The 69796-nt window shown below is 56.1% G+C and overlaps 1 protein-coding gene and 1 long non-coding RNA gene across 2 annotated transcripts; one reads left to right on the top strand and one right to left on the bottom strand.

Moving 5' to 3' along the window:
* Positions 1-15893: 15893 nt before the first annotated feature.
* On the bottom strand, positions 15894-26345 carry LOC118502224. Its single transcript, XR_004904929.1, has 2 exons — positions 26258-26345; positions 15894-17206 (listed from the first exon to the last, which is right to left on the bottom strand). It is a non-coding gene; the product is annotated as an uncharacterized LOC118502224 (long non-coding RNA).
* Positions 26346-48334: 21989 nt separating this feature from the next.
* Positions 48335-67851, top strand: MEOX1 (mesenchyme homeobox 1). Its single transcript, XM_028520948.2, has 3 exons — positions 48335-49243; positions 64564-64736; positions 65838-67851. Exons 1-3 carry the CDS (start codon positions 48781-48783, stop codon positions 65958-65960), a joined length of 759 nt encoding a protein of 252 aa, XP_028376749.1. The 5' UTR covers positions 48335-48780; the 3' UTR covers positions 65961-67851.
* The last annotated feature ends 1945 nt before the right edge of the window (positions 67852-69796 follow it).

Here is a 69796-nt window from a genome sequence, read left to right as displayed (position 1 = left end):
AGAGTTCACGAGAAGAAACAGCTGCAAACAATTAAGACCTAACACGTTAGTAACGCAAGGATACCAGCACGGGCTGGTGGGACCAGTGACAGACCTGGCCTGGTTGTTTTGACTGGCCGACTTATCAAGAAATGAATGGTGCCAGAAACAGTCAAATACCGCATGGAAAAAAATTTATAGCACCTTTTGTGTTTGTGGTCTGAATGACCGCGGATGTGGTGAAGTCAGAATGTGTATCGGCGGCCACAAAATACATTTAGGTTTTTGTCTTGCAAAATCCATCTGAACTTTGTGGCTCTACTCACCCAGGCCCAGAGATTAAGTCATCACCCGGGCAGGGTTTCAGTGAGGGCGGAATCAGAGGCAGCACGCAGCTGAGTGCCTAGCTTACAGGGCTGTGCAAGAAATGTCAGAATAGAATGTGCCAGGGTTTAGCTGTTGCTGGAAAGAAGTAAGCTGGAGAGCGAGGAAGGCTGAGAAAAGGGAATCCAGTTTCCCCAGACACCCGAGGGGATGCTGCCACATCCCTTGTGCTTTAAAGAGAAAACATATTCTTCTAGCCCTGGCTGGCATAGCTCAGTGGATTGAGCGCAGGCTGTGAACCAACGTGTCACAGGTTCGATTCCCAGTGAGGACACATGCCTGGGCTGCAGGCCATGACCCCCAGCAACCGCACATTGATGTTTCTCTCTCTCTCTCTCTCTCTCTCTCCCTTCCCTCTCTAAAAATAAATAAATAAATAAAAAGCCTTTAAACAACAACAAAAAAACAGAGAAAACACATGCTTCTCTTCGGGTGCACTGGGTGCACACACACGATTCTTTTCCTGTACTTCCATGTCTGCAGAGGGTGGGCCAGCAGGAACCACCTGACCTTCCATTCCCAGGAGTGAGCATTTTCTGCTTCTGCTTGGCTGGCCTGCCCTGGCTCCCACCCCACCAATACACAGGGTGGGGCAAAAGTAGGTTTACAGTTGTTCACATGGAAAACAAGACAATAATTAATAAGTAATAATATAAGAATGAACTCTGTGTTTTGTGTACTCAAATCCATGCAGGCTGCTTTAGAGCTGCTCTTTATTTTATTTATTTTTAAATCTTTTTGTTATTTTTTATTTTATTTTTTAAAGATTTTATTTATTTATTTTTTTAGAGAGGGAAGGGAGGGAGAAAGAGAGAGAAACATCAATATGTGGTTGCTGGGGGCCATGGCCTGCAACCCAGGCATTGCCCTGACTGGGAATCGAATCTGCAATGCTTTGGTTTGAAGCCCGAGCTCAATCCACTGAGCTACGCCAGCCAGGGCTTGTTATTTTTTATTTTGGAGAGCGGGTAAGGGAAGAAGGAAGGGAGAGAAACATCGGGTGTGACGGGGAATCAAACTGGTGATCTTCCGGTCTGCAGGACAACCCCCCACGGAGCCACACCTGCCATGCAGGTAGCTCTTTATTTTTTGAAAGGGAATATCTCTGGTGACCAGCATTACATGTCAAAGTTGAGACAGCAAGCCCAAGGGGGCCTGGGCCTTGGAGAATTCAGGCCGGCCTCGGTGTCTGCCGGATCATTTTCCCCAGAATCCCAGTTACTAACCCTATCATTCGCCTCCTCATAAACTTTCTATGACTCCCAGCCACCAACCCAATAAAGTCCAGCTCTTGAATCAGGCATTCGTAAACCCGGGGCTACACTGCCTGGAGTTAGTGCGGACACTACAGGTGAATGAAGGGCACTGTCCCCAACAAGACTGCCCTGGCCTTAACACCGGCCACAATTTTGTGGCGGGGGTGGCGGGGGGTGCGGGGGGGGGGGCAGTCCTCAGGTTACCTGAACTTCTGACCAACTGGCTTTAACTTTGGGGGTTTCCATGACCCCCTCAGGTTTAATAATTTGCTAGAATGACTCACAGAACCCAGGAAAGTGCTATGCTTACAATTATACTTTTATTACAAAGGATACAAATCAGGACAAGACCGATGAAGAGATTTGTAGGGTGTGGTCTGACAGGGTCAGGACGCAGAGATTCCTTGCCCTCCCCCCGCCCCAACCCCCCAGGGAATCAGGATAGGTACCCTCCCCGCACACGGATGTGGTCACCACCCAGGAAGCTCGGCCATGCTTTTTTTTTTTTTAATAACTCCCAGAGTTTTTATTGGGTTTTATTAGAAAGGCATCCTGATTGAGTTGGTGACCGAACTCCACATCTCCAGCCCTCTTCCCTCCCCAGAGGCCGGGCTGACACCCCCCTCCCCCCCACTCAAAGCCGGACCCTCTAATCCCACGGTGAGTCTTTGACAGACAGCCCCTAACCTGAAGCCACTCAGGGGTCCACCGTGAGCCATTTCCTGAGCACGAACTCTGGGTGTCCCAGGGACCCCCCGTGAACGCTAGAGCTACTCCTACCACCAGGGAAATCCCGTGGGGTTAGTGCTGCCTCCCAGGGGCCCAGGACAAGGACCCAAGACGTCCCAACCAACCTGCACCCCTGTGCCCTCCGTGACCCTGCTCCACGCGCCCTCGGCTCAGGTCAGACAGGCCTCCCCGCTGTTCTCTGCACGGGCTCAGAGTTTCCTGCCTCAGCGTCTTCTACAGACAGAGTTCTGTCCTCCAACATCCCCCAACGCCCCCCCCCCCTCAAAGTCTTATGTTGAAGCTCTAACCCCCAAGGTGATGGTATTTGAACTTGGGGTCTCTAAGGAAGTGATTAAGGTTAAATGAGGTCATAAGGGTGGGACCCTGATCCCACAGGATTAGTGCCCTTATCAGAAGTGACATCAGGGCTCTGGCTGGTGTAGCTCAGTGGATTGAGCGCGGGCTGCGAACCAAAGTGTCGCAGGTTCGATTCCCAGTCAGGGTACATGCCTGGGTTGCAGGCCACATCCCCAGCAACCACACATGGATGTTTCTCTCTCTCTCTCCCCCTCCCTTCCCTCTCTAAAAATGAATACATAAATAATCTTAAAAAAAAGAGGTGATGTCAGAGAGTTTGCCCTCCCCCCCCCTCCTCTCCTGTGTGCACCCCCTCCAGGGACGTTGTCTTTCCAAGCTAACAGTCACCGGTTCGATTCCCAGTTGGGGCACGCACCTGGGTTACAGGTTCCATCCCCAATTGGAGCAGTTTGAGAGGCAACCAATTGATATTTCTCTCACATCGATGTTTCTCTCCCTCTCTTTCTCCCTTATTTCCCCCCCTCTAAAAATAAATAAATAAAATCTTTGAAAAAAAAGGAGTAAAGACTGATGGCAACCAGTATTGCCTCCGACAGTGTTGGCTGCACCCCAATATAATGCCTCTCATTTATAAAATGGAAACCAAAGTAGCATCTACTTTAACAAAGGTCATTGCAAACTTCAATGAAGCAATACATGCCAGGTGGCTGGTACAGCGCCTGGCAAAGAGTAAGCACTCAGTTTCCTGTTAGCAATTACATATTAGCAACGGGTTGCTATTAATTGTTACTATGAAGACGTCCTAGATACGCTGTGCACATTTTAGACCATGCACCAGGTGAATGACATCAGCTTTTTAATGCTATTCGAACGCCAGGTTTTTTCTCGGATATTTGGCAGGCTAAGAGAAGCAAGTATTTGGGGGAAAAGAAAATCCTTCCCTAACAAACATCTTACATAAAGACAGCCCAGAAATTGGTTTATTTCTGTTGTGTGTTGAAAAGCATCACGAGACAAACTCCCGGGAGCCGTCTGGAAGTCCCACCCCTTTCGCATCCTAGGAGGAGACTGTTTCTCCCCGGCCCTCCCCACTCTGGGACCTCTTCTCCCTGTTTTCTCCTCTGTTTCCAGCCACTGTGCAAAGCCAAGTGCACAGTCTTTCTTGACAGTTTCTTCTCTTCCTTTTATTTGTTTCCGGTGGCTGCTGTCATGAACTATCATAAACGTAGGGGCTTAAAACAACATGAATCTATTCCTTCCTAGTCCCGAAGGTCAGAAGTCCAAGCTGAGTCTCACTTGGCTGAAATTAAGGGGCCGGCGGGCGGTAGCCCTGTCTGGTGGAGAGGACATTTCCACGCCTTGGCTTCCAGAGCGGCCTGCCTTCCTCGCTGGCGGCCCCTTCCATCGTCAGAGTCGGCAGTGGCCAGCCGAGGCCTCCTCCCATCGCATCCCTTGGACCCTCAGCCCCTGCCTCCCTCTCCTACCCTTAAGGGCCCTTGTGATGACACTGAACCCACCCCGATAATCCAGGATACTCTGGACCTCTCAAGAACTTTCATCACAGCTGCAGAGTCCCCTTTGCCATGACGTATTCCAGGTTCCGGGAATCAGAACGTGGACCTTTGAAGGGGCGTCGTTCTGCCAACCACACCTCACGGTCTCCAAATGCTCCCAGCTCTGCTCCAGTTTCGGGGTCCGCCTCTTCACCCACCCAGGCTCCACGGCCCTCCCCCGCTCACCCTCCCGCAGGGTCCAGAAGGCCGTTCCTGAAGTAGAGGCAGCAACCCCTGAGCTTGTTCTGCCACATGATGGGGGGCGGGGGAAGCAGGGATTCTATGGCCAGGCTGCTGGGGTCCAGCCCCCCGAGTAGCTCCGGGCCCTCGTCTACACCTCTCAACCTCTCTGTGCCTGTTTCCTGGTCGGAACAACAAGGCCACGAAGAGCACCTTCCTCACGGGGCTGTGGGTCCTGCGTGCTTAGGACAGCGCCCGGCACATAGTGGTGCTACGTCAGCAGCGGCTGCCGTGTTCCTACTGTGCTCACAGGCTGCTCTCCCTGGGGACCAGTCTTCTAGCTCAGCCAGCCTTCTTAAGGAACACCTACTTTTATTTTATTTTTTATTATATTTTATTATTTTATTATTTTATTTTATTATTTTTAGAGAGGGAAGGGAGGGAGAGAGAGAGACAGAGACAGACAGACAGACATCAACGTGCGGTTGCTGGGGGTTATGGCCTGCAACCCAGGCATGTACCCTGACTGGGAATCGAACCTGCGACACTTTGGTTCTCAGCCCACGCTCAATCCACTGAGCTACGCCAGCCAAGGCTTATTATTATTATTATTATTATTATTATTATTATTAACAGTTCAAACACAACCAGCAACTCAACAGATTTCTAGCAGCTTTGCAACCAGTGTGCCTGCAAGTGCCCGCCTGCCCCAGAATCCCCTGCTTTTAAAAATACAGCAGATCCTTCTGCACACTGAGCTTTGAGGGCGCTGGGGTGGAGCTCCAGGACAGGAGTTTACGACCTGCAGCCAGAACAAGGAGGGAGAGTCCCAGCGCGCTGCCTGCTCCACCCTGCACGGCGAGGACGGCCCTCGCTGCCGGCCCAGGAGCAGGGGTCCTCCTGGGATGATGTTCAGCGAGCCTGGGGCCTTCCCGGGGACCCCCCCCCCCCCATTGAGAGCCAGGGACGGTCTTGTCCCCAGAACAGGACTTAGGGCAGGAAGTGGGTGGGAGGGAAGTAGACATTGACCAACCAGCTGATGGTTTTTATCCTTCTGGGGGCCCCTCGGCCCTTCTGAGAACCAGATGGAAGTCACTGGTCGGTGCTCACATGTGGGGCGCGGGTACCGGCAGCAAGGCCCTATGGCCATCTCCAGAAAGAAGGGAGGAAGCCGTAGCCCCCGACCTGACCAAGGTCCAGCATGTCTCTCTCATTGGCTTCGCTAGGCAGTCCAACTACCAGAGCTCCAGGCCACGAAAGGGAGAGCCTGGTGTGAGCACAGCCCGCACGCTGGGGTCGCTCAGCTGGTGCCAGGGAGACTTCTGAGCCCCGGAACCTGCCAAGCCCCCGAGCCTGCTAGTAACTGACCAGGAAGACGCCCCTTCCCTCCCTCCGAGATATTCCAGGCTTCCCAGAGCCCACCCGGAACTTAAATGAGCACCCCACGGGGATGGTGAGACTCCAAAAACTAAAATAAGCTTAAATAATATCCCCGAAAACTGTAAATGGTGTATTCAGGAACTGGAATGTATGAGGAAGGGTTTTCTCTCCCTCTATTATAGCTTCCACGAAAGGGAAACAGATAATGAAGCTCCCCCGGGGCTAAAGTTAGAGTCGACATATAGTTTCCACCAGGAAATACACGGTTAGGGATCAATGTGGGATGCGTGTACTTCCAGTGTGGAAGCCTCTCGGTGACCACAAGCTGCTTAAAGCCGGGGCCCAGGGCGGCGGGCGCCTCTGTGTGGTCCCAGCGCGCAGGAAGGGAGGGGAGGCGAGTGTATCGAATGTTTACTGTCTACCTGGCACAAAGACACACTCTGTTACAACGTCCTGACAACCGCTGGGACATGGGATTTATTAGCCTCCTTCTCCGGGGGAGCAAACTGAGGTTTGAAATGGACAAGCAACTTGCGCAGTGTCTCGGACGAAGGGAAATCATGAGCTTGACACCAATGTAGCTAATGGGGTATTTGCCTCATCACCTGTTTGCGTCTTTCAGGGTCCTAGTTTTCCCCTCTTCTTTTGAGGACTTTAAGGACTTTACAAGGATGTTCATCCAAGGATGTGTTTTTAAAATGGTTTATGGATGATTCAAGTTGCTGGGGGCGGCTGCTGGGGAGTGGCAGAGCTGGGGTTCACACCCAGCCCATCGGACTCCCCTGCCCGTGACTTGGAGCTCCCTGCTTCAATGGGAGGAGAAAGACAGGTTTCCCCCTGGAATCTGAAAGGGCTGGCATTGGGGCGTGAGGGGGGTCTGAGGCAGAGGCTGGAGCCCACACTGGGCCCTCCCATCTGCCCTGTGGAGGGGACGGAAGCTTTGAACCTGTGCTGGCTGACGCAGGTGAGGGGGTCCTCATAATCCCTTCTCTGGCTGCCACTGATTGAATTTAAATCTGACATTTCTGAATTCAGCTGAAATCGATTAAGTTTTCTGCTGCTAGGCAGCATGGGGGTCTCAAAGAGAGAGAGACAGGGAAATTAAGTCGCATTTCTTAGAAAGCCCCAATTGTAACAAATTCATTTCTTCTTTCTGTACAGAGTCTGGCTGCCATCTGGGACATGCACTGTGGGTCTGCTCTCTGGGCTGCTTGACCTTGGCACTGCCCCTGCTGCTGTCGCCGCTCGAGGGCCTGTCTGAGTTCACACGGGTCACATCCCAGTGGTGCTCTGCGGGACCCGGCCAAGGACTGCAGTCCCCCGTCCCTCGCCCCCGAGTCCTTACGTCAACAGACCCCGTTAAGAAACCACTGCGTGCAGGCCCTGGGCTGGGAGCCGTGCCTGGCGCTGAGGACAGTCAGCTGAATAAGACACTGGCCTCATCCTCAACACACGTACGGTCTTGTGGCAACAAACACTTAGAAGCCACTGGTTCTAGAAAGTTCACTGGGAACTGCTCCTGACTGCTGCTTTTCAGCCCTGACATGAGCCCATCTCCTGCTGGTCCATCAACAGATACCGTATTTTTTCGGACCATAAGACGCCCTAGGTTTTACAGGAGGAAAATAGGGAAAAGAATTTTGAAGCAAAAAAATGTGGCAAAATATTTAACAACATAAATAACATAATATTTCACCAATGTAAATGTAAACAGAACTCAGCAGCAGCATTAACAACCATTATTCCTCCCAAATTTGGAGGGGCCGGAGTGTGTCTTATAATCCAAAAATACGGCATTTGAACACCTACTATATGCCAGGCTCTGTTCAGGTGCCTGGGATAAACCAGTGAACAGACGATAAGAATATGAATAAAGTGGCCTTGAGGCCTGTTTTCATCTCTCTGCCCATCTTGTCGTGGGGATGCCGTTATTGGTGGGTCAAGCTGAACAACCGAGTGATAAATTTAATTCTAAGGCCTTTCCCACCCCCCATGGTCACCCCCTGAATTCCCATCCCCTTTTGATCCCCAGTCAAGGCCAACTTCAAACATCCCTTGGTAATCAGCTGGGAGCTTGCCGGCCCCAGACGGCCCTGCGGCAGCCTGTGGGAATGTCCCAGGAGGAACATTTTTTGTCCGAAGAATGACAGGAGTTTAATTACTGTGTGGTCCAGGTTGGCGATTTCCATTTGACAGAGTGGAGCCCAGACGGTCCCCAGGGAAGGCCCGTTGTGCGAGGTTGCGGCCGCCGGGGCCTGCTCCAGCCGGGGCCAGAGAGAGCCCGGGGCCTGCGCCCTGGGTGGGGGCAGCAGGAATGCTTTGAATGCCTCGTCCACATGCGGCCTCGAGTCTTCCCGCCGGCTACTGGGGGCAGTTTAATTAATAACGTCCACTGCTTGTCATTTATCATTAGCAAAACAGGAGGGGCTGGGGTGAGGGCAGCCGTGAGGGCCCGGGAGGCGCTCTGGAGACAAGGTACATCCATAAATTAAAGTTGTACTCTGCAGTCTCACGGGGTGGCCTCGGCTGGGCAGCCCCACATGTTTCTCCTCCCGCACGAAAGCCAGCTGCGTCCTTCTGCCAGGGCTTTGCAGCAGCTCACACAGGGTTTCCTCACTGGCCGTGCTTTTCCCTGTCACGTGTCAGCGAAGGACTGGGTGGGCGGTGCGCACGGGAAGAAGAGCGTGGAATGTGTCCGGGGAGCTGGTTCCCTTTGGGGCTGCAAGGGAGAAATGGAGGGTGGATGCAGTCGGAGGTTGGATATTGTTTGGCCTCCACAGGATTGGACAAACTGGAGAATTTTACATTAAAATCTGAGTTTTTGCCTTTTCTTTTTTTAAAAGATTTTTTAAAAATTTATTTTTAGAGAAGGAAGGGAGGGAGAAAGAGAGAAACATCAATGTGCGGTTGCTGGGGGCCATGGCCTGCAACCCAGGTATGTGCCCTGACTGGGAATCGAACCTGTGACACTTTGGCTTTTCTTTAAAAAAGCAAGATGCAGCAAAAAACAAACAAACACAAAGTCCTCCTTTTCAGCCTTGGCAATACGCAGCCGATGGCCAGCTTAGGCGGGTGGGGCAACCGCGTGAGGCTGCGGAGGTTGTGCACAGAGGCGCCTGGCAGACGGGGCGAGGGGAGGCTGAATCCAGAGCAGGCTCCCTGCCCCGCAGAGGGAGGTGCCGGAGGCAGGATGCGGGTCTTCCAGTCCCCGCCTCCGCCGATCGCTGCTGCTTCACCCCCACCCGCCCCGGTCGTTTATGTCACCGACCTGAGTTTTGACTCCTAAGGTATTCAGGACGCTGTTACATCTCCTCTGTGGGAAGAAGACTCCTCTTCATCCCTCGAGGCTCAGACCAACTCTAACTTTTCCAGGCATTTTCCTGGGCTTCCCGTAAGAGCTGGAGTTTCCCTCCTTTATTTTCTCAATGGCCCCTGGCACACATGGCTATTACGGCCCCTGGCACACCACCGTCCTCTAATTTGTTAGAGATCTTTGTTCCCCATAGACACCGGTCCCCTTGAAGACAGCCTACTTACTCATTTCTGCTCCCCCGGACCTGACACATAGACTTAATCACTCAGGGCTGGATGCGTGACTTTGCGGCCAAGGTTAGATGAGGAAAGGGAGGCCTTCAAGAAGTTGCCAAAATTCCCAAGCCATGAAGGTCAAGGTGGGAGGGGGGGTCCAGGGTCGAGGGGAATAAAGGGGAGAAAAAAAACAGGACAACTGTAATAGCATAATCAATAAAATATATTTTTTAAAAAGAAGAGCTAAAAGATTTTAGCTTTGAGGTTTTGAAATGATCTTAGCCTTCTAGTTGCCTCTCTTGGATGCTCTATAAGGCACTTGAGATCTAAAAAAAAAAAAATATATATATATATATATATATATATATATATAGTCTGTCCAGAAAAAGTCTAGCCATTGTTAATATAATGAGAATGATTTGTGTGACATTGATGTAATCTGGCAGCCAAGGAGGGTGGACTGGAATACGCATGTGCGAACAGTGATGACCTCACTGTACTAGTCAGTGGCGGCAGCAAATGCCATTGAGTGAGCATGTGTACTGTGTGGTCGTTGCATTCTGAATGACTGAGGGAGTAGAGCAACGAATCTGCATCAAACTCTGCACTAAGCTTGACCCTTCCTCTATGGAAACAATTCGGATGATTCAGTGGGTTGCAGCTATGGCAGCTTCATCACGATGATGTGCCTGCTCATGCATCACGTCTCGTGCAGTTTTTTGGCAAAACATCAAATCACCCAGGTGACTCAGCGCCCCCTACAACCCAGATTTGGTGCCCTGTGGCTTCTGGCTTTTCCCAGAACTAAAATCACCTTTGAAAGGGAAGAGATTTCAGACTGTTGATGAGATTTGGGAAAATATGATGGTGGCTGGGAGAACTGTGTGAGGTCCCAAGGTGCCTACTTTGAAGGGAACTGAGGTATCATCCTCCTACATACCATGTTTCTTGTACCTTGTATCTTTTTTAGTAAATGTTTCTATTTCTCATATTACATGGCAGGACACCTTCTGGACAGACCTTGTATATCCAATCTTTTCCCCCAAAATTACTGAAGTATGATTGACATGTAACATTGTATACGTTTAAGGTGTACAATGTGATGATCTGATACACAGATACACTGCAAAATGATTAACACAATAAGGTCAATTAACACCCGTATTGCCTCACACAATTACTATTTGTGTGTGTGGTGAGAACATTTAAGATCATTCTCTTAGCAGTTTTCAAGTATTCAACACAGTATTGTTAACGACAGCCATCATTCTGTACATCCAACCCCAGAACTCATCTAGAACCGGAAGTTTGTAGCTTTGGGACCGCATCTCCCCACCCTCCCCAACTCCTTGCCCCAGGAAACCGCCATTCCATGCTCTGTTTCTGTGAGTTTGGCTTTTTTAGGTTGCACATATAAGAGATCACACGGCATTTGCGACTTACTTCACTCAGCATAATCTTCTCAAGGTCCATCCTCGCTGTTGCACATAGCAGGATTTCTCTTTTTCATTGCTGACTAATGCTCCGTTGCATAGGCCTACACCACGTTTTCTTCATCCATTTGGCTAGCGATGGACCCTCAGGCTGTTCCCACGTCTTGGCTGCTATGAACAGGGGCATGCAGACAGCGCTTCGAGATAGTGATGTCATCTCTTTCAGATATACACCCCGAAGCGCGATTGCGGAGGGATACCGTAGTTCTGTTCTGTTTGAGGAACCTGCATACCGTTCTCCACCGCCACTGCCCAGATTTACGTCCCCACCGACAGTGCGCCGGGGTTCCCTTTTCTCTGCACGCTCGCCAGCCCCTGGCCTCTCCTGTCCTTGTTGAAGAGTGCTTTCAGCTGTGTTGACTTGGGGGTTCCCTCTGACCAGGAGGCTGAGTGTCTGGGATGTTTCGCATTTTGTGTTCGTTCTGTTGTAAGGAGAGAAAACAAAGCATGGGGAACCACACTGGGCTCTGGAAGCTTCTACTCCCCACCAACTCATATGCCCCACTTCATTGGCCGGAGCGAGACGCAGCCAAGCCTGAGTGAGGCCAGTGGGTGAGGGACGTAGCATCGTTGCCAGAGAGGAGGGACTACCTGTAACCAGGGGACATGGTAGCACAGGCATTCAAGCAAGTAATATACAGGGCGGGAGAAGCATCCTAGACTTCGGCACAGTGCTAGGAAGGGAAAGGGACTAACTCCGCCTGGAAGTCAGGGAGGGCTTCACGGAGGAGGTGACATAGGAGTTGGTCTTGAAGAATGTGAATGAGTTCGCCAGGCAGAGAAAACGGAACATTTAGGCGGAGTGGAAAGGCAAATGGCAGGACATGAGACGGTGAAGAAGCCTGGTGTGTTCTCAGTGGCTGGGGCACGCAGGTGGGGCTGCGGTGGAGGAGGTAACTGGGACTGATGGACCGGGTCAGGACATGGGCGCTTGGACCCTCAGGCTGGAGACTCGGGGCTTTTCTCCAAGGGTGAGGGAGGGGCACTTGAGGTTTCTGGGCTGGACGTGGGGATGCTTTTATCCTAAGTGCGGAGAGGCAGCCGAATAAAAGGGGGCCTTAAATCAGGAAGAACCCCCCGAAGAGGCAAGGCGTGTACGCACTGGAGACCACATAGGAATGATCTCCAGGGATCCGCCTTCAGGGTGCGGGCACAACTCGCAGGCAGGCGCGGACTGGGGAGCAGCCGGGACCGCCGTCCTGGAGGGGCTGCGCCCCTCAGACCCGCCTGACCCCTGCGCCGCCAGGAGAGAGGCCCCTCCCTGGCCTCCGGAGGCCTGGCGTGGCGGATATTTGTCTGTGATACGATTGTAATTTGGGCCCCTTTTGGCCGCAGTAAATTGTCCTGTTTGCACAGCGCCAGGCTGAAATAGCCCGGCGCGCGCGCCCCAGGAAATGAGCTCACGGCCGGCCTGGCCGCCGCGGAGAGCGCACTGCAGCCGCCCCGGCGCTCCAGGCGCCCCCGCCGGCCCCGTGCGGGCGGAGCTGCTATTTTTTCATTTGACCGACTTAAACAGGTAATTTGAATTATGATCATGAAAAAATGCCCCAAAGTGTTCTGTCTGCCACCGAGAGCTCAGAGCGAAGGAACAGACGCCGCAACGGGGGCTCCGGGAGCTGCAGCATCTTTGAGGAGCCAGAGTGGCGGAGGAAGAAGGACCAAGGCTTCCAAGTCTGAGATGCGCTTCTTGGGCCGCCTCCCAAGAGGCCATAAAGAAAGCCCAAACCCGCCGTGACAAATTACGGTTCCATAAAAATGACTTCTCAGTTGGACCCTCCAGCCACGGGGAAGGACAGCCGAAGCACAGTTACACCCGCTTCCCCAACCCCTGCGCGCGAGGCAACGGCTATTTTAACTTCTCCAGCTTCTGGCGGCGCTTCCCCCACGCATGCACAGACTCGTCAGCCTTGTGATAATCGTGGCATACGTACAGTTCTCTGCTCCTTTTCCCACACGCTTTTAATTTCTAAACAGCCTCCTGTTATGCCATGTTCCAATGTACCATTTTCCTAGTGGTATAATACTTCTTTGGAGGTGTATTATTAATAGCATGCGCCATTAATAATGGGGACCATCCCCCTATGTTGGCCGGAGAAGGCGCCTCCAGTCTTCCCCTATCATAAATAACGTGGCAGTAAATGTCTCAGTAGATACAGAATTGTTCTTTCTTCCTGATGAATTATTTCCTTAGCATTAATTCCCAGGAGGAAGATTATTGGGCCAAAGGCTATGAACGTTTTTATGTCACTTGGTATTATTGCCAAATTGCTTTCCAAAAACGTTGTGTCTGATAATTTATGTTTTAAAAGGAAGAGTTGCTCTGGCTGGTGTGGCTCAGTGGACTGAGTGCCCGCCTGCAAACCAAAGGGGTCGCCAGTTCGATTCCCCGTCAGGGCACATGCCTGGGTTGTGGGCCAGGTCCCCAGTAGGGGGCGTGTGAGAGGCAACCACACATTGATGTTTCTCTCCCTCCCTTTCTCCTTCCCTTCCCCTCTCTCTAAAAATAAATACATATTTTTTTAAAAAGTTTAAAAGGAGGAGATAATCAAATGTGTGTGCTGCACTTTCTTATCTACACACAAAGGCCATGACCTTGGGTATCAGAAGACCAGGTCCCTGTGGACAGCTCCAGGCAGGGTAGAGGTGCATGTGAAAAGTGAGGCGGAGGGGTGGGTGCTGTCTCCTCAGTGTCAGTGCTTTCTGGAAGGGCAGGTTTCCTGGATTTCGGACTCCTTCTCCTACCCTTTCCGTTCTCTCCATCAGATGTTTGAACTGGTCACTCCCAAACCCCTACCTTCCTGTCCACCCTCAGAGTCCCTTCTGCCAGGGCCAGCTCCTGTCCACTCCCCCATGGCACAGACATGGGAGGAAGACTTGGGAGCATAAATGAGACTCTGTGAGGGGCTTTGGGCCCCCCCGGACCGCGATGACACACGGTCATCCCACGTCCAAGGTCTGGGTGGGTCTGGGCCAACCCACCCAGACCTGCGTCTTGGACGACATTGGGGTCCCCGTTCCCTGAGTGGCTAGAGAGGAGCGGGAGTCAAGTCTGACTTCCCGGAGCCCAGGGGTCCCCCGTCCAGTGCCTGCTTCCTCCAGTGTCACCAGGGAACTAACGCCACGGCCCATGATGTCAGCTGGGGTGACACCAACACAATTGTGGGAGAAAAGACATCAGCAAATTGAGTGTTTGTGGGGTGGATGAGAGCTGTTTTGTCTTCGGTTGCATCTCCCCTGGAGCTAACACGATGCTGTGGGCTGAGCTAGGTGAGGCCTCTTGGAGTCGCTGGTGTGGCAGGTGTGAGAACAAGCCCAGGGTGGCAGGTGTGAGAACAAGCCCCCGGCCACACACGGCGTGGCCAGGGCAACAAGAACAAACCCTGAAAGGGCCGGAGGGAGGAGCAGTCTGCCCCAGCTGGGGAGTCAGGGAAGCTTCATTGATACAGTGCATTTGGGTCCAGCTTTCCGGAGTGTGTAGGTCTGTCAGACCTTGATGGGGAGACATCATCCTACGTGGAGGAAACAGCAAAAGCCATGGTATGGAGGGAAGGGGCGAGGGAAGGGCTTTTACCCATCAAACCAGCCCCTGAACATATGACGACCTCTACGCTCTTCCATGTCCTGACAACAAGCCTTCGCCCCCAGCTCATCCTGGACAGCCGTGTGTCTCACACACGGAAAGGTCAGACAGAAGGTCTCCATGTTGATCAGCTGGCCCTGTGAACTGGGTGAGGGTAGCTGCCCCTCCATCCTGAGGCTTTCCCACTCCAGCGGGGGCGGGGGGAGTTTCCCCAGAGGCAGACATCTGCACGAGACCCCAAGACCCCACCACGGAGCCCCAGTTGCCGATGCCCGGTCCTGTGCTGGAGGAGTCCGGACTGGGGGCTGAAGGAAGGGGAGCTCTCTTCTGGGAGCGGCCTGTGTTTCGGTCCCAGCTCCGTTCCCTACTGGCTGTGTGCACTCGGGCAAGCAGCTAACAGCTCCGACCCGACCCGCGGTTTCCTGGTCTGGAAAATCGGGGTAGCGATCATCGCGCCTGTATCCACTCCCCCAATTGGCCCTCACCGGTGCTGGTGTTGTCCTGAGGAATACGAAATCCAGGTGCCTGCCCTTTGGCAAGTTCCTCTTGCTGCCCTACATTGTAGGGCCAAGGGGGCTCTAGAATACAACCGGGGTCACCAGGGGGGCAGGGAGGGGTGAGGGGAGCAGGGAGGGGTGCGGCGATCAGAGCTGGCTTGTTTTACTGGGGAACCTGGGAGCATGCAATGAGCAGTTCAATTTTCTGGCGCCCGCGGATGCTCCCTGGCTCCTGTCTGCTCTGAGTCTCGTCTCCAGCTTTCCTCTCCGTTCTGGGAGTGCCCCCGGCCCTTCCAATAAATTCCAGGTTTGCTGAAGTCAGCTGGAACCGGGGTTTATGGCTTGCAGTCAAACAGTCCTCCCAATTCAGTGCTTCTACCTGACTCACAGGGCTGTCGTAGAGAGGAAAGACGGGTGCATGTGAGGGGCACGCCGCAAGGGCGCTGGAGAGGTTGCTGTCACCATATGGGTCTGAGTTCATCTTCACGACAGCCCATGCACTCGAGGCAGGTGGCACGCACCCCCTTGTCAAGGGAGGAAACAGAGGCTCAAGGGAATCAAGTGGCCCGCCCTCCTGAGCTTCTTTTCTAAATGGCAGAGCAGGGGCTCAGTCCCTGATACGTGAGATTGCAAAGTCCCTGAGCCACACACGGTCCCTCACCGCCCTAGGGCTCCTTCCCCGCTGGTCCATCTCGCCAAAGCATCGCCCGTCAGCTGAAAGCACCCCTCCTTCCAGAATGCCTGCTGCGGCTCAGGTGCTGGCCCAGCCAAGCGGATCGGGATCCAGGAACGCCGATCCGGGGTGGGGGAGGGGCCGTGCCGGCCCTCCACGTGAGCATCCTGCAGCCCAGGGCTTGTCCCTGCTGTCTCAGGTAAAACTTTGGAAACCTCAACCCCTAATTACCGCCTGGCACAGGGCTCCCAGTGGTTTCCGGGTGGCTTGTATTGACTCGCGCTGTCTTCATAGGACATGGGTCCGGGCTAAATTTAAGCACCGTCACAGACAATTTAACAGCTTTCTGTGGGGGGGTAATTTCACGGTAAACCATAATTACCGATACAACTGATACCTTAATTCCCAAAACAATCTGTGGAGGTGTGTGGAATTCAAATCAGTCCAATTAGAATTCCATCTCCTCATAATAAAATACAGCATAATTGCTAATTGCCCCCCTGGCTCACAATATTTTAAGGCAGAAAGCTGGGTTTGGGTTTTAATATGGCTTTTATTTTAAAGTGTTTGTTTTCAATTTTGGACCACTGCCGGCGAGAGGGAGAAGATGCGAGTCTCTGCTCAGGGCTCCCGTGGGGCCTCGGTGCTTCTCCCCTCGGCAAGGCCAGGAGGCCTGGGAGAGGGCCGGCCCCGCAGGGGTCTCCACGCACGGCAGAGGTCCAGCTCTTAGCAAGACCCGGAGATGCTCTGTCGAAATGAGCCACTTGGTTTTTAGGCACTTTTGAGTCGATGAAACATTCTGATAAGCACTGGAGTCAGACACGCAGGGGTTGAAAGCCAGACCATAGGGTGTGGGTAAGTTATTTAACTGCCACACGACTCGGGGTTCTGATCTGCAGAATGGGTATACCAATTGCCCTTCTTCATGGGGTTGTTAGGAATCTCAACGCAGTGCCTGGCACGCAGTGAGCACTCCAGGACTGGTAGCTGTATCGTATCATAAAGTCACTCATTCGTGCTTCACCACACACCGAGAAATGCACACACACAGATACATGCTGAACGCCGTGTGTGCCGGGCACGGCTTTAGGGGCTGGTCCTCGGTGTTGGGGAGGAAACAGTGAACATATCAGGTCAAGCCCCTGTCTTTGTGCAGCTTCCATTCTCTTGGGGAACCAATGATAATAAACCAGCGAAGATGTGAAATACTTTCACCCCTTCGTGAGTGCGGGGCTCTGCCTCCTGGGGCGTGGCCCCGGAAGGCCCCCCCCCACCCCAGGAGGCGGAATCTGAGTGTGTCAACCCTGAAAGCCGGATTTACGGAGGAGGAAACGGGCTCAAAGGCTAAACTGCGAGCAGTTTGCACACACCGTACACATTGGGGAAAGATGCGCAGGGGTCAGCAATCTCAGAGGAGAGGGCCGGGGTGGGCAGGCAGCTAATGCCCTGAGGCAGGCAGGGGGACCCCAGGGGCTGTGATCACAGCTCTCTGCCTTAGTCTGAAAGACACCCTCGGGATCTCCTGGAGGTCACAGTGGCGGAGAAAGGGCCCAGGCAGGGGCGTCGGAGACACCTGGCTCCGGATCCTGGCTCCGTACCAACTGGCTGTGAGGCCTGAGTCTGTCGCTTCGGCTCTCTCAGGCAGTGTCTTCCGCCCTGAAAAATGAGAAAAGGAGACGGGTCACAGGGTCACTGGCAAGGGTTGTATGGGGTCTCGTGTCTCCAGAACGGGGCCTTCAAGAAGTTCCGAGTCTGTCTCCCTACTGAAGCCGAGGTCCCAAGAGAGGAAATGACTTGCCCAGGGGCCCACAGCAAGTTGTGATGGGGAGGAGGCAGGTGTTGGTCCAGGGGTCTTCTCACCCTTCCTGGCAGCCAGGAGGCGGCTTCTGCAGCAGCCAGGTAGGGGACCTTTGCAGGACAGTCATTGACAGGCAGCGGGCTGGAGAGGAAGTTTCAAAGGAGGGAGGAGGAGTGCCCAAAGAGGCACCCCAAGTTGATGTGCCCCCGAGTTAGTGCAAAGTAAGCCATCCTGCTTTTGAACTCGGGCTTTTGCTCACATGTAGCTGCACTGGAGACGACACAATGGGGAGCAGAGCCGTTGTCTGTCAGGGACTGGGGGGGCTGGAGGGATGGCAGGGGCTGGTCTGGAACCGAGACCTTTTGCTCCAGGACGACCCCCTTCCCCTGAGAAGCCCTCTGGATTCCCAGACAGGCTCTCCCCTCCCCATTTGACAAATCCCACTTCCCAGCTGAGATCCAAGGGGCCTCCAAGATTAAAAACCCGGTCACCCACTGGTTATGGGGCAAACGGCTCCTATTACAAGAGGGCTCCGGGGGCCTGGGAACCCAGCACGGGGTGGGCAGCCGCCTGCCGACACCGTCTTAGCCAAGGCCGGGGCCGGGGCCGTTCACTGCCCACAGGGAGGTGGGGGTCTGGGGGCTGCCTGAGCGCCCGGCACCTCACAGTTATTACCACTCTTTGGCCGGCCACTGCCCGCACCACCCCATGGATGGGAATCTGGGTCCAGGCTGAACGGGGCTTGGCTGGCTGCTCAGGAGCCCCCCTTCCCACGACTGGGGCCTGGGGGAGGGGGTTGGGGTGGATTCCAACTCCCAGCAGCCTGTGGGAGAAGCAGTGAGAGTGGAGGACAGAGTCCCTAGAAACGGGGGATGATGGGCAGGGAAGGCTGTTGGGGTTTAATTCACATTTTTAGCCAACAGACCCCTCCCGCTCCCATGCCCTCCGAGGCCTTCTGGATACACTGTTAGACTCCCGGGCGCCCTGACGCACGGCGTCCGTGACGGCCGATGTAAGTGGCACAGCGACCCAGCACAGCTCCCAGTTCCATCGAAACGTGACTTTACTTACGTCCCCCACCTCTTTTTAAATTTTCCTCCGAGAGAATAATGTCCCGTTGCTGAATAAAAACTCGCACAGGCCCGTGACTTTTCCACGCACTCCCAGGGACAAGAGAGTCCTGATGAGGTCACTTGGAGTCACAAATGCCATCCGTTCAGACGCTGGAATTTCTGGGTTCTGTGCCGTAGTCCCGTAGTGAGACTAGTCCCGTCGAGTAACAACAACTGAAAGGAGACAGCATCTGTGTTTATATTCTGACCCAGTTCTCACGGACCCACGCATGCTGCAGACTCCGATCGGGGGCCCACATGCCGTCAGCAAAGGCTGCGGACGCCCCACGGATGCAGCAGGCAACCTTGTCTGCATGTGTGCGCAGACCGGCACTCAGCCACCCCCCTCCCAGTGACTGGGACCTCAGTGACATCCTGGATAAGGAGACACCCAGTTATATCTCTGTTGAGGCGACAGTCGGGAAGCATGGGGCTCCACACCTCCAAAGGCCACACCCCATGTAACCTTCGGCAGTACGCATTTCACTGGCGGGGCAACCGAAGCTAACGTGGTAGACAACGCTTAGGATCTAACCAGAGTCTTCAGCCCCAACGCTGGCATCTTCTGTGCTTCACCACCAGCGGCTTGTGCATTTACAGCCACGACCTGACTCTCTCCTGTGTTGCCCCTGTGGGAGAAGAGCGGGGCGGGGACTTTGTACTCTGAGAAATCACCGGGGAGGAAGGGTGGGCAGAGTGTTTCCCCACAAGCAGCTTTAGAAAGCTGCCAGGCTCAGCCCAGGAAAGCTGCAAAGAAAAAGGCAGCTTTTAATGCCAAGAGTTTGAGAATCCATGTAAGCCCGCGAGTGCTGGGATGTTATTGGTGAGAGGAAGTACCAGGAAGTTTGAAGATCTGGAATTATTAGAAGGGGCGAAAACTATTCAGAACTTGTGGGGAGCAGCAGGATCGCTGCCAGAAACTCCAGGCTCACATTCATTCTCTCAACCACTGCACGGTTAGGAGAGATTTTTTTTTTCTCAAGAGTTCAAAAAAAAAAGTCCCAGAATAGATCCTCATTGGCTCTGCTGGGTCATGTGCCCCTCCCTAAACCAATCACTATAGCTGGGGCATTGGAGGACCTGATTGGCCAGTCCTGGGTCACATGATTGGTCTGGTGTGCAGCAAGCTGGAGTCAGCTCCCCTTGAACTACATGTAATGATGTTGGGGAAAGGGCTGCTACCAGAAGGGGGGAACCAGGGAAATGGGAAACCAGAGAGGAAGAGGGCTTTGTACAGGTTAAGGATTTCTACTGTACAAATTGGCAGCAGGAGCTAATGGATGCTTTTACACAGGGTTCAGGGAGGTGAGCCGGGCAGCAGTAAAAGTGTTGCTTTTCATGACTTTTAATCATGAGATGTCAATGAAACACACTTAGCAATGTGGCATAATGACCAAGCGAGTCAGACCTGACGCTGTCACTTACCGGTGATTTTGCGGAGGTTACTTAGCAGTTCTCTGTGACTTGGTTTCCTCGTCTACAAAATGGGTATAATAACAATAGTAACAACAGTTCCCAGACTTTGGGTGCAGATTAAATGAATGTATACACATAAGACACTTAAAGCAGAGCTGGCCCAAGCATCTGCTTCAGCTCCCAGGAGTGAGGGTGCCCCCGGCTCTGGCTGCACAGAGTTGACTGGCTGGCCTGGCAGGAGCAGCGCCCACTGCCCTCTGCAGCCTCTCGTAGCTGATAAACAGGAAGGTGGCAGCGCTGCCCGGGTGCCCGTGCCACCCCCACAGCCCCGTGTCTGGCCCCAACCCTCGTCTCCGCTCGGGGCTGCGGTGAACTTGGACGGTGCTCCTCGCAGCGCAAGCCACAGACCGTCACAAATTGCCCTGTGGTGAGTAGCGAGCGCATTTGTGATGGACGAAATCAGGGGGCAAGGGCTCACTGCTGGGATGTGTAGTAAATGGAACGCTGGCCCGTGAGTGGGGTGAGGGATACACAAGAGGAAACAAGGGGACAGAAAACGAGGGGGCAGCTCCCTCGGAGAGGATTGAAAAGGCCCCTCTTGCCAGCTTTTGTTTTTACTATTAAACTATTTTGAAAATGTCCAGTCCTGCAGAAAAGTTGCAAGAATATCATCGACGGCCACAGGCCTGTCTTCTCGAGTTGCCCATTCTCATGTTTTGCCACGTTTGCTCTAGGTCTTTCTTGCTGTACCTACGTGTGTCTAACATCATAATGTGCACATTGTGATTTTTATTCTTTTATTCCGCTGGACCACTGGAGAGTAGCTGCAGAGATCCTGACCACTCCCCCTAAATATTTCAAGCCAGTTCTTCTCTATATCTTCAGGAGACCAGTTAACACCAGGAAATTGAGTATCCACAGAATACTGTGATGTAATATATAGCACAGTCCATTCTCAAGTCTCACTGGTTGTCCAAGACCACCCTTTATAACAGCCTTTTTTTTTTCCAGTCCAGCCTGACAGACTCTTCAACACTCAGGGTCTCAGGGAGCCGGTCTCAGGGCCCGGCTGCCCCACTACTGATCAGGGCTCCACAGTCAGGTGATCACTCGGGCAGAAGCTGTGGTCAGCACAGAGAATAAAGCCAAATGGGATGACAAGGGGGGCCCTGGAAGCTTCTTCCAGAGGGTCCCAAGGGATGCGAGTCCAGGTGAGCCCGGAGGGGGGAGGGGTGCACACAGGTTCTCCAAGGTACTGGGAACCCAAGGGAGACGAGAGGGGCCCACACCTCCGGTTGCAGCGCCCGATCCCCGGGCCCAGAGAGGTGGGGGCAGGAGAGCCGTGTTAGAGAGGTGGGGAGACAACCGGCCTTTCAGGCACAGACGTCGGCAGGAGGGAGACGACCTTGTCATCCGGATGTTGAGCGGCTCCCCTGTGTGTGCACTGAGCAGGCGCTTGCTTCACCCTTGCTATGGATGGAGGACGTTCGAGGTGCTGGAGATGCAGCTGGGTAGAGCCCAACTGTAGCTAGCCTCCTGGTGTTTTCGTGCTCTTGGGCGGTATGACAGTTCAGACTATTGTCATGAAAACTGTCACTCCTCTACCCACCCCACCGGCCCCCACCCACACATTCGCACACCTGTCACAGGGGTGTGTGTCTCCTTCCCCAATCCGCCGACACGGAACTTGGCCATGACACTTCTCTGGCCAGTAAAACATTAGCGGTATGTCACGAGCATCCTTGAACATGCTGTGAGGTTCACCTTGGCTTTTAAGTTCCTGCCGCCCTGTCTGAGAAACGTGCCCTGGAGCTGCCGGTCCCAGGTGAATACAGAAATACCTGGAGCAGACCTGCACCCGAGCCGAGGCCTGGAAGCGCAGTGCCCTGGCTGACTGGCCCACGGGCTCAGAAATGAGAACAGATGCTTGTTGTCTTAAGCCCGAGCATTGGGATGATTTGTTAGGCGGCATTGTTTCAGCAGTAGCTGACTGAGATGGGCAGAGATGCAGTATAAACAAGCCTGCAGGCGAAGGTACGATGTCAGGTGGCAACAGGAACCAGCGGGCGGGAGCTGGGGAAGGGAAGAGAGTGGTGAGTGCTCTCGCAGATAGGGCGGCGGGGAAGGCCGTCTGACAAGGGGTCAGCGGCCTGATGGGAGCGGGGAGTGAGGAGTGTGGTTATCTGTGTGGGGAATGTCAGGCGGAGGAAACAGCAAGTGCAAAGGTCCCGGGGCAGGAATGAGCTTCTGTAGGGGCAGGACTGTGTGTCTGGAGCAGAGGGAGCCAGCCAGGGGCCTGGTGGGCAGAGCAGAAGAGGGCTCAGGAAGGGGGCAGGGGACAGACCCGCTGGGAAGGACGCAGGGTTGTATTCACCTCGTCTGGTATTACGTGTTTCTGGCTGCCTGCTGAGAGAGCCAGAGAACACAGGAAAAAGCAGGGCTGGGGCGGGAGGGTCCCCTGGGGGAGGACCCCCACCCACGTCTGGGGTCTGTAAGGACCAGTGTAAGCCACAGTCACGCCACGTCCCGGGCCCTTCCCAGTCCTCATTCTCCTGCCTTTCCTTGAGGTGCCCCCCCTCGCCTCTGTGGCTTTTCCCACCCGAACTCCCCCCCCTATCACCCCCACCACTGCCTTCTCTGCCCGCCCACCCACAACAGGACCTTCTCCACCATCCAGCCCTCACCTTTCTGCTCCTCCCAGCCAGCCCCATCTCATCTCTCAAGGTGAGGAAGGCTCCTCCCAGCTCTCCAGCCCCCCCTGCCCCTGGGACCCTGGGCATTACCTCACTGTCTAGACATGTCCCCCTGGTGGCCTGTGGCTCTCTCACACGGCCTGGGTCTGAGAGGGGGGGCCCATCACGGGGGTTGGGGGAGGGGCTCTCCAAGGACCGTCTGAAACCCAGGGGCTTCAGGGGCCCCTCCCTCCCGGAGTCCACTCCAGTCCACGGTTTGGCACCGGCTGGGCTACTGGCTGCATTTTTCTCAAATGCTGATTTCAGATGTCGCTCCTGGGCCCCTGCCTGGGGCTGCTGCTCTTCCCCTCGGGGTGAGGAAGCCCCTCCTGGGCTGGCACTGAAATGCTCCTCCAGTTGGGCCTCAGTTTACCTTTGCCCCCAGGGACACCCTCCCCGGCAGCCTAGGGGGGACCCCCACTCCCCTGCCCTGGCCTCAGGCACACTTTGCATTCAGGCCTTTGCCTCAGTTAGCGATCAGCAGGTGTTTACTGAGGACCTACTGTGTGCAAGGCACTGTCCATGGTACTAAGGAGCAGGGGAGGCCAGCAGAAACCCGTGCTCACACAGTCTAAAGTCCCCAGCGCCCCCTGGGGCGCCTCAGCCCTCCCCCCATGCTCCCTCCTGCCCCTCCCTCCAGGCCGGGCCACTCAGGGCCTCAGTGGCCAGTGCCTCTCCTGCCAACAGGCTGTTGGTAGGCATATAAGCATATCTTGCTTTGTGTCTGATTATTCTTTTAGATAAGGATATTCTTTTTTTTTTAATTTGTAAAAGTAACATGTGCACCCTTTCCTTATCCTTAAAAAAAAAAGGTGTCTTCAGCTGCTGGCCCCCACGCTCCCTTCCTGGCAGAGAAGAGCAGGCGTGAACCTCAGTTTCCCCGGTGGCAGTGGCAGAGGCCGGCCCCGGGGACCCCACAGCACTCCAGCGTGAGCTGAGCCTCAGACAACCGAATCAAAGCCTTTTCCGAGAGTGGAGAATTCTTCCAGGGACGGGGAAGAGAGAAGAGAGAACGTAGGAGAACTGAGTGTTTGATGGAAATTGGGGAGCCCCCAGAAGGGAGACCCAGAGTCGGGGAAGCCCAAGAGGGCCTGTCAGCACGCAGGGCCCCGAGGAGACACCGGGAAGCCCTCGCTCGCTGGCCATAGCCTCTGTGAGATGCTGCGTTTCCCCACGAGAAGGGGCCCCGCCACACTTCGTAGGGGGCAGCAAGTGCCACGAAAACCCTTTGTGACTGTGACACGGGCACAGATATGACAGCGTGCTGCCTTCCGGGGCAAAGGTCCGGTCTGTGTGCCACCTCCTGCACTGGGTCTCGAGCCACTCGGGGACGAGGACCCCATTTATCCTCGTGTCTCCTATGCGCTGGGCAGGCAGGAACACAGACGCATCTATTATGCACCTGCTGTATATTAGACTCCCCACAGGGGTCCCGCACGTATGTCTAGAAGGAACCTCCGAGCTCGGGCCCACCCTCTACACAGATGGGAAAAGCAAGGCTCACAGAGATGACTCAGCACCCCCAGGACACCCCCAGGTGCTACCGGAGCCAGCGCTCAAACACGGAAAACGAGTGAGTGAGTGATGAAGGAAGGGAAATGGGGCAGCGGTCGATGTGAACAGGCGCCGATCTACGGTGATCTTAACCTTGACTCTGGCCAGTGGCCATGTCAGTATTGCTGTCTCTCTGGGGGGGGTCTCAGGAACCTCCAAGGAGCCCCCCTCAACATGCAGGGCATGGAGGGCAGACACCAGGGGCCAGGCGCGGGCATGTGCCAGCGGCCTTCGCCGTGAGCTGCCCAGCTTCGCCTCCCTGCTCCAGGAGCGCCAACTTCTCCCCAGGGCCCAGGACGCCACTCCCGGCTGCTCTGGCCCAGTTCCGTGCAGGCTGCTCTGGAGTGGCAGCGTCCCAGCGCCGCTATAAATAGCATCTCTCCTGGGCCCCAGACGGCCAGTTGGCAAACACTGTAATTTGCTGAAAAGTTTGGAATGTGTCTAAAAATGAAGAAGGCAAATGAGACCAGCCGTGAGGGGGTGCAGCCGGCGTATCCATTTCAGAGAGGGCCCGAGCCACCGTCCTGTTCCTCGCTGCCGGCGTCTTTACGAGGGCGCTGCAGGCCCCGTGTCAGGGCGAGGGGACAGACGTGGGCCCAAGAAGTAAATATTATCGTTTCCACTGAGAGAGGCCACCTCCTGCATTGGCCTCCCCTCTGACCTTCCTGTCCCAAGAAGGAGAGAGGCTGCTACCCCTGGGAGGGGGCTGCCCCCGCTTAACCCTTTCCTGGACTGTGCTAGCTAAACCAACGAGGACCTGGGGAGCACACAAGGGTTGTGAGAGCCAAATAATTCCATCCAGCTTCCCCAGTTTGCAAGTGAGGAGGTGATGTGACAAACACCAGACAGAAAGTTGCTTCTGAACTAGATTCAGGTCAACGTCCCTTGGTTCCCAGTTCCGTGCCAACCAAGCCTTGGACTCCCAGGCCCCCGGGAAGGGTCACCTCTCATAGGGATGCAGGAGGGTCCCGTGGCCGTGTTGAGTGTTGACATGGAGGGGACCCTGAATCTTCCTGAATTTCTGGTCTGATCCTCCCTGCGCTCCTGGGAGGCACAGCCATTGTTTCCTCCTTGGGGCCCCAGAGGTGGACTCGTCCTCACCCGTGAGCCAAGGAAAGGCTGAAGGGGAGCTCACTGCTCCACCCCCAAGCCAGGGTCGGGCTTCTCCCCACTCCAGGGAGAGCTCATAGATTGAGACGTTGTCTTTGTGGTCCTGGCTGGTGTGGCTCAGTGGATTGAGTGCTGGCCTGTGAACCGATGGGTCGCCGGTTCAATTCCCAGTCAGGGCACATGCCTGGGTTGTGGGCCAGGTCCCCAGTAGGGGGCACTCCAGAGGCAACCCATCCATGTATCTCTCACACATCAATGTATCTCTCCCTCTCTTCCTCCTTCCCTTCCCCTCTCTCTAAATATAAATATACAAATGTAAATAATATAAGTAGCTTTTTAAAGCCATTTTTAATTATTCTTTGTGCTATCTTCAGGGACCTGGCTTTTCTCTGAAGTAAGAATCAGAGCAGTGAACACAGCAGTGGGCTGGGAGGCAGGCATTCCGAGAAGGAACCCGGATCCTGCGCCGTCTCACTCTGTGACCGTGAGCAAGTCACTTCCCTTCAAAAGGCCTCAGTTTATCCACATGTGAAACTATTATGACCACAAATGCTTCCATTTACAGAGGACATTAACATGTGCTTTACACTTATTCTTTGTCTTTGTCCTCACAACAACCATCTGCACAAGATACATTTTTATCCCATTGTACAGATGAAGAAACCGAGGCAGAGAGAGTTGATCAGTTGTCCAAGACCACACCGCTTTCTTAAAAGCTTGAAACCCACTGCACAAGACATTCTGAAGTCCCTTTCCGCCCTAGTCATTCTGGTTTGGGCGGCTCCAAGCCCCGTAGGGACTGGCAATAACTCAGCCGGTAGCTCCCAGCTCCCGGCTGCCAAGGGGCCTTGTTTGAGGCAGGGCCAGGCAGGGAGCAGGGACAGTTCTCATCCATAAAGAGGCTGTACTTCGAGAATGAGCCAGGATGCCCTGGCCTTGGCCCATCAGCTGCGGCCCTATTTCTCTCTCCGCAGAAGGCACCTACTTTCCTGCGAGTCCACCAGCCGGGAACTGTGGCTGAAAAGCGACATCTAGTGGCCAGTGGTAGAACTGTAGGCTTCATTTCCCCAGGGAAGTCTAGAGGACAATGAAGAATGGGGAGAAATATTATATTATAAATATTATAGACTAGGACAGCTATCTCAATTATTTATAGAGATTTAAAACACAAAGGCATGAGAGCCTTACCCCAGGCCTAGAGAACCAGAACTCAGGAAGAGGAAGGGGAGAATCTGTCTTTTAGGTCCAGCCTAGCTGAGAACCCCAAGCAGACGCGGCATTGTTTGGGGGGGGTGGGGGACCCTGTGCTGGTCAGAAGAACTTCGCTGTGGCACCTCCAACCGGCCTTTCCCTTCTGCCTGGGCCACCAGGACTTTCCAGGCAGCCGACAAAACGAAATCCCTTAGGCATTATTTACAAAAGGGAATCCAGCTGTACCTTACATTTGAGTTGTGCTTTATTAGGAAATAAAGTGATAGCTGGTAGAAAAAATGTTACTCTGGAAATGGAATCTGTCATTTTAGATCAACGTCAGTAAACTTTAGTCCGTGGGTAGAGGATACAAAACATTCTCTCTCTCTCTCTCTCTCTCTCTCTCTCTCTCTCTCTCTAAGGCAGTGGTTCTCAGTTGGGGTCGATGTTGCCTCCTGGGAGCATTTGGCAATGCCTGCAAACACCCCTGGCTGTCACAGTGGGGGTGCCGACATCTAGTGAGCAGAGGCCGGGACACGGTTGGATGTGCTACAATGCACAGGGCAGACCCCCCGCAATAAGAATGGTCCAACCCAAAACGTCAGTGGTGTGGAGGCTGAGAGCCTCCCTCGTGTGAGCGAGCACCAGGCGCTGCATCTGTGGGCCTCCTGAGGGCAGAGACTCTGACTCCCCCCCCTTCCCCCCAGGACCTGGCAAGGGGCAGCTTCCCAGCCCACCCCGAGTGACGAGAGTGCAGGGAGAGGTACTCAGAGGACAGATATTTAGTGCGGACACATTTGAAAACCTCTCTAGCCCGCACACTGTTCTGGGTGCATTTCTACAGGACACGGGCTTCCTAAAGCTGAGAAATCTCACTCTCCAGTTGGGCAGTGGCCAACCAGGCCACATGCCCTCTGGGAAACGGGGAAGACTGGAATGCCAGGGGGAACTCAGCCCCAGGACGAGATGGATTCAGTCTCAGGTCTCCCAAGCTGCGTCACCCTGGGCAAGTCACGCGACTTCTCTGTGACTTAGTCTCCCTCTGTACGGGGAGGCTCCCGCCCATCCTCCCAGGTCGTGGTGAGAGTTAAATGGCATCGAGTGCAGGAAGCGCTCCCCCCCGCCCCCCGCCCCCAGAGCCTGGCCCTGTGAGCGCTCGTTAAATGTCAGCTATTCCTGGCATCACTGCCGTTCGTGTCTGGACTTGGTTGTGCGTGGCTGCTTCACGGCCAGGGACGAGCTCTCGCCCACTCGGCATTTGAACACGAGTCATGATGAAGCACAACTAACGGATGCCATAGACAGAGGCAGAGGACCCTAGGCCCACGGCCCCTCGGGGGGAGGGGCCTGAGAATGTCCGACAGTAGCACGCTCCCAGGCGAAGCTGGGCAACCTGGTTTTAATAGAAAGACATTGGAGTTTGGCTGCCCGGGTTCAAATCCAGGCTCTGCCGCTGACTGGCCAGCTGATCTTAGGCCAGTTATGTAACCTCTCTCTGCCTCGGTTTCCCCACCTGTTAGGAACCTGTCCAGCACTACTCTGGCACCCAGCAGGAGTCAGCAAAGGGCAGCTACTCCCTGTCCCTTCTCTAGCTCTATAATTGGTGACTGTCACCTTCGTCTTCCCTACAAGGCCTGTCTCCTGGTCCCAGTGTTTCCCTTGGATTTGGATTCATCCTTTTTCTCAGCCCCCACTGGTCGGGGCAGGGGGCGGGTATTTGTCACCCGTTGGCACCTCACAGGTTCCCCCAACTCTCCCGCCCACTGCCCCGGTGAGTCCTGGAAACGGCGGCCACGACAGAGCCCACACCGTGGTTGGCAGTGTCGAAAGCGTTTTCCTCACTGATTCTCCCCCTCATCCTGCACCCTCATCGCCCTGATCCCCTTCAACCGGAAGAGCCCCTAAGAAATGTCACCGGTCCCACCGATGTCGCTGCGGTTGTGGTCCACAGCCTTTCGATCTGAACCGCTCGCGTTCTGAGCTCCTTGCAAACCTCCGGCCACCCAAAGTCAAGCTCAACGTTCCTTCCCACCAGAAACACGCCTCCGTGCCCCACGCCTTGGGGCCCCCCCATTCCGCCCGCTCCCCCCGGCCACCCAGGGCCCAGGTACCTGCGGGAAGAAGTGGCAAAGTTTCCAGATTTCATTTGTAATTCTCTGCAGATGAAATGTCAGAAATATTGGAAAGACAGAGCCGTAAATCTGATCCTAATATAGCACAGAGCTTATTAATGAAGAATAAATCACCCAGGGGACCCTCCCTGGAGTGTTCCGCCGGGGCCCGCGGGAGGGGGCGGATGGCATATTTATGTGCGAGTCGGTCGGGTCTTTACTCTCTCAGATATATGGCCGAGGCAGATTCGTCAGGGCAGTAGCCTTAACATCAGCCAATTATACTTTTTTTTCCAGTGAAATTAATCTATTCTATAGAAATCTCCTAAGCATTTATTGGATTAGGCCCACATCCAAATGTAGAAAATCACACATACACACACCACTGTGGGACTCTGTCAGGCTGGGAATTAAAGCAGGGCTACCCCGTCTCCCCCCTCCCCCCAGGCTGCCCCCAACTAAGACATTCAGGCGCAAGGGGCTGGAGGGGCCAACCTTCACTGCCCAGGTGGGTGAACCGAGGCCCAGAAAGGCGATGCCCTGACAGTCACGGAGAAGGCTGTGATTGGTGTGAGACAGGACGCCCCAGACCCCTTTCCCCGCCCCCCAGAGATGTCCACATCCCAGTCCCCCGATCGCCCTAGTGTGACCCTGTTGCCTTACCCGGCAAAAGAGACTTCCCAGTGTGATGGCCCGAGGGACACCAAGACGGGGAGATTATCCTGGATGGGCCCAACAGAGTCAGAAGGGTCTTTAGGAAGGAAAAGGGGAGGGAGGCCGGAGGGACGTGGGGCCCTGAGCCGGGGACTGTGGAGGCTTCTAGAAGCTGGCAGGGGTTGGGGAGGGGAGCAAGGAGACATACTCTCCCTCAGAGCCTCCAGGAGGAAGGCAGCCCGCTGACCCCTTGACGTGGGGGCCGCTGTCCTTCAAAGTGGAAGATGCTTCTGCAGCTTGGAGACGCTGACCTGCGGTTTGTCACAGCAGCGAGAGGAAAGTGACAGAGTGATGGAAGCTTCGTCACCGCCAACTGCACTGCCCGCGTCTGCAAACTGTGGGAGAGGAGCCCCTACCCCACGTCACCCCACGTCACCCCTGGCGCCCGGGATCTCCTCCTGTCCCGAGGCCACGAGGCCACAGGCCAGCGTCTCCCACCTGCTCTTCTCTCACCGGCGCTGGCAGCAGCAGGGTCCCCGCCCGGTGCCTGGTTCCCTCCTCTGCAGCTTTCCCGCACCTGACCCACCTCGGCCTGGGGAGGGGCAGCCGCTGCCCTGGCCAGGGTTACTGCTACACCCTCCCCTCTCCCATCTGCTCCCCTCAAGGATTTCCTTACCCCTAAGGAGCTGAGGAGACCGTGACCTTGTCCGAGGCATTTCCCCTGCAGCCGCCCCTGTTCTCAGCCGCCATCCCCACCGGCCCTCACCAGGCCTCGGCGGGGGCCTGCTCCGGCCTGGGTGCCTCTCTCCGTCCCTGGTGCCTCCAGACGGACACGCAGCTCAGAAAGCTCCCAGGAGGCAGGGAGCACCTGGGAGGCAGACCCGGCTGGCGCTAGTGGGAGCAGGGAAGGTGGAGAGTTGTGAAAAAGAGGCCACCAGGAACGGCCTGCCTAGCCGGGCTGGTGGCTTATTAAAAGGGCATATTCCTGACACCCCATACCTGCCCCCTGGCCGGGGCCGAGTCCCGAGGGTGGGCCCAGGAACCTGCTGTCGGACCCGTGCCCGGGGTGCGCCGGACTGCACGGAGATCACGGAGCGGGAGGGCTGGGAGGCCAGCTGGGAGTCGTTTAACCTCTCCCAGCTGCAGCGTGTCTCCCATAAAGGGGGGGGGGGGGGGCTGATCCACACGTGACAAATCACGAGGGTTAATGTAAATGCCTAAAGCACAGAGGCAGAGGCTGTGGGCGCTCTGACCGTGTCCCCTGGGGCCTGTCACCTCGGAGCCCGAATATCTAGTTTCTGACTATCCAAGGGCCGGCGAGCCAGTGCCCCCGCCCCACTCAGCAGGCTCGCCACCGACAGGACGGGGTTGGTGTTTTAACACCCTGGCTCCCTCATCCTCTGGGCAGGGCCACTCGGAGGTGTGGCTCCCACACCCCCCCCCTTTGACACCCCCCAGTCCCCAGCAAGTACAAGCCCCAGGCACCCACGCCCCAGGGGTAACACCCTTTGCAAACAGCCTTCCCTGCCCTGCTTCCCCCTCCCCACCAGGAGTTTGGGTGAGCCGCTCTCACATGGACAGCTGGCCCTTGCGTCCTTGTCTCGGGTCAGCTCCCGGGAGACCCCAGGCTAAGGTTAAGCCCCAGCACAGGTTCCCACGGCCAAGAAGCCAAGAAGCGGGTCCTCTTTGGCTGTCAGTGCGGCACCTGAGTCAGCCCAGCCCTGGCGACGTCACCGCAGGTCCCTGGGCAGTGCCGCGGCCTGGAGGGGGGCGGGCGGTCCCTGCCGTCCAGGGACCAGTGAGGAGGAGGACGGGTCCCACCTGCCCGGAAGAGGGCCGTGGAGGCCCCAGGGAAGACACCTCACCCTCTCCCTCCCTGGAACCCCCATATCCACAAGCTGGGAGCAGGGACTATATTCCCAGCTCCAAGTACTCATCTCCCTGGGCCCCAGGTCCCCCAAATCTCGAGTCACCCCTACCCACCACCATCTCCAACCCTATCCCCGTGAACTGGTTCTCCAATGCTCCCTGGAGACACCTCCCAGCTACATCTGGAAGCTACCAAGCCAAATCCCCCACCGCCCCCAGCCCCTGCCACATGAGTTCTAGCCCCCAGGGACACTGAAGTCACCTCCCAGAGAAATCCCTATGATTTCATCTTCCACTTAATCTTTATTTCTCCTCGCACTTTTCAGAACTTCACATAATTTCTCATTTGTAGCAACTAGGAAGCCATAAATCGCCCCTTTATGTCTGAGGAAAATCAATTGTTATTTGACACTTTACCTTAATATTCCTGACTTCCTTCAACTGTAATAAAGCTTCCATCTGCCTTTTATTTTACAGGCAATTAGTAAGTCACCTTTTAAAAAATTTTCCACATTTTCTATCAAACGAACGCCAGGATCGAAAGGGGAGAGCTGTTTTATGGGATTGAACTCACCCAGTGGAAGGGGCTTATCTGTAGCCTCCGCCGTACCAACGCTCATTACTGGGTTTTATTGATTCGGGGGCTTTTTAACCCTTAGCAATAATACAGGTGTCCCCAGCCGGCGGCGGCACTCGGGAGGGGGCGGGGACGCGGGGAGGGGCAGGGAGAAGCTGGGGGCGGGGGGGGGGGGGGGGGGGGGGGGCCTCCGGGCTGGGGAGGCAGAGAAAGGGGTTCTAACCCTTTGAAATGTGATCGCTCCCGGCCCAGCCACACTCTTGGGGCTAAATCAGAGCCCAGACGCCCTCTTTTTTCCTCCTTCGGGTTTTCCCCCTCAAATTACCCAGGGGAATGTGACACGGATGCCCTCCCCCGCTCCCCCGGGATCAAAAGAAAGAGGACTGTTTGTGGGGGTCCGAGGAGCTGGCTGTGGCTCCTGGCTCTGCCCCTTGGGGCCCTGGGACATCGGCAGGGGAGGTGAGGGTACCTCCGAGGCTTGGTTTCCCAGCTGCAAAGCGGAGAGAAGAATCTCCCTCCATCCCCCTCACAGGGCTGCTGGGGTCTGCCCACTGGACCCCATTTGTAAAGAATGCTTGGAAGACCATCTTTTTAAAAAAGATTTTATTTTACTTGTTTTTAGAGAGGGGGGAAGGCAAGGAGAAAGAGAGGGAGAGGAACATCGACATGTGAGAGGAACATCGGTTGGCTGCCTCTCGCACGTCCGGGGGGAGACGTGGCTGCAGCCCAGGCACGAGTCGTGTCCTGAGCAGGAATCGAACCAGAGACCTTCAGCCTTGCGGGACGACACCCAGCCAACCGAGCCACGCTGGCCAGGGCTGAAAGACCGTGTTAAGAAACTACTTGGTGAACTTACAAAACTATGGTTATGAGGAGGAGTCTCAGTCCACAAACTCCAGGATGACATCGCCCTGGTTTTTCTAGAACGCACCCTAACCTGTCCTGACCTCCATGCCACAGGACCACCGGCACTTTGTCCCCAGCGCTTCCCCGGTAGCCTCCCCCACCTCCCCCACCATGCCCCTTCCTGCAGGCCACCGTCTGACCCCAAAGCCTGGGGGACCTTTCTCAGTCCAGACAGGAGGGCTGGACGCTTTAGAGCTGTCGGCAAGAGATGAGCGTCCAGGAACGGAGCACAGAGTCCAAGGTGAACACAAGATAAGGCAGCAAAAGCTTGCCCACGGACCTTCGGTGAAGCAAATGCAGGGAACATTCTTGGTAGAAAACCATTTCTTGGTAGGAAATGTTCTGGGTGGCAGGCGTACGGTGCCTACAATTCTTTCCACGTTGCTATAAGCTGAAGTCTTCCATTAAAACATTGGAGGGGGGCAAAGATTCAGTCCGGGGCAAATTTCCTGGGCGGAGGGCCAGCCCGTGGTGGGAGAAGGGAGCTGGCGTGAGCAGGCGAGGAGGAAGGCAGGGGGCCTTCTGCCTCCGGAGGAATCCGATAATGGGAACTTCTGCATTGTTTGTGGGCCCAGCGCAAAATGAAAACGCGGGTCCTTCTTCGTACGTTGTCAAGAATATCAAGACGGCAACAGCAGGCAGCGGCCTATTCAACTAAGCGCGGGGGCCTTCCAAGGTGGGGCCCTGTGTCCCTGCACAGGTCGCCCACCCACGAGGCCAGCCCTCTCTGGGTGAGAGGTCTGTTTTGACCAGTCCCTTCCCACCCACCTCTCCACGTCTGATCTAAACAAAACCAAACACCTCTGACTCTCGCACCCGATGCAAGTGAACAATAAGGTGGGTGGGTCAGGACTGACGAGCTAGTGAATGCTCGGGCAGCCCTCACCTTGCGCTAGCTACCGATTCAGCACCAGATGCTGTGTTAACTCATTTAATGCTCCTGACAGTCCTTGGAGGTAAGACTGTTATCATTCCCACTTCACAGATGAGGAAACTGAGGCAAAGACAGGGCAAGTCTCGCCCAAGTTCTCAGAGCTGGTGAGTGGTAGAGACGGGCGCTGGTCCCGGGCAGCCTGGATCTGGGGCCGTGCCTCTGACCACTGCGTTCTGCTGCCGCTCTGAAAAGAAAGCCGGGAAGAGCCGACACTGACAGCCCCGCCCCCCTCCCGGCTGGAAACACTTGAGCTTCTCCGCAGAGGACAATCTTCTCAGCGTTTCTAGCTCAGAGCGTCTCAGCTACTATGTCAACACACACCGCCTTGAAGTATGTCGTAGTGATCACAGTCCTAGTTTTAAAGTAGCAAGGCCTCTGAATGATGGGACTTTTTAAAAAAAATTAGGGCCGATTTAAGGAGTGTCCCTCCCACTCATTTGCCTCTAGACTGGCTTTCCCGACGGCAGGAGAAAGCGCTGCAGGAGCGGCCAGCGCCAGAGCTGTGCAGGGTCCTGACGCAGATTCTCAGGGCAGTGGGACACCGACGAACATCTTCAGAAGGCGTGGCAGGGCCGGAGAAGCAAGAACTGCAGCTCTAACTTTATATGGGAGTGGGTGAGACCTGATTTTTTTTAAAAGCCACGCTGTTTCCTGGGCTCCTTCTCCCAATACAGCTGCCTCCAAGGACACCACTGACACCTGGTGGCCAAGAGTAGAATTGCAGGCCTAGTATCTGCAACGGACCAGGCAGGGTCTTCCTATCTGCAGGCCTGGGTGAAGAGCTATATCCCCGACTCCAATAATCCCACCTCCCCTAATTCCAAATCTGTCAGTCTGAGATTGCCCCCTACCACGACCTTCTTTAACCCCCATCTCCCTTGCCTGCTTCCTCAAACCCAAAGCAATCACAGTTGTTTCCACCCTTCAGAGACACCTTGCCTCTCAGTCTTGAAGCCACCACGCCAAAGGGACCTACGTGCGGTCACAGCAGGAAACAGAAGACCAGCCATGTGTGGGTGCGTGAGGAAGCCCCCCTGGGGAGGAGGCCCTTGAGGACGGGCAGGCATTAGCCATGGAGACAACAGGGGTCACAAGGGTCAGACACCGGAGGAAGAGCGGACAGAACCGGCTCTGCAAGAAGAGGACACAAGGCATATTTGCACCAGGTTGTGCTCTGTGCTTACTATTCTGTTTTATCCTCACAAACAACCTGGCCAGGGAGCTATTGTTGCTCACAGTCTAAGGTACAGACGTCATGATTCAGGAAGGTCAATGTATCTGCCCCAAACGGTCAGACACGACCCAGGTGGGGGTGAACTGGGTCGCCCAGGAAACTCAGTGAAGGTCCAGGGTGGCTTTCGGGCCCCTCATCGTCCGTGGCGCGGAGGTCTGCCCCATCCTCAGAGGCTCTGCCAGGGCGGATGAGGGCCTCCCCAGGGCAGCTGGCACCAGCCGGACTGTCTTTCCACAGGGGACGGCAGACACAGAGATTTACGATGGCCGTGGCCTTCATGACTTAATGGTCAGGAGTGGCGCCATTTCATCTCATCATGCAGTTTTGTCTAGAAATAGCTGCAGACCTGCACTCCAGGGTGGCTCCTGGTCGTGAGCGGGTGACCCGTGACTCCCCTAAATCATATTAATACACAAGCCAGCGGTCCCGTGCTGCCTTCCTTCCCTCTGCAGCGTCTCCCGCCATCCGCCAGTCTCTTCCTTCCATACGCAGAGGCGGGGCCGGAAGGCTGCTGGGGTGCGGCCCCATCTGCCCACCCAGACAGCCAGGTAAACTGTCAAGGAGCAGCAGGTTGGCTTGGCCTCGCCCCCACCCTCCAAGAATTACCATAAACACCTGCCCTCCCTCTCTTCCCTTCCGTCCATGTCTTCTTCCTTCTCCCCCTCCCCACGCTCGCAGCCTCATCTAGCTGTCTCCCCACATGTTTCAGGGCCTCCCTGGTTTGGGACTGCCTTGCTGAGCAGTTCCGATGAAGACATGACCCCTTCCTCCCAGGGGACTCGGTCCCTGAACAGGACCCTCCAGGAGACCTGTATGCAAGGGGGCTCCCTGTGCTCCCCTCAGCCCTCCTCTCAAGTACAAGTGCGGGAACCCCCTCCACACCTGCCTCCATGTCCAGGGGCTTGCTGTGGGGTCCTAGGGGTCCAGAGAATGGATGGAGACAGAACAAATGTCCCATCCTGGGTGCAGGCTGGGTGCTCCAATGACAGGGTCTTGGGCACAGGCTGTGGGACAGGCTCAGCCCCGTGGCCACTGGCTGGTGACAGCGCTGGCCGTATCCTCACTGGTTCTTCCCACCATCCTCCTCTTCCTGACTCTCAGAGGGACTTTGTGAGGCCCCAGATCTGTCCTTAAACCCAGCACTGCCTTTGCTCCTCCTCCCCGAGTTCTGTCCTGGGACCCCACCCTACACCTCTGGGCCCTCCACACAAAAAAAAGCTCCTTCACTTTTCTTTAACAACAGAGCTTGACGGCCTGGTAAAAGCCAAATCCAAATGATTAGCGACAGACAGCTGCCCTTCCCTAACCGCTGGGAGGCTGGTCTGCAAGCCCTCCCCAGGAGGGGAGAGGCAGTTGTACCTGCCCTGCTGGAGCTACGCTCCCCGCACCCACCGCAGCCTTGACCCCCAGAGTCAGCAGGAGACAGCAGAAAGAAAAGGAAAGCAGGCCCGCGTCCATGCTAAAACAGAGGATGGCTCCTGACAGCCCCCAGAGGGCCCACCACCTCGGAAGTATTATTAACGCACTAGCCACCTTGAATCAACGCTGGTTGTCATTTTACCTTTGTGAGGAGCCTTCTCAGACCCCGTCTCTTTCATAGCCAATATGCAAGGTCGGCATTAAAAATAACAGCTGCCATTAAAAAAACACCTGCCCCGTGCTGGGTGCTTTCCATATGGTCTCCGGTGTAATCCTCACACCGACCCTGAGAGGTAAGCACCATTATCCCTACTTCACAGGTAGGGCTCTGAGAGGTCACCTTGCCCAAGGTCATGCAGCTAAAACTTACCAAGAAGGAGGGGCTAGAGTTCAGGTGGGTCGCCGCTCTGGTAGGATGGGTAGGTGCTCCCGGCTGATTTCTGGGGTGTTTGCGCAGAGGCGCAAAGGGGCTGTAGTGCTGGACTCTGCCAGCAGAGGGCGCACCGAGGCCGTGGAGCCTGGCACTTCGCGGATTCGCCCGAAAGGAGGTCTTGTCTGCAGCGTCTGTAGCCCAGACCATCCCAGCCGCGGCTCCTTTCTCCGAGGCTGCCCTGCTGCCACAGCCTGTGGGCAGATGGGGGCCAAACCGCCAGGCCGCTGAAGTAACCAGAGGTGCTTTTCCCGACCTGCGTGTCCGGTTCTGGTCCCAGCCGGTCACGGAACGGCTCCATTTCTCAGTGCCTCCGTTTCCCCCTCGGCCAACCTGCAGGGTTGGTTTGCGCAGACTCCTGGATCCCTGGAGGCAGTGGTGGGTGGGAGGAAGAGAGGCGTTGTCTCTGACACCAGGGAATCCAGCGGAAGGGGCGCTTCCGCCCGCTAGAAAGCCGCCCAAAGCAACCGAGGTGCTCAGGGTTGACCACCCTGCAGACACTGGTCATCTCTGGGATCCACGACTAAGAAACGTCCCTGATGTCAAGGTGAGAGAAGTAATTGAATGCGAGTGCACGCAGCTGCTTTAATAAGTAAGAACGGCAAATCTCAGAGCCGGTGAAGTTGGAGGTTGGGGGTGGTCAGCAGAGGTGGGGGTCCCTTCCAGCTCTCCCAGTCCCTCCTGTCTTTCACGCCCACTTTCTTCTCTTTTCCCTAGGGAAAAATTGCCCCCATTGGCAGTGGGGAGGGCTGCTCTGTGCCCTCCCCACTGCCAATGCCATCAAACCCGATGACTGGAAGCAGGGCTCTGCTCTGAGAGGGACAAAACGGAGCCGCAGGGTGAGGCCCCAGAGGCCCGGCCTCCTCTGGGGAAGGATCGGGGTGCCTGGGATGCAGCAGCAAGGGCCCTCGTGTCGGGGACTTTCACTAGCCTCCCCCAGCCAAGGAGGGGTTCCAGGTGCAAACTTTCCTCCAGTGTAGGGACAGACGGCTCAGGCGGGGAAGAGACCCACCACATGGGCAGTGGTGGGCAGCTGGAGGGACTTCGTCTTGGCCTGGGACCCAGGAATGGTCGCCGCAGTGACCTTCTTTGGCAGAGGAAAGATTCAAATCCCCTGTCACCCCAGATGCGTTCTGGAGGGTGGCTGCCCCGGGCTCACAGCCTCCCTGGGAGCTACCGGGGAACCTTGCTCCCCACAGGGCGGCTCTGACCTTTCCCTTTGACCCTTCACTGCAGCCTGACCCCTCTGAGGTGGGACTGAGGCACAAGGGGTGGGGGCCCCCGCCAGAGGAGCAAAGGTGTTTAAACAAGAGAAGTGAGGGCTGCAGAGAAGGTTAACAGCCCCTACAGGGCTTGACCCTGGTCACACAGCCAGTGAGGGGCGGAGCCAGGCCTTGAACCTTCTTCTCCGAGTCCCCAGTCAAGAAAGAGAGGAGAAAAGAGAAGGAGACCATGAAAAAAGTGTCAGAGGCCAGAGGGGCACCCGCTGGGGGCGACCCTGCCCCGGAAACCTGATCAGTGACAATTCTCAGGGCAGGCTGGACTGCTCTGTCCAGATACGGGTGCTCCCTGAGTCCCTCTCAGAGCACAGCTCCCCTCAGACCTAGAAGGTCTGTGGCTGCCTCTGCAAGGAACTCAAGGAGCCTCCGCTAAGGGGCATCCCAGTGGCAAACCCTAGAGACCCATTGAACCCAGAGCTGCTGAGGGGTGCGGAGGACTGTTTACAGGACACGGCCGCTCCAGGCTCCTGCAGAGTCCAGTCCTTCTGCCTCCTGCTGCCTCCCCCCGACCCCCAGCAGGCAGCAGCCCCCCCCCTCCCCGGGGGGAACTGCTCTCTCAGATTCCCAAATGGCCTCCTCCCGCTTCCCCCTTCAGTGCCCCGGTGCAAACATTGCCCTCCCACAACTTCAGCACCTTCTGGTGCCCTCTGGACTCCTCAGCGGGCATTCCCTATTCTGCATTCTGGCTCTCAGGACCCTCCCAGCAGTACCCCCCTTGCTTTCCACCGCACCTGCCCTCCGGACAGCCTGCTTTGTTCCTTTCCCCTTCGTGCTTGGTTCTTTCCTGTCCCCCCGACACACATGCCCACCCCCTCACACACTTTCCCCCCTCCTCTGGGCCTCCTGAATCCTTCCCAGCCCCTCCTTCCCTGGGCCTCCCCAGGCCAGCCCTACCCGGCCCGGAGACCTCTCCACTCTGATCAGCAGTCCACAGCACCCGTCCCCACCCCCTTGGCCTGGTCACCCTCTGCCTGGAGAGCCTGCTGGGCCACCCCAGGGAGCCCCTGCAGGAGGTCCCCAGCCAGGGGCCTCTTCTCTGATCTCCTAGGCAGGTGCTCAGTGCCTGATTGTAGATTGATGAGAGACTCTTGCATTTATAATTCTTTCTCCGGGAGGTCAGCTCCCGAGGTACAGGGAGGAGACTGGTTTTGAGAGGTTTCCTTTTGTGCCTTTTGGAGGCACAAGCTTACTTGGAAACGTTTGTTGCAGGAGAGTCAGGCCTGGCTGCTCGTCATGGAGCATGGACCTCGGCCCTGGTCTGCTAGGCGACCAGCCTTCCACACCCCCCCACCCCTCGCTGCCCTCAGCCAGTCGCAGCAGGGGGCTGGAATCTCTACCTGGAGCTACCAGGTTTTCCACCTTCCCCTCTATGGACTGCAAAGTCTTTCTGGGCAGACACCGTGACCCATTCATCCCACTGTCCCCACACGTGTACACCCCAGCGTCACTGGTGGTGTTGTCACCAGGCTGCCCAAGGCTCACCCAAGTTCATCCGGTTGGTAAGTCACTCAGCTGGGGAACGGTGCCTCGCTCAATAATCACTCATTAAATGAAGGATCAGGGCACTTTCTGTTCTTCCTGAAAGGGGGCATGTTTATTCTCAGGGTGACGCTTCTCACGCCCTGCCATCCTTTGCCCAGACTGTCCCCACTTCCGATGGCCCGCCCCCCTGTCCTGCAGGCAGCCATGCCAGGCTCACACGGTCAAGTCCCCGAAGACGAGTGCTGTGACCACTCCAGCCCCGAATGACCTTCCGGGCTGCAAATGCCCGTGGAGGCCGCACCGTTCCGCACTCACACCTTCTGCTGTCTTCTATGCCTTGCTGTTGTTCTATGGGAGTGTGTCTCCTCCCTGGAACTGGGCTGTGTGAGAAACACAGGGAGGCACCAGGGTTTGTCGCTGCCGAGTCTAACACGTGGCCAAGTGCTCAGGGTGGTGCCGAGACCACGGTGTGCTCTCCGTGGAGGACACCGAGGGCTGCCTTCACGCCCGTGTCGGAACAAGATGGGGTAACAGCACACACAGTCGCCTGCCCTGGGCTCCCCTCCTCCCACCCAGCTGCACTGTTGACCTCTCTCCACCCACGTCCTTCACCCCGTTCCAGCCTCCTCGCCATTCCTTGAGCTCTCCGAGCGCTTCTCCGCATCGGTGCACTTGCCCACGCTGCCGTGCTCTTGGCTGCTGTGCGCTGTTCTCCTGAATTTCCGCACGCTCCCTCCCTCCCTCCCTCCCTCCCTCCCATCAGGCCTCTGCTCCTCCACCGCACTGGAGCGGCCACCCCTGCCCACGCTGCTTTAGACAACACAAGCCCCACCCACACCACCTCCCTCCCACTTGCTCCGAGTGTGTTTCGTCCTGGCACTGAGCACGGGCACAGGTCCCTGCTTTCGTGTGTGTGTGTGTGTGTGTGTGTGTGTCTTGCTCTTCCGCCCTCCCTAGAAGCTCAGCTCCACGAGGGCAGAAACTTGGTCTGTTTCGCTCACTCCAGTACTTCGGGCAGTAGGGACTCAATAAACATTTGTTGGCTATTGTTAACAGCAGAGGGTGGAGACCGCCCGCAGTCCACTGACTTTCCCATTATCTTCCATTTAAAATATGGAAAACGGAAGCTGAGGCAGATGTCAGCCTGGGGCTGTGTTGGGGGAAAGGGGTTCATAACCTGGACAGAGCTCTCTTTCCGCCCTCCGTGTCTGCATGCAGCTGTGAGGCCACAGAGGTTAGGCCGCAGGGGTTTGGCACCCCACCCCTCCTCCACCCTGCTAGAGTCAAGGTCTCATCCACACATTCCAGAAGAGCAGAAGCTTAGGCCTGGGCTTATGGCTGAATGTGCTGCAGTTCTGGTGATAACCACCAGATGGCGACCCCGGGCCCGTTGTCCTGTTCCTCCGAATGCTGAACTGTTACCGTGTTCAACTCTCGCACCAGTTTTTCTTATTCTTCCTCTCCCTGCAGGTGAAAGCTCCTCCACAGACTATCAGGCAGGACCCTTTGACCAGCATGTGAGATGCTTTGAAGGTCCCAGACCTGGGGCATTAACTATTCGGATGCCCAAAGTGGGAGTGGCGATGTGGGTAAAGCCAACAGAATGAATGCTGCTGCATTTTGAAAACGTAACTCCCCACATTCAGCTCTCAAAACTAACCCAAGGCTGAAGGCATGCATCCGTGTGTGCACGTGTGTGTGTGTGTGTGTGTGCATGCGTGTGAGAGCAAGAAGGAGACCAGAGAGCCGGGACGCCAGGGTTTCAGAGCTCACCCCTGGACCCCGCTGTCTGTGAGTTCGGGCTGATAAAACTCGAGACACCTGGTGAGGGGGGGCATTCGCACATGCAGAGGGAGTGGGGTGTGGGGACGCGTCTGCCCTGATGTGCCTCCTGGCGTGTCTAGCTCAGTGTGCGCGTGGCTGGGAGTGTCTGTGCCATGTCTGCGTGTGCCACCCCCATTTCGGTCCTTCTGCCCAGATGACAGGGGCTCTGCCGTGACGGCAAGGACGTACACACAGCAGCGCCTGTCACAAACACACATGTGGAGCTGGTGTGCCGAGCTTCTCCTTGGTTTTGTACATACCGTGTGGCCCGCATGCGTGGGCTCTGTGTAGGGACGAGGCGTGCACACGTGGACACACGCTTGTGTGTGCCGCCCTCGTGGTCTCCCTCTCCGGGGGCTCCGATGAGGCCGGCTCGCTCTCTGCTTCGGACTTGACTGCTCCGTGACACAGAGTCCTCCCCAGCTGCTGCTGCCCTCGGAGTGCCCGCTGCACCTGCCTCTCTCCATGGCCAGGCGTGCCTTAGGGGACTTTATTTATTTCTTCAATTAAAAGAAGAAAGGCCTCGGGAGCCTGAACCCTCAAAATTACCGTGTAGTAAAATGCTCCGACATTCAAGAAACCACAGACCGTCTCAGCTATCCGGGCCCGGGTTCCTGCCCGCCCTGAGCTAAGGGGTCCGCACTCCTGTCCCCTGAGGCTGGGGAGATCTGTGGCCAGAGAGACCCTGTGCATCTCTGTTTGCATGTGCGACCCTGTGTTAAGCTTTTGCTCCCCACAGGACTTTCCTGCCTTGGTAGGGTATTCAGGAAAAGTCTAGAAAGCAGAAACCCCAGATCCAGCACCCCTACCCCACCCCCCGCTGTGTGACCTTCGACAAGGGCCCTAACCTCTCTGGGCCTCGGACTCCTCCCTGGCAAAGTGAAGCGAGTGCACACACTTCATGGCCTGAGATGCCTTCCTGTGCTGACCCCGTGTGATCCTCAGCCCTTTGTTCAGTAGCACCTCCTACGGTGAGCACCCAAGGAGTCGGCATCATCCCAGGCTGACAGGAGAAGGCGAAGGCTGGCAGCCCTGCCCTGAAACAGGCCGAGGTGGAGAGAGCCGGTCAGAATGTGGGCTGGGCAGGCTCCCCGCCCTGCGCTGCGATCAGAACACCCCAAACAGCCGGGAGGGCATTGATGAGGGCTTGCCTCACAGCTCCACACAGTAATTACTGGTGTTCGTAATGACACCCCGAAGCGTTACATTCCCCTGACATGCCTTCGGAATCATCAAAGAAAGATTAAACCGTGCCTCCTATAATTGCTCTTTGAAATACCTTCTATTTTATTCCCTTGCTTGGAAAATTGATAACCTATGGATTTTCAATTAACTTTCAGTTACGGAGAATATTCCGTTTGCCCGAGTATCCCATCCATCCATTTTCTGGTCCCTTTTAGGAGTTTACAATCCATCTCAGGCTGTCTCCACCCCCACCCCACCCCGACCCCCAAGGATGACAGAGTTTGGAGGTGGAAAAAAGAACCCCCATCTGTCCTGGGGGGACCAGGCCCCAGCCCTTCCTAAGGCTGTTGCTCTTCAAGTCACCTAGCTCCTCCCAGCCTCGGGGTCCCCTCACCTATGGGAAATGGGTTAACGCCAGCCCCACTCCCTCGGGGCCATTGCCAGAAGCGAGTCAGTCATGGGGGTGTTTGCAAATGTCACGTCTGTGCAAATGAGACCTGCTCGGGGAACACCTGCAGAACCGTCTGGTGAGACCCCCGGGCTCAGCCAACAAAACCGCCAGCCTGGGCAAGGAGCATAGGGCTGGCGTCCTGGACCCATGGTTTTCCCAGTAGCAGCCTGTGCAGCCTCGGGCAAGCCACTAGGCCTCTCTGGGCCCGAGCTTTGTCATCGGTAAAGTGGGAGCAGGCAGCCTTGGAGGGGAGCAGAGGCTGCAAGTGGCCGGTTCGAGAACCAGATTGTGCCTGTCGGCATCTTTTCATTGAGCAACAGTGTTTTGAATTCATTGCCGACGTTTAAAAATGGAGACATCCCCTATAAAAATCTAGAATCATGGCTCTTTTAAACATCTAGAAAGATCTGGTGAAACTACGCCCATGTTCTTGCAAGGCAAAACTGGCCCACACCACGGAGCCTCGGGTGGAGCCCCCTCTCTCTTCCATCGAACTCCGGCGTCTCCCTCCCGGCCGGCCTCCCTAGCTGGTGTGTCCGGGCCTGGCCCCAGGTGGGGTCCTGACCCCTGCCTGCGTGATCTCTAAGGCTTCAGGCTCCCTCGGGGGTGCTGGCCTTTGTCCTGGAGGAGAGAGAGCAGCCTAGGACCTGCCCACCCTTTCTACCTGGACCCCCGCTGGGGAAGGGCACATTCCTTTAGCAACTTCCAAGCTAATGCAGAGCAAAGTGCTATGGAGGAGACCCCCCTACCCCCCACCACCACTGCAGCCCGCCTCGCAGCCAGAGCCAGTAACTCCCAGCTGTGGTTACCCTCGCACTGATTTCTGTTTTACAAAATACTGCTGGGTAAACAGTGAGGGAAACCCGAGCTGTTCCCACACCACATAAATCCCCAGTTTGCTGTCCTATCTGCTCAGCTGGTCCCCCCCCCCCCCCCCCCCCAGTAATGGCACTGCTGCCTCGCAAGCAAAGGCGGCAACAATGCGCCCCGGGAAGTGGGCGGCTGGGAGTCTCCCAAGCCAGCTCCCTGCCCCGCACCGGGGGCCTCCCTCCTCCCCTCTTTAGGCACTTCCTGCCCAGGGGCTCTCACCTTTGTCCTCCCTCTCTCCACCTGGACACCCTTCCTCCCTCCCCCCTCCTTTCTTCTGCTTTGTCTGGCTCACAGGCCTCCACGGGAGACCTTTCTGGGGCTCCTCCTGCAAACCTGTCCGACTACACACCTCCCCCTGGAAGGCCTCCTTTGGAGATGCCTTCCAGAGTCTTCTGTCAAAGTGCACATACCCTGGCCCGGAAGATAAGACCCAACTGAGCCTTCTTGCATCTTGAAGACGACTTTTGCCTCAGATGAGGGTTCCCAGATTTGGGGAGGGGAGAGGAGGAGGAGGAAGGACACTCAATTAAATTTAGATTTCTGATCAACAACACACGACATATCAGCGTGTGTTCCTAATATTGCATGGAGCGTACCTCACCTGGACTTCCTGTGCTTTACCTGGCTGCCCCGACTCCACCAGGTGCATGCAGAAGCCCTGGAAAGCAAATGTTTACTGAGCCCCTTCTGGGTGTCTGCACCTCGTCCGCACAGCAAGCTCCTGCCTTTCCGATGAGGAAACCGAGGTCACGTGACTTCCAAAAGCCGAGGCTCCGATGCAGGCCCCTCTGTGCATCGTGCTGTTAAGGCACCTGCCCACAGTCTTGGCAGCGGGCACGCGACGGCCAGCCCCAAGGTTTAAGATGCACGTGTGCGAGAGAAGAGGTTCCTCCGAGGGAGCTGTCCCTGTTCCATCAGCACTTTTGGGGACAGGGTAGAGAGAGACCCCATCGCTGGTTCCCTGGGGTGGAATGTCCGGCCCCACCTCGCACGCCCCGAGGGGGCTTCCGTGGCAGTCACGGGACCATATTCTGTGGTTTCCCCACCTCGGTCCTGTTCATCTTGTAGTGTGAGCCTCACGCAGTCCCCGAGGGCAGCAGCGACCCTGTGTCTTCAGAGCCTTCTGAGGGGCAGAGGACACACACACTCCACACGGAGGCCAGGCCCGGCAGTGCAGACCCCAGCCCCAGAAGACCCCCTCCGTATTCAGAGCGGGCCAGCCTCCTGCCCCTCCCCTGAGGTCTTGCTCGGGAAAGGTGTCTCGTCTGGCTCATGCGTCAGCCTTCTGAGCGAATGCTAATCGTTTCGTCTTGTCCCTCTTGGGGGGCACACAGACATTCCACAGGGCCTTCCGGAGTCGACCTTAGGATGCAAACCTCAGGCGTGTTCAGCCTCACCCGGCTCGTGTCACCAAAAACTGTACGCCAGGCTCGCCTCGCTCACTTCTCTCAGCAACTGAATGGGGGGAGAAGAAAAAGTGCATTCCCAATGTATAGATGAGAACACTGAGGCTCAAGCGATAAAGCGAGTTGCTGAAAGCCATGAAGCTCATTATAATGGCAGAGCTGGGGGTTGAACCCGTGCTCTCCTGGTTCCCGAGGCCGTGACCTTGACCTTCTGTTATATGGCCATAGGAGAAGGTGTTTGGGGACTAAGATGGGCCATCTTCATCCTCCACTGGGACGTGCCGTGCCCTGGGGGCCCGCAGAGCATTGCGCCACCCTCTGCAGCCAGCCAAGTCTTTGCACGGACATCCCGCAGAGCAGCCACCTGCCGGCGAGGAAACCGAGGCGCAGGATTTGCCTGAGACCACGCACAGTCCTGTCTCCTACCTGAATCTTCTACCTGCAGCCCCAGGTCCCACCTCCGACACCCCGCAGCAGCCCCAGGCACAGGCGGGTGGGGTGCACGGCACCCTGAATCCGCCGCCAGGGGGCTGGCCATGCCCAATGGGGGAAATTCCAAGTTCTCTGGGACGGTTCCTGGTCAACTGCCCACTCCAGGGCCCCTCCTCCCAACACATGCTTTTCCTCTTCCTCCCCTGGCCACCCCCCACAACAACCAGAAACAGGGTCCCCTCCCTTCCCGAAGGCCCCGCTCCCCTTGGCCTCCTGGCCCCGGGCCTTGTTTCCACAAAGAGCCACTTCCATCCGTCTCTGCCTCTCAGGCCCGCGGGGGCCTTGACAGGGACAGGCTGACTTTGAGGAGGTTAAAGGTGCCGGTGCCCGGCCTTCATCTAGCAAACGGGCTGCCAGGAGGGGAGGGCCCCTTGTTGTTTTTTCCTGGCCTCAGGAGAGGGGCCTGTCAGGAAGACGTAGAGGCCAGCGGGCCCCCCTGGCCGTGCCCCGCAGGGTGGCTGACAGACGCTAGCAGCTGCTTGGGGTGGGGAGGGGGGTGCCCGGGCCCCTCCCCACGGCCCCTCCTGACCTCTCCGCCCACCCCGCCGTGACCCCGGGCCTACCCCTTGCAGGGGCAAAGGGCCAGGCCGCTGGGCCTCCCTGGGCCCGATGAGGAGGCCAGCTCGGGAATCCGGTTACAGCCTGCCGGGCCGGGCCAGGAGGGTTTTCCTAGGACCTTCTAGCCTCGCATGGATTCTTTCTGGAGCCCCACAGCCCGGAGCCCCGGGGGCCGTACCAGGCTGTCTCTGTAGAATTCCCGCAGTGCCCCCCAGCCCCACAGTCTCCCCTCAGACGGTCAAGTTAAGGAGAGTGAGACAGGCTAGGAAGGGAGCCCCATTTATCTGTTACTCACTCGGCCATTCACATAAACGATTGGTTTAAACTTCTCAAGTGTCTGTGGGGTAGGCATTCTGATGCAGCAGGGCCAGGCTGCCCCGGTTTGAATCCCGGGGCCTCTACTTCCCAGCTGTGTGGCCCCGTGCTGGTTACACAGTCTCTCTGTGCTTCAGAGTCCTCCTCTGAAGAACAGAGACAATGTGTAAAGCACGGGGCTCAGCAGGCTGTGGTGGGGATCCGGGGGGGAGCGCTGGGAGGTGTGAAGACCCGTGGATGGATGTCAGCCGTCGTGAGTGGGGGGGTGGACTGTCATCCCGGCCGAGGAAACAGAAGCTCAGAGAGGCAAAGCGCCTCGTCCCAGGGCACACAGCAAGCAAGTGGCAGACCCAGCATTTGAACCCACACCTGTGTAAGCCCAAAGTCCAGGCACCAAGCTGCTCCACACACCTGGGGGCAGCTCCCGGCTCTGCCAGTTCCCAGCTGTGTGATGTGCAGCATCTCACGCTACCTGCCTGAGCCTTGCTTTCCTCGTTTGTAAAATGTGACCATAATTCTCCCTTTACCCATAATAGGAGGGTGGAGAGGTTCAGAGGAGAAATGTGCATGCAACAGCTACGTCCTGGATGAAGTGGAGAAATGAGCCTGCTTTAAGGCTGTGGTCCCATCTCCTCCTGTGGCTGACAAGGTGCCGGCTGCCCGTTGCCAAAGACGAAACGCCTGTTTCATGAGAACCCTGTGTAGCCCCAGGCTACAGAGCTAAGACCCCCCCGCCCCCACTCCTTTGGAACCAGCCACCAGAGACACCACTATTATAGTCCACACCCACTTCAGCCCCGACCCTGCTGCTCTGGGCCGTGGAAATATTCCATGGGAGAGGAGCTCTGGTCCGTGGTCTTGGAATGCCACCCTTTGAGAAATTGCATTAACCCTCCGCAGAGACCAGCAGGCCAAGGGGTGGGGGTGACCGACCCGGTGAAATGGCAATTGGCCCTCCTGCGACGGGCACCGGCCATGACGCCCACGTGACCATTTGCCAAGGAGAACCCGTTCGGGAATGAAACTACCCCTGATTCCTATTCCCGTGCCCCAGGCCTCATGGGAAGCTTGGCATCTGGGGAGGCAGAGGGGGGAGGGGGAAGCAGGTGGGTGAAGGTTAGGGGGCCAGGGAGCAGGTGGGGGAGGCCTGGAGACACTTCAAGGACCTTCTCTAAGTAAGAGCCTCTCCTTTGTCACTGAGAAAAATGCCTTGAAGCCCCTCTGGAGAAGAGTGCACCTAATGGGCATGAAGTTGGGGGTTAAGGGACGGAAGGAAGCATCTGATTTTTTTTTTAAGTTACTGAGAAAGTAAGAGCGTCACTTTGGGCAGAGAGAAATCTTTTTTTTTCTGGAGGATATCTTTCTGTACACCTGTGTACACCACAGACCCCTGTGGGCCGCTGAGACTTGCAAAAAAAAAAAAAAGATTTCTTTTAATCCACCTCCCTTTTCGCAAGCAGCAGCAGAAGGACCTTTAAATCAAACGCAATCAGCACCCTTGTCTCTTGCACTTATCCCCTGCTCCGCTCGCTCCCTGGAATCTGGCCCTTGACAGATTCTGGATCTGACTTAAGGCTTTTTCCAAATCCAAGACTTGGGGAATTTCGTTAACAGTGCAATAAAAGTAACTTCACAGTGTTACAGAAGGCACATTAAAGAAGTTGTATGGGTGAGCTGCTCTCTCTCCTTAAAAAAAAAAATACAGACAATGTTTCTTTAAAAGTCTCCATCTGCAAATCCCATTAGATGTGCATATAAGGTTTCTGATGATTAATCGTGGCCTGCTCGGGTTTTGGTTGGAGGGGACGGTGTGGGTGCGGGTTAACCCCTCCCTCTCCTCTCTCACATTTCACTTCAGAAATGTGTCACTCTCTCCCCACCGCAGCATTTAAAAGTGTGTCTCCACAGCAGCCCCGGTCCAGCCCTTGGCCGGCGTTCGCTGCGGGCTGCAGGACGGGCACTGCACCAGCCGGTGCGTCGGGGCTGGGACAGGGACAATGTTCAGTGCCATCGGCGACATGCACACACACAGGGGACCCCGGTAGGCAGGCCGATGTGCCGGGGAGCAGGACGCCAGGAGTGAAGCCGGACATAAGTGTGCGCGCACACAGGCGTGTAGCCGGCCACACGTGCGTGGACTTGGAAAAGAGGCTGTAGTTTTGGTTTTTGTTTTGGTTCCTGGGGTGAACTTTCTGTTGAACATTTTGCCCTCTTCTTTAATTTCTTTTTTTTTTTTTTTGCATTTTGAACAATTTGAATATAAGCAGTGGGCGAATCAGACCTGTGAAAGACTGAGGTGCGCGTGTGCGGCGGACGGCAGATGGATCCCCTGGCCAGCAGCTGCATGAGGAGCCCCCACCCGCCAGCCCCGGTGTGGGGCTGCCTTCGGAATCCCCACCCGGAAGGCAGCGGGGCCTCGGGGCTACCCCACTACCCGCCCACCCCGTTCTCCTTCCACCAGAAACCAGACTTCCCGGCGGCGGCGGCGTACCCCGACTTCTCGGCCTCCTGCCTGGCGGCCACCCCCCACAGCCTGCCCCAGGAGGAGCGGGTCTTCACTGAGCAGCACCCCGCCTTCCCACAGCCCCCCGACTGGCACTTCCCTGTCTCGGAGGCCCGGCGCAGGCTCGACCCAGGCCCACCCGGGGGCTCCAGGGAGTTGGGGGCCAGCAGCCCAGGCCTGGTGGACACCACGGGAGGCCCAGGAGAGGACTACGAGGTCTCTGGGAGCACTGCCAACGACACGGAGAAGAAGTCCACCAGACGGAAAAAGGAGAGTTCAGGTAGGGGGCTGAAGAGCAGCTGACCCTTCTTTTACTGTGTGGCCTTAGGGAGGTTTCTTGCCTTCTCTGAGCCTAACTGCCCTGCACTGCAAACAAAATACTATCTAACCTATTCAAATGCAGGAGTTACCTTTGGGGTTTCTTTTACTCGGAGTTCTAGGGTTCCCGGGTGATGGGTCTATGGGTCCCCAGCCCTCCTGGGGCCCAGGAAGGATGTGCCAGCGAGAGAATGAAACAGGACCCACACAGATTTGGAGGACGTGTGGGAAGGAGCCCAGCGTGGGCCGGCAAGGGCTGGAGAGGTGTTTCCCTGAACCCAGGCTGCCTCTGGGCCGTGCATCTCCCCGCCATATCCTGGCCGGCTCCGAATGGTCCCAGAGCCACGGGGTTTGCTCACCCCCATGGGCATCGGCTGGGAAAGAAGGTCAGAGGGCTGAAGCCAAGGCCAGAAGCCTGGGTGGTCAAGTAGGGTCAGGAGCCTAGAGGCAGAGGAGCAGGACGAGGGCTGGGATGGGGGAGGCAAGGAATGAGGGGGGAGTGCTGACATGTGGAGCAGACAGCCCCCCAGGTATCGCCCTGCCTGGCTGGGCTGTGCCTAGGCCAGAGAGGGCAGCTCACTCAGCATGCTGAGGTCTGGGTGACCCCCAGACAAGGCTCTGCAGAGGGATCACCAGACTTTGGGGAGAATCAGGGAGGCAGGCAGCCAGCCAAGGGCAAGCACTGGAGCTCAGACTGCAGGTACAGCTCAGCTCACTGCCGGAGTCCCAGAGGCGAGAGGATGAGGCTGCCCCTCTTGTTAAGACCCCAGCCAAATCCCATCTCCCCGCTGTGGTGGGGACCTGTTGTGTCCTCATCGCCCACGCGGCCCTCCCCAGTTTCTCCCGCTGCCTGTTCCCCTATTGTCTGCTCCCCTGGCCCCACCTCGGCCATGCCCCCTGCCCTCACTACTCAGGAGGCAACGTCTGTCTGTCTGTCTGACCTCCAGAGGGCCTGCTCACGGGGCTAAGCAGGGGCAGGCAGAAAATGAGAGTGCCCGCCAGCCAGGGACTGCATGCATTCTGTGCTTTGCTTCTCAAAGCGCTTTCAGTGTGGTGCAGATTTCCCCAGCACCTTCTTCTTGCCAGGCCCTAGCCCAGGCCCCGGGGTGCGGAGGTGAGTGAGGTGGCCTCAGCCCATCCCCGCTCCAGCCCCTGCAAACAGCGCGCCAACCGAGGGGGAGGAGAGGCTGCAGATGCCCACCTGACAGCGGACTTGCTGTTGGGGACCTTCGAGGGGCGGCAGGCAACCTGCATGAGCTCCTCTGGGTCTCGCCAGTTTGCGCTGTGAGCCCAGCAGGTCTTATCAGCAGGTTCTGCACGTGTGGACAAGCAGGGGCGCAGTTTGACAGGGTCGCTGCTAGAAAGGGGTCTGGACAGAGGGGTCCCCTCATCTCAACTCCCCCAGGACTTTCCTGATTTTAGCATGGAAAGTCCAGCATCTCTGGAACCCCCCCGAGCCCTGGGCAAACCGGGACAGTTGGTCACCCTAGAAATAAGCTCAAACCCCCAAATGTCACACCCCAAACCCTACCTACACCCTTCAGTCGCTTTCAAGCACGATCCTCCTTTTGAAACGGAGATTCGGAAACATGCTTGAAGAAGTCCCTCCGTGGGCTCACCATGGATAATAGTGACCACAGCCCCCCTCCTGGCTGCTCAGCAGAAGGGCCCTGGAAGTTTCCAGCCGCTTAAACCCTGAACTATTCCTAGCCCGGGCTGGAGGTCTGCCGAGAACGGGGCACTCCGCGCTCCTCCTCTCCGAGGAGCTCTCGGTGACTTGGCCCCCAGCCTGGTCGGAGAGCTCTCCCCTCCGTGGCGCCGGCTGGCCACCCTCTCTGCCCACACCTTCCTTGGCTGTGTGCAGCCACTTTTCTGGGAACTGGGAGCCAAGGCACTGGGAAGGCACGGGCTTAGGAAAACTCATTCCGTGCTCCAGCAAGGCTCATTTGTACGTCTTTCCTTTTGGCCCGGGGCCCATGACATGCAGTAGGAAGTAACCTTGTGTGCCAAGACGCTGGCCACCCCGAGGGGACACGGACACTCTCAGCTGAATTTCCTGCAGTTTCCCGAGGGTCAGCCTCGGGTCAGGGGAGCTTCCCATCCCCGAGGGGCTCTGGGCTCTCCCTCAAGGTCCCCCCCCACTCAGGAGCAGCGGCAGTGGCAGAAGTCACATGAGGCACAGTGGAGCAAGCTGACTTTCATTCATTCTCTGGGCTTCCAGACCCGCTCCCCGTTCAGCATGGACATTCTTATTACCCAGCTGGTTGCTCTGAGTCCCCCTTTGTGATCTAACTGGAGGGGCAAGGGGCGGGCTGGGCTCACCACCCACTCCACGAATCTGCTCCCGAGAGACCAACCCACAAAGGACCCCCACCCCCACCCCACCAACCCTCAGTCACTGGTTAGATTCTTTCTTATTTAAAATCTTGATTATTTTATTCACCATGGAGTTTTTGTATTAATGTTTATCTTGTAAACATTGTGTTAAAATATTATCTCTCTTGAGTCACTGAGGTTTGAGGTGCCTCTTGCACTTTGCTCTCAATGTGAGCCCCTGACCCACCTGCCCCGGCCCCCGGCTCAGCCAGCCCCAGGTGAACCTGCAGGGACCAGACATGGGTTTTCCGTAGCTTCCCAGTCCAGCAGACAGGTTGCAGCATGCGCACTGCAACTTTGGCGGGCCTGACTTTGGGAAGCTTCTTAACTTCTGGGAGCCTCAGTTTCCCCAGCTATACAATGAAACTGTAACAATAGCACCTTCCACATGGAGTGGCCACGAAGGTTAAACACAATGATCCACGTGACGAACGTTGTGCCCGGTCCGTGAAGTCCAGAAAAAGCCTCTGTGAGTGACACGAGGCCCGTATTTCCAGACCCAGCCTCTGTCGGATCTCCCCATTTATTGTTTATGGGGTCCACAGAACGGAATCCTCCAAACACACTCTCTCAGAAATTCCTGAGTCTGGGGTACCAGCAGTGGGAACCTCTGACAGTCATTGTTGACCCTAGAATGCAACTGTCGTCAGTGAGGGGCTCAGAGATCTGCTGGGGAGGATGGGGGGCCTGGCGGTGGGGCGGGGGGTGAGGGCGCATTGTGAGCTGCCCCCCGGGAATGCATGCCGTGCTGGCTGATACCTCAAGTAACAGAAGGTCCCTGAAGGTCTGTTTCAAGAGGAATATTCCCTGCTCTCCCCTTTCCCTCTTTTGCCATCCCCAACTGCTTCCACTGGAAGTGGGGCTCCTTTGCTCAAGTAAATGGTCGGGAAAGTGGGGGGCCCTGGCCCCCCACCCTGAGACCTTCCTTCTGCTGGTTCACCAGCACAAAACCGATCTGGGAGGCCGGTGTGATGTTATCTCACCCCAGGGTGTTAAAGACCCCTGCCGGCAGGGACAGCTGCGAGGCCACTGCTGGTTGCCCCCAATCTGTCATTGCTACCGTGCTTGTCTGTAATTTATGGGGATGAGGGATTTCTCGGTGATTTTCTGACGGGGTTCAAGGGAAGGTCGCGCGTGATCAGGTGAATCTGATCGCCCACCGGGGAGAGCCCCCAGTGCTTGGGCTCCGCATCGCCAGCTGGGCTCCCACGGACTGCCTTGGCCGGCCTACACCAGACGGGCTTTGTCCCCTCCCCCCTCAGCGCCAACACGCGTGCCGCCCAGGCTCGGCCCTCCGTGTTTCTCCCCCGCCAGCCCTGATCTCCGCCTTCCTCCGCCCGACCAGGTGGACGCTCATTTCGCCGGAGGTTAAAACCCTCCACAAACTGGCCCCTTTTCCCACCTGTTCCCCTTCTCCAGCCACCGCCTCACCTCCACCTCGCCACCCCCCACCCCCCGCCCCGCACCCGTGTGCTTGCCGCGAAAACACACTCTGCCTTTTCTCCAACCCCGCCCCTCCCGCCCCCTCCCAATTTGCGGACCGCCTTTCCCTCCCCCCACTCTTTGGCCGATCACCATCCTACTTATTTCAGCATCCAGCTTGAAAACCAACCCCCTTCCAGGATTCTGTCTTTTTTTTTTCATTGATGACGCCACTTGTATACAGCATCATTTCAGTGAAAGCTATGGCGAAGAAGTTTCAAACCGTGGAATCCAATAGAACCTGTGCTGATTTTTCAGAAAACGGTTTAGGACCACACAGGCGCTCTCCTGAGATTCTGATCATGGGACAGCTTGTATTGGAAGTCTCCTTTTTCTTTTTATCGTGGTGAAAAACACATCACGTAAAATCGGCCATCGCAAACGTTTTTAAGGGCGTGGTACAGCAGTGCCAACTCCACACGCCTTGCTGTGGAAGCACTCTCCAGAACTTTCTCCTCTTGTGAAACGGAAACTCTACCCACGGAACGACCCCCTCCTTGCCCCTTGCCCCAGGCCTGGCAACCAGCATTCTCCTCTCTGTGTCTAAGTGTTTGACTACGTTGGATACCTCCTGTAAGTGTATCCAATGCAGCATATGTCTTTTTTTGTGGCTGGTTTATTTCACTTAGCCTAATGTCCTTGGGGTGCCTTTCTGTTGTAGCATCATAACAGAATTTCCTTCCTTTTTAAGGCAGAATAATATTTCATTGTGTGTATGTGGTGCATTTCCTTTATCCGTCTCTTCCTCTGCTGGTGGAAGGGCACTTGAGTCCCCTCTGGGCTATTATGAATAGTTCTGCAATAAGCATGGTGTGCAAGTGTGTCTTCAAGACCCTACTTTTGAATTTTCTTGGCTATTTACCCAGAAGTGGGATTGCTGGATCATGTGATTCTATTTTTAATTTTTTGCTAAATCCCCATACCCTTTTCCACAGCCACTGTGCCACGTGGCAATTCTACCGACAGTACTCAAGAATTCCCATTTCTCCACATCCTCACCAATGCTTGTTACTTTCCTGGTTGGCGGGGTTGGCTGGTGTCTGTTGGTGGCTCTCCTAATGGGTGTGAGGGGGTCCCTTAGTGTGGTTTTGATTTGCATTTCCCTGATGATTGGTGACGCTGATGATGTTTTCTGACATGTTTTTAGTTGGATTGTTTGACTTTTGTTGTTGACTTGTAGGAGTTCTTTATATATCCTAGATAGTAACCCTTTATCAGATAGGTGGGTTGCAAATACCTTCTCCCATTCTGCAGGTTGCCTTTTCATTCTATTGGTCGTTCCCTTTGCTGCACAGAAGTTTCTAAGTTTGACATGGTCCCATTGGTCTATCTTTGGTTTTGTTGCCTATGTTTTCGGTGTCATATCCCAGGAACTATTGCCAAACCCAGTGTCATGAGGCTTTCCTCCCATGTTTTCTCCTAGGAGTTTTATAGTTTTAGGTCTATGTGTAGGTCTTTAATCCATTTTGAGTTAATTTTTGAATACAGTGGAAGGTAAGGGTCTAACTTCATTCCATTGCCTGTGGATATCCACTTTTCCCAACACCATTTGTTGCAGACTGCCCTTTCCCCATCATGGATCCTTGCCACCTCTGCTGAAGAGCATTTGACCACATATGAGAGGGTTTGCTTCTGGGCATCTATTCTGTTTCATTGGTCTGTGTCTGTCTTTATTCCAGTACCGTATTGTTTTGATGACTGTAGCTCTGCAGTATGTTTTTAAATTGGGAATTATGAGGCCTCCATCTCACTTTCTCACATTTGTTTTGTCTATTCAAGGTCCTTTGAGATTCCATATGAATTTTAGGATGATTTTTTTCCATTTTTGCAAAAAGAAATAACAGGATTTTTGATAGGAGTTGCATTGAATCCATACATCATTTTGGGTTGTAGGGCCCTTTTAACAATACTAAGTCTTCCAATCTATAAGCATAGGATATCTTTCCATTCATTTGTCTTCTTTAATTTCTTTCAGCAATGATTTCCTGTTTTAAGTGTACAAGTCTTTTGCCTCCTTGGTTAAGTTTATTCCTCAGTATTTTATTCTATCTGACGCTATTGTAAACATAAATTATTTTCTTAATTTTCTTTTCAGATTGTTAATTGCTACTGTATATAAATGCAACTGATTTTTGTGTGTGTTGATTTTGTATCCTGCAACTTTGCTGAATTGGTTTATCAGTTCTAAGAGGCTTTTTGTGGAATCTGTAAGGTTTTCCACATACAAGATTATGCCATCTGTAAACAGAGATTATTGTACTTCTTTTTATTTATTTTTCTTGCCTCATTGCTCTGGCTAGTACCCCTCATATTATGCTGAATGGATGTGGTGACATGGGGCATCCTTGTCTTGTTCCTGGTCTTAGAGAAAAAAGCTTCCAGTTTTTCATCATTGAGTATGATGTCAGCTATAGGATTTTCATATAAGGCCTTTATTATGTTGAGATAATTTCCTTCTATTTCTAGTTTGTTGAGTGTCCAAGAATGCTTTCCTGACCTCCCTCCCCACATACACCGAGCAAGCCTTGTTTATGCCTCCATCTTAGCATCAAACCACAGTTGGCCTTGTACCCAGAGTTACAGATGCACATGGCTGACCTTCTCCCTAAAACTGAAGTGTCTGCAGGGTCAGAATGATCTCTGGTTCACCTGTGCGGTCTCCCTGGCATCTACGGAGACATGTGCACACAGGGAGAGCTCCATTCCACGTCTGGTCAATAGTCTCTATTGCAGCCTAGCATGCATTCATTCATTTTTTAAAATATTTTATTTATTATTTTTAGAAAGGGAAGGGAAGAGAGAAGCTAGAGAGAGAGAGAAACATCAATGTGCGGTTGCTGGGAGCCATGGCCTGCAACCCAGGCATGTGCCCTGACTGGGAATCGAACCTCTGATGCTTTGGTTCGCAGCCCGCCCTCAATCCACTGAGCTACGCCAGCCAGGGCGCGTTCATTCATTTTCTTACTTCTCTCTGAACTTGGCTCCGCCGCCCGGCACGAGGGTTTCTACCATGTGTGATATGCTTCTGTAAAATGCATCAGAACTTTTACAGTCTCGCTCACGAAAAAGTGTGCAGAGGGCCAGACTTCCGTCGTAAAACCAGCCCAGGGTCAGGGCAAGGGCTGGGGTCAGAAAGACACATAAACAGCCACATGCAGGCTGAGCTGGCTCTGCAGGAATCCCCCAGGGGATACTGGGGTCCCGAGGACCAGGGCCACCGTGGGAAACAAATGGAGCTGCTGTGGCTGTGCAATACAGGGGACCCACCATGGCAGAGCAATTAGGGGGGCTGCCACAGCTGGGCAGGGAGGGCCCAGAGGTCACATGGACGTGAGGCTGTGTCCTCCAGGCTATAGGAAATGGAAACTTTTTCTAACTACAGAGAGGTCCCCTAGGGGAGGGCATCAGCCTTGCCACGCACCCTCGTGGCTTTGCTCCCTCTCCCCAGTGGCCAGCGCTGGCTGTGGGGAGTTGGGGGGTGTCTTAGTCTGCTCAGGCTGTCACAACAAAACACCATAGACAGGGTGGCTGAAATGACAGGCAGACATGTTCTCACAGTGCTGGAGGCCAGAAGGGAAAGATCAAGATGTCGGCAGGTTGGATTTCTCCGGAGGCTTCTCGCCTTGGCTCGCAAACGGCCATCTTCCTGCCATGTTCTCATGCAAGGTCTTTTCCTCTGTGCATGGACACCCCCGGTGCCTTCCTATACAGATGCCAACGAGACTGGACTAGGGCTCACTCTAATTCACTTACTTCTCTAAAGGCTCGCTCTCCAAATACAGGCACATTCTGAGGGAAAGAAGGGACACAATCAGCCCATAAACAGGGTGTATAGGGACAAGGACAGGGTTCTCAGCAGTGGCACAAATGTTCCCGTTAAAACCCCTTCGGTGAGAGCAGTGCCTTAAGGTGGGCACGACCTCAGATCTTCTCCAGCTCCGGGTCCCATTGCCACTAGAGCTTCTCCGCTCAGGTGGGGCGGATCCCCACATCCTTACCTTACACCCAGAGAGAGAGATTTTAAAGGTACAGACAGTTTAGGAATGAGTCTTTAAAGAAGTGGACGCCCTGGCTTGTGTGGCTCAGTGAATTGAGTGCCGGACTGCAAACTAAAGGGTCACCAGTTCGATTCCCAGTCTAGGGCACATGCCTGGGTTGCAGGCCAGGTTCCCAGTAGTAGGCACACGAGATGCAACCACACATTGATGTTTCTCTCCCTCTCTTTCTCCCTCCCTTCTCCTCTCTCTAAAAATAAATAAATTGTAAAAATCTAAAAAAGAAAGAAGAGGCGGGCTGTTTGACAGACGAGGGAGGAGAGGAGGTGACGACAAAATAAACAGACTTCAGTGAGTGCCGCTGGGTCACCAGAGTGACGCTGAGTATGGCACTGGGTGACCTCACGACCTCCCTCAGCCCCTGGCTGGGCCGCAGCACTGACAGGGCAGTCTCTGTTCAAGCCCTGGACCCACAACGTCCTGGCTGTATGGACTCGGGCAAGTCCTGACCCTCAATGCGTCCCTGTCTCCTCCTCCGAGGATGACGGCGCCTCACAGGGCTGCCATGGGACCAGATCAGATAACAGATCGTGAAGACCCCAGCCAGCACTTTGTAACCCCTTGACCTATGTTCCCCAAAGCTACGAAGGAGCACCCTTCTCTCGTCAAGGGCTCCCCTCCTCCTGGCTGCCTCCCAGGTTGTCCATGTTCAAAACCCCAACGCAGCCGTGGCAGCCTGCCCCCAGCCAGGCCCACCTGCCCCTGTCAGCTCCCTGCTCCAGGGGCTCAGCAGTGCTGGACAGCGTGCTGTTTCGGGGGTGCACGGCGGCTGCAGCCCTCTCACCCCAGCTGCAACCCTGGAACCCCCAGTGGGGGAGAAGCCCTGGGCTCCGGTGTGGCCAGCTCGGGAGGGGACCGGAACTCCCCCTTCCTGCTGGGAGCCCCCTGACTGCTGGCTGGAGCTCCTGCTTCTCCTCCTGTGACAGACCCAAAGCAGGGCCCCAGGCCTTGGCCACGGTCTGAACTCAGACGCAGCAGCACAGACCCTGGGCCCGGGCCTGCGCAGGCCCCTCCCAGACACGTTCTGGAAGTTCTGGAGAAAGTCAGTTTCCACCAAGGCAGCAGGACTTGGACCAGTTTCTAAGGTGTAAGGTCCGAAGAGCCTGTGGGCCGCGAGAAGCTCATGCAAGGGGCCGCCTCAGTCCTGCCCACCGCCCTGCCAGGCTGGGAGCTCAGGGGTCCCACCCCCCTCACCTATTTCTGTGGCTGGGATAAATCAGGGCACCTGGACCCAGGGAGGTGGGACGCTCCCAGAGGCAGAGCAGCCCTTCTTTCTGGGAGGCAGACCCCGCAGACCCCCAGAGCTAGCCCTTTCCCCAGGGCCCTGTCTGCTCACCGAAGCAGGCCTCCCTGGCCTCTGGCCAGCACGCCGCCCCCACCCCCACCCTAGCCTTTTCTGTTTCATGTGTTTCCCTGTTCTCCTTAAACACCGTGGTGGGGGAGCAGTGTGAGCGGTGGGGCCTGGGGCCTGGAGCCCACGCTTCCTTTGGTGACAGCTAAGGACGACATCTGGAACTTATAAACACCCACAGAGCCCGGGGCTGCCCCCTGCCTCCCTCCAGCTCGTCTGGGCGGCTTGCTGCTGCCCCCCGACTCTTATTTTCGCTGCCTCCCTTCCCTCCCCCTTCTCTGCCCCCTCTTCCGGGTCCCCACACCCCAGCTCATCACCCCACCCACTTCACTCCCCCTCACCACCGTCCACCCTCACGCCCACCCCACCCGGGACCCTCAGCACAGACGACCGTAGCACCGGGCACTTTCACTCCAGAAGAATCTGCTTCTCTCCCAGGAAACACGCCCTGCATTCCCCAGCCTCACTGCTGGGCTCCTCAGAGAGGCCAAGATCCCCACCATGTCTCTTCAGGCACCTATGGGAGAGGGAAGCAGCCCCAACGCTGCATTCAGTGGGGCCCAGTTGAAAAGGCAGGCCGTCCCAGGAAGCCAGGGACGTGCTAGCAGCCACACTCCGCCGGGCTTGGGCTGGCTCCATTCCGGTCTTGTCTAACTTGATGGGCTTTGACTCCTCCCTCTGAAGTGGAAAGCATCAAACTAACGAGGACGTCAAAGGTGTGCTCCGGGAAGAAAGCCAGACACCGCTTCCAGGGGGTTTGTCCCGGACTCACCTGCTGACATCACGCCCCCAGGGCCGCTCCCTGAGGAGCCCCAGGGAGACAGGCCTGGGTCCGGATGCAGGCACTAGTGGGCCCTGCAGTGCACATGGCCTCCCCAGGGCAGTGCGACGCAGTGGCCGCAGACCTGGACTGGTCCCAGGGCAAGGGGGGCGGGTGTGCGCAGTTGGCAAGCCCTTTAGTCTCTGGGTCTGCATTTCCTCATCTTTTCAATGGATACTGTGTATTCTGGGAGGTAGGATACCTTACCTCCCTCCCAGAATAGTCAAGAGGAAACAAAGGAAGCAACCTAGTGTGGGGAGACAGCTTCCCACCAAGGAAATGCGAGTTCCCGGGCCAGCTCTGCCACTCACTTGCTGTGGTCTCTGAGCAAGCCTCTTACCTACTCTCGGCTCCCCTGCAAAATAAAAAAGCAACCTCAGGTTCCCGCGGAGTCCCCTCCCAGCCCTACTATTCTGTGATTCCGTAGACTGTGGAAACCCAGACGAAGTTTATCTCTGGGGGACAGAAACACATTGTCAACTGCAGAGCGTCCTTTGAGTGCATGGCATCTGGCTTCCTATCTCCTGGAGAGAAATGCGTGTAAAGCGGCTGTGAGGGCTGGGGGGAGAGAGACAGGGCTGCAAAAAGGCACAGTCCCCGGAGTCTGTCTGAACTTCCTCGTGGCTCCCATAGGGCTGTCTGTTAACTTCGGGAAAGCCTGCCAGAAGTGACAGCTATTTATGAAATAATTTCGCTTGGGTGGTGTGGAGACCGCAATCACGCACACATCCTGTTTGCATTTCTCTGGGCACTGCTGCCGCCTGCTCCGTCGTGGCCCTGCTCGCGCAGGGGGCTGGGCAGGGGCTGTGGCGGCCAGCTGGGTGCCAGCCTCCTCCCTCTGCGGTCCTGGAAGAGGCACCCATGGCGCCTGAGGGAGAAGCAGAACCAAGAGGACTGATGTGTGGGTCTGATCAATGCTTAGTTGCTGTGCCTGGAGTCACGGACTCCTGGAAGGCAGACACGATTGTGGCCAATGGTGGCCAGAGACACAGATCTAAGCAGAGACACAGAGGAGTAGTAGAGAAGGGAAAATGTTTAAAAGGCCTTCCACGTGGCTCCGGAGGTGTGGTGCCTGGGGGGGCATCGCCTCTGACCCCCGCCATGAATCGTCTTTCCAACATCATCTCCAGCAGAACCTCTTCCAGTGCCACTGGGAGGCCCAGCACTGAGCCAGGAGTTGCGCCAGGTGTTAGACACACCTTGGCTGCCTCATTCCACCTTCTCACTCAGCAGCCGTCTGATCTCAGTGGATGCAGCTGCTCTCGCTCTGCAAGTGAGGAAACGGACGCTTGGAGAACTTACAAGACTCGCCCAAGGTCAGAGAGCTCTTTCTTCAAGCCAGAAAGGCCCAGTCTTGTCAAGGGGTCCACAGACCCCTCTGCAAACACAGCTCCCCTGCACTCAGCGTGGGGCCGTGAGCTCTGCGTGTCAGAGGGAGAAGCTCCCGGGGCTGAGGACCTTGGAAAGTCTTGGATTGGATCAGAGCACATGGCAAGACCACAGATCTGACTGAAGGGAAGAACCAGGGGCCAAGATAAGAATATTTGAAACTGTTAGGGGCCTCGGGTTCAAGGACAAGGGCTCTCAACCAAAGGGGAGAGGACGCCAGGGCTGCATTCTGGAAAAGGCTCCGATGCCAGCTCTCCAAGGGGAAGAAGACCCAGCCCAACGCCATGCTTCTCTCCATGGGGAAACTGAGGCTCAGAGAGGGAGGGAGGCTCCCCAGCAAAGGTGTGCTCAAGTTCAAGACGTCCCGGAGGAAGTGTGCGCGTGCGTGCACGGTGCCTGTGAACCGGCAGACTGAACGGCCAGAAACGGCATGAGAGTGCTCACAATTTGTCTTTGTTTTTTTCTAGCTTGATGAAAAAGTTGCAGAACAGAGAGAACAGTAACCTCCACTTCAGTCTTCATAGCTAGCTTCCCGTACTTCTGGCGTTTTGTCATTTCTATCAGTGAAGGAAGGTCTTCCCCCTCTGGGAAGCTGATGAGGGACAAGTGTCCTCCCCGTGTGTGCTGGCATCCCCCACCCTCCCCCACCCCCCGGGGATTGCCCCAGGTCCACACAGTGGCTCCGGCACTCAGTTCCCAGCTCACGACTCTTTGTCCTCTGTCATCTTCCTCCCCATCCTGAGGCCTTAGCACCTAGATCGGGGAGCTAGAGGCAGGAGAGGAGAGTGGACAGGGTGTGGCGTGACTTGGTTGACAGTGGTCAGCTGCCCACACATCCAGGTGAAAACCAACCAAAGGGGGTTCTCTTCCTACCTCCCGAGTCTCTCCCAGGAGGACTGCATGTAGGACTGTGTGGGTGGGACAGGGGGTTGCTTTCTGGGACCCCAGAGGGCGCCTATTAAACAAAAGCCCGCCTGGGAGAAGGGGTGAGTGGGTGTGGGCATCAGCCAGGATGAGCCCCCCACCCTGGGAGCCCTGGAGGTGGAGATAAGCCCAGCTGGCGTGGTACAGCTCCAGCCCCTGGCCAGCCCGGCGCAAAATGGAGAACCTGACCCTAGGATGGATGGATGGTCTCAGCTCTAGTCAGGCAGGCCTGGGTTCGAATCTCAGTTCCACCGCCTGAAAGTTGCCCAGCACACTGGGCAAGGCCCCGGGCCTCTGTGAGGCTGCTTCCTCCTCTGTAGAGGGAGAAGAATTTAGCAAATATTTAACAAGTACCCCCCATGTGCCAGGTGCGGTAGCAAGTGAGAAATAGCACTTACATCCTTGGGGAAAGAGAGAGAGAGAGCTGTTAGTCAAATTATCACAGATCCATGTGACAGTGCTGAGGGGTAGTAATAGCACCCACTTGTTGTGTGGGGAGGGTTAACGCAGCTCATCTAAGCACACGGAAACCTCTGGAACCGCCAGCTGTTACTAACCCAGCCCCTGCCGTGGCGTCTCATGCACTTGATAAAATGGAATTGTGCTGTATATTTTTCCAGCACTTTAAATTTTCAAAAGCATTTTCCGCACATGAGCTCGTCCAACCTTCCCAATAACCCTGGCTGGCAGGTAGCGCTTTATTTTCCCCAACTTCTCGATGAGGTGACTGCTGCCCAGGGACGTTCAGTGACTTCCTCAGAGGCTCCGGCAAGGAGATCCAGGGTTTGACGCCCCCTCAGCTGTTAAAGGGAGGGGCTGGACAGCACCGAGCCCTGGGATGGGAGGGGGAGGGAAATGAGTGGGTTTCCCGGCCTCCTGCCCGCCGGCCAGCGGACCGGGATGTGCTCCAGCGGCCGTTGCGCTGAGTGACCGCCGCCCTCCGGGGCCCACAGTGGCCAAGGCCAAGGACTCCTGGGGGGCCCGGCTGGGGCTGCGTGTCCTTCCCCTCCGGCCCACGCTCCCGCTTCCGGAGGGGTCTGGGCCGGCCCTCTCCAGCAGAGAGCCAGAGGCCGCCAGGCGGTCACCCAGGGCAAGAGATCGCTCCTTGTCCTGCTCCCCTGCGCACCCCGCAGAAGGCCCACCGTACGGGGCGCCACGACCCCAGCACTTGGGCATCGGAGCATCGGGGAGCCCCGGGGGCGGCCGCCCCCCTCCTTCCCGGTTCCCGGGACCCCGGTGGCACCCACTCATCTTCCCTTCTCCACTGGGCACCGGGGGTGTGCAGTGGGCAATCGCTTCAACCAGCACCATGCCACCCCGCACCGGGAGCCGCCAGGCCCACCCTTCTCTGGGGACTCCGGCCGAGGGGGGGGGGGGGCAGGGCCGGGGAGGACAGGATCAAGAACCTGACACGCAAGGGGCCTGAACACAAAGCAGGAAAAGGAAGGGCTGAGATGGGAACTGGCATGAGGGGTCTCTTGTCCCCACCCCAGCCAGTCTTGTGGCTGCTTGCCCAGGGGTGTGGGCCGCCTCCCTGCCGGACCCACCACCACCGGTGAGTGTAGACTCACCTCTGGAAACGGACCATCTCCCCCACTGCCCCCCAACCAGGCTGGGGGGTCGGTGGGGGTGGCTTTCAGTAAAGCCCCCGACTGTGGGCCCTGCCTCCAAGTCTGTAAAACCAGGACGAGGAAGTGAAAGACTCCCCTCACTTTGGCACCCACTCTCGGTCAACTGTGAAGAGGCGGGGGTCTCCCCCCTAGTCGTGAGGTAGATGACTTACAGTGCCTGTCATCCGTACACGGCTTTCAGTTTGTAAGCCCTTCCTCCATCTACTTCACTGGATCAGTGTGTGAGTCGGCTGCCTGGGTTCGAGTCCTGCCCCCACCATCCACTCACTGGCCGATCACACTTGCATGAACTTGGACCACTGGTTTCACTGCCCCGTGCTCAGCTTTCTGCTCTGTGAGACAGGGCTGACACTGGAAGCCACCCGGCTGGGCTGTCGCTGGGTAATCGGCAGGACGGAGGGACTGGCACATGCACTGTGCTTGCTCCCTGCTCCCTGGAAGCGGTTACAGCGGAGCCCCTGCTGTGGCCACCTGGGAGCCCCCTTCATAGATGGACTTTCCGCACTCCCCCTGGTGTCAGAGGGGGAGGGATCTTAAAGCAGCACTTCTTGACCCTGGCACACAGCCCCCCTAGAGATCTTGCTGAAATGCAGGCTCTGATGCGGTGGGCGGGGGGCCAGGGACAGTCTGAGACCCTGCAGGTCTCCCCAGCTCCCTGCTGATGCTGCCGCCAAAACACCCCTTCGGCAGGTCTTAGAGCAGTGGTGTGCAAACTTGACCATGAGTCCGAATCGCCTGGAGGGCTTGTTAGAACAGATCGCTGGGCCCGGCTCCCAGAGTCTCTCATGCAGCTGGTATGGGGTGAGCGAGCCCCAGGACTGGCACAGCCGACAGTTCTCAGGAACTGCCGACGTCCCGGAGAACAGAGAGCCTCTGTTTTAGAGCATCTTGCCCACTACTAACGTCAAGTTGGGGGGGGGGGGGGGGGCGATGCTGGTGGTGGCGAGCTGCATGGCAGAGGTCATTAAAGAGCCAAAGGCAGCTTCTTACACTTTGGGGATACAAAAAAGCAGCGAGGGTTGGGGAGGTTGGCACCTGAGTCTGGGAGCCGAGAACCCTCCCAGTTCTCAGGGGGGTAAGACACTGGGAGGAACGGTAAAGGGACGGCGTGGGTTCTTTCCCAGCAGCCTTTGAATATGAGAGAGACGGGGAAAGGCTGCCCACCCCCCCCCCCCCCCCCCCCGCGTGAGGACAGAATGAAGGGAACCGAGGCCCTTGAGACTCACGTCTTCCCATTGGGGCCCCTCTCCTCAGACAACCAGGAGAACCGGCGGAAACCGGAGGGAGCCAGCAAGGCCCGCAAGGAGCGGACGGCGTTCACCAAGGAGCAGCTGCGCGAGCTGGAGGCGGAGTTCGCGCACCACAACTACCTGACGCGGCTGCGGAGATACGAGATCGCCGTGAACCTGGACCTCTCCGAGAGGCAGGTAGGAGTCCCCGGGAGATCCTCCTCTTCTGGGCATCACTCCTTCCCTCGGCTCTCCCCCTCTCCCTTCCCTCCCTGAATCTTCTCCTTTTCCTTCTCTCGCTGCCCGGTGCAGTGGATCTCAACTGGGGCTGCATGTGAGAATCGCCTGGCAAGATGTTCCTGGCTGAGGAGGGTGGCTTGATGGGACAGGGGTGGGGTGCAGGCACGAGGGTTTTTAAAGGTCCCCCAGGTCGTTCTCACATGCAGCGAGCACTGGAGCTCCTGATCTGGTGATTCCCCCACTTGCGTGTGCCTGGGGACCCCCTAGGTGCTTGTTTCAAATGCAGATTTTGGAGCCCCAGAGAGCGACTTTGCAGTAATAAAGCATGTAGGCCTGGGATCTGCATTTCTAATCCGTCCTCCAGGTGATTCCGGTAGGCGGCGTTTCCTGGGCACGCGCTGCGGAAGAACTTCCTGGCCCTTTGTTTCGGGCTTTCCCGCAGAGCATCCCGCCCACGCCCAGGCTCTGACGCGGAGTGCGCACTGGAGCATGATGACAATAGCGTTAAAATGTGCTGGCAGCTCTCGGCTGCCAGCGCTCTGCCGGAGTGCTGGATTTAGAATCAGCAGACTTAGATTCAAATCCCGCTTCTTACCGCTTGCTAGCCCTGTGACCCTGGGGTCATGTCTCCCCGGCTCTATGGGTCTCCACCTGTAAAACAGGCCACAACCCCTGATTACCTTCAGGGAATGCTGCAGCTCAGGTGAGACGGTGTGCAGACCAGAGCGGTAGAAGCTGGGCAGTGCTTTGTCAATGTGCCTAAGGGTGAGGCCGGCCGGCCTTTGTTCTGGGCCTGTGGAAGGGGGCGGGGCCAGCGGAGACTGACTTGTAGAACCTGTTCTCATGTCTGTCTGGGGTTTTTTCTTTTTATCTGGAGACACAAGACGGACCTGGACCTCAGGGCAGATAGGTGTGTCCTCCCTTGGGTCTCAGTCCCTGGAGCCTTTGGAGGGGTGAGGAGGGGCAGGCAGTGGGGTCCCTGGGGCTGCACCCCGACTGGCTTGAGCGTCCGCTGGGGCGGTGGGTGCAGTGACCCCTCCCCTTTGTTTCCTTCTCCAGGTCAAAGTGTGGTTCCAGAACCGCAGGATGAAGTGGAAGCGCGTGAAGGGCGGTCAGCCCGTCTCCCCTCATGGGCAGGACCCCGAGGAGGGGGACTCTGCAGCCTCTCCAGGTTCGGAGTGAGATTTTCCCCGGAGAACAAAAGACTGAGGACTGGGCCCCCAGCCAGCTCCCCCGACCCCGGTCCCCTCACCCTCTCCCACCTACCCCAGGGCAGCCTCACCACATCGTGCAGTGACTTTTGGATATGAAGCTGACCGGCGTTCCTGGGAGCCTTGAAGTTTTCCAGAAAGTTCTGTCCAGCATTGCTCTGTCTTAGCAGCGCTTTCCCTAGGGCCTTTGCTTCTCACAGTTTTTGTGGAATCTTCCAGCAGCCAGACCGGACCTGAGTGAATCCTGGGGGACAACTCCAAGGACACTGCTCCTCAGGGTCTCTCGGCTGCTGCCCCCACCTCCTGCCACCTGCCAGGCCTCCTCCAGGTCTGGACACCACCTGGCCTGCAGGGAGAAGAGCCTTGGGACCAGCTGGTGACTCCTGAAAGCTAATGCTTCTGAAGAAAAGGGTGACTGAGACACACACACACACACACACACCCCAGACCACCTTTTCTTTCCGGCTGTATATCTGAGGGTTTGGGGGTCCTGAGTTGTCCCCCAAACACACCCCAAAACCCCAGGGGAAGTCAGTGTGAGGAGAGTCAAGGACTGAAATTCAGCTGCTGCAAATCAGAAACCATCCCTGTCTCCAAATTTGCTGGCGGTCAGGTGGGCAAGTGTATTAGCACTGGGAGAAGACCGTCAGGAAAACGGGCTGGCGCGAGTGTCTGCAGTCCTGTCGCCCCCGTCCCGTTCACACTGGCTTGGCTGGGGGCGTTGGAGGGGTGCGGGTGAGAACGGACTCGGGACACCACCTGCATCTTCAACACCAATTCAGGAATACAGCTGGGACGGCTGAGCAGTGCCCAGAGCCACGGAGCAGCTCTTCCTTTTAAAGCCACAGTTTCTGTGTTGAAAAAGCATGCAGAGGCTCACATCACTGAGCCGAGGGCTGGAAAGTGTCCGCTGTGTTCCTGGGCTGCTGGGTGAGGGCCTAGAAACGCTGAACCCTGGAGAGGAAGGTTCTCCAGCTGCAGCGTCCTGTGCTTTCAAAAGACTCTGGCTGCGAAAGGAGGCAGAAAACAAAACAAAACGAAACAAAACAGTCGCTCTTTCTCCGCGGGATGCATTTGAGCCCCTCCCATGGGTTCCACAGACGCTGTTATCGGGGGAGGCGCTGCTAAGTTTATGTGTGAGGACTGCCCACGTCCTCTGGGGTGACACTCCAGGAACGATGGCCAAACAGGCTGGGGCAACCGAAGCCTCGGAGAGACCCCCTGCCTGCCCAGTGCTCTGTCCCCCAACACCAGCTGCTGTCGCACAGGGAGGTCAGCAGGAGTTTGCATCTCTTGTATGTGTATTTAATCGCTCACTTGTAGAGAGAACCCCACCTCCCCATCCCCAAGGACGACTGTTGTGGGAAGTGATTGCCAAATGAGATGCCGGTTAGAGCATGCGTCATTTTTTCGAAGGCATACTTCATGTATTTTCTTAAGATTGCATCAAGTTAACTGTGCAAGGTCAAGTCACTTAGTAAGAAAACTCTTGGAGAAGTAAAATCAGTTACAAAGCAAAGTGCCCAAGCCTTCTTCCGTGCAGAGCTCAGGAGCTCAGCTCTGAGTGTAACCCTCCGATGTTCTCGTGGGGGTGGGCCAATGTCTAGAGCAACAAAAGAAGGGAAGAAGTCGTCTAGAACAAGGGAGCCCCCCTTAGGTCCTTTAAAATGTGGGGGTGTGAGTGTAACCATTGCAAAAACAAACAAACAACAACAACACTTTCTCCCATGTACAACTGCATTGTCTTTATCCCTCCTTGTAAAAGTTTAGCTTTCAGCTCCTCTACCCTATGGCTAATCAAACAGTCACACTTCTGTAAACAAAAGATGAACTCTTGTTAATAAAGGAATCTTGACCATAAACTAGCCAACCTAATTTTTTTTCCTCACCTGAGGACATATTTCCATTGACTTTAGAGGGGTGGGGGAGAAAGAGAAACATCAATGTGAGAGAGAAACGGTGATTGGTTGTCTGGCACCTCAACCAGGGATCGAACCCACAACCTGGGCATGTGCCCTGCTGGGAGTTGAACCAGCGACCCTTCGATGCATAGAACGACACTTCAGTCCACCGAGCCACATGGCCAGGGCGCCATCCCTAATTTTTAAAATACAAGTTTGGTGGTTTGTTTTTCAGGGTAAAGCAATATACCTCAATAGTAATAACAATGACACTAGAAAAAATATCCTTTATGTTATGACTTTTTAATCAAGAAAGATTTGTTTCACTGAGGCGTCAATAACCGACACAATAGGACTGGCTGAAGAGGGTAGGGAGGGAGGGGTCTCCCAGAGGAGACCTGGCCGGGATTTGAAGCCGTCAGGGCCAGCTGTAGGCAGAGACCAGGAATGACGTCATCGGGAGCTGGCAGATGAAAGCAGAGCCACCAAAATCGAGGTGCCAAAGGGGAGGTTCAGGTCCAAAGCCCAGCAAAACAGACCCTTCAGGTACTCTAACACTCCCTGCTAACTGGAGTCCAGTGGCCTCAGAGGACGTCGACCTCTCTTGGTCTTCCTGGGCTGTCCGGAATGTTCCTTCTCTGTCTCCCACGCAGAGCCCTTTCTCACCGCACCGCCGGCTCCCCAGGTCTCTTTCTGCCCACGGCCCTCCCCTCTGCAGGCTCTCCCCAGATGCTGCCGTCCACCGGCATCCCTTCCGTTGTGGTAAAACACGCACAGCATACAACTGGAACCATTGTACGTGGACAGTTCTAGGCCATTAAGTCCCTTCACATCGTGGTACAACCTTGGACACTGTCCTCTCCGGAACGTCTTCATCTTCCCAAACTGAAACTCCCTTCCCTCCTCCCTTCCAGCCACCCGCCATCATGCCGTGTGCACACTGTGCTGGGTGCGGTTCTAAGAGGCACTGCCAGTGTTCCCGTCTCACAGCCGTGATGACTAAGGCAGAACTCAACTCCCAGGGCGTTACAGACGGTTAGTGGTGGTGGCGGAGCGTGGGATGGGGCCCAGGGCTCTTCCTTCCCGTCCCAGAGGGGAGTGCGGCTGCACGGCCATCGACCATCGGCAGGTGCTGTCCCTGGGGGTGGGGGGTGGGGGAGTGGGGGAGTGGGGGGGAGGGAGCATGCCTCCCTGCCGCACGGACTCCCGGCTTGTCCATGTGACCTGCTCCAGCCAATAGAAAGTGAGCAAAAGCGCTGGGTGGGTCTAAGGAGAAGTGCGAGCGCCATCCAGCGTCTCAGTCATTGCTCTTTTCCCTCTGAACGTGGCTGAAACGGGTTCCCCCGAGAACCTGGGCTCCAGAACCCCGTTACCTTTATACAGGGTCCGGCAGAAGTGACGCCTGCTTGAGTGTTACACCTGCTCAAGTGTGGCTGGTAGGGTAATAATAGGGATGCGATAATTTATAGTTTTAATTTGAACATTTCACCGATAATATCATACGGTGCGCGTCAGTGTGATATTGTTATGTTACAGAATTGCATGCTTACAATTTTGTAATGAGAGAGTTGGTAATAAAAAAGGGGCCTTACTTCTGCCAGACCCTGTATGTCAATGAGGACATAAACGTCTCTCGTAAGCCACTGGGATTTGGGGGGTCATTTGTTGCTGCCTCACCGCCTCACGCAAACCGACCGCCCCAGCGATGACCCTGGGATTTGAACCCCTGGGCCCGATCTGGGAGCTTAAGGTTTCATATTCCTCTGCCTACTGCCCTCTGCTACCCGGATGACCCCAGGCACTGCAAAATCAAAATACCCGAAGAGAAAATCTCCATTCCCCTAATGAGGCTCCTCGGCCTGCATTCTGAATCCTGTGCCGTAGGTAGATGGCAACACAAAAAGCT

The sequence above is a fragment of the Phyllostomus discolor genome, chromosome 8 (genome assembly GCF_004126475.2).
Source record: "Phyllostomus discolor isolate MPI-MPIP mPhyDis1 chromosome 8, mPhyDis1.pri.v3, whole genome shotgun sequence".
Classification (NCBI taxonomy): domain Eukaryota; kingdom Metazoa; phylum Chordata; class Mammalia; order Chiroptera; family Phyllostomidae; genus Phyllostomus; species Phyllostomus discolor.
The sequence above is the reverse complement of the archived record's forward strand: the minus strand, read 5'-3'. Positions and strand labels throughout refer to the sequence as shown.

Coding starts and splice junctions, on each gene's coding strand:
- MEOX1 (XM_028520948.2), top strand. CDS start 48,781: ATGGATCCCCTGGCCAGCAGCTGCATGAGGAGCCCCCACCCGCCAGCC. Junction 49,244..64,563: donor ACGGAAAAAGGAGAGTTCAG/GTAGGGGGCTGA, acceptor CCCTCTCCTCAG/ACAACCAGGAGAACCGGCGG. Junction 64,737..65,837: donor TGGACCTCTCCGAGAGGCAG/GTAGGAGTCCCC, acceptor TTCCTTCTCCAG/GTCAAAGTGTGGTTCCAGAA.